Genomic DNA, 72,089 nt, shown 5'->3' on the forward strand with positions numbered 1-72,089 from the left:
CCCTAGACCAAGTATTTCTGATGTCATTTGATGTGCTGATGTGCAGTAAATCTATCAGTAATGGGTTGGAAGTGTTGGAGGATACCTTGCATGCCAGACACAAGTCATCTCTTAGCAGTTTGTAGAATACTGGTCTGTATAATACTGAGTATAGTGACAGGACTTTGAGTTGGTCTATGGAATACTGAGTATAGTGACAGGGCTTTGAGTCGGTCTGTAGAATACTGAGTATAGTGACAGGACTTTGAGTTGGTCTGTAGAATACTGAGTATAGTGACAGGGCTTTGAGTTGGTCTGTAGAATACTGAGTATAGTGACAGGGCTTTGAGTTGGTCTGTAGAATACTAAGTATAGTGACAGGGCTTTGAGTTGGTCTGTAGAATACTGAGTATAGTGACAGGGCTTTGAGTTGGTCTGTAGAGTACTGAGTATAGTGACAGGGCTTTGAGTTGTTCCATGTAAGACATGTTATTTAGGTCTTGTATCCCTTTAGTATGGTATCTCTGCCGGCATTCCAACTGTTGCATTTGTCAGGACAGATACACGCCAAAAGGGGCATTTTGTTCAATGACTGGCCTAATGAGAGATGAGTAAAGGGGGACAATGCCATCCCTAGTTCTATACAAAATCCCTTTGTTTATAAGCTATGCAATGTAGAAGAACTTTCTTACAAAAGCAGACACATGTTGGCCAAAAGTTGTGTCACTGTCCACACAAGTTCCCAAATCCTGAACAATTGGATCATCTCTTAGGGGCATATTATCAGTGTGGTAGTTCCTTTGGGTAGATGACTTCCCAAAGGATACAATAATGCATTTTATGGCATTCAGTTTCAGTCCACAATTTTGGCACCAGTTATTTATTGTATACAAGCCTTCCTGCTGGATGCCTAAGTCATTTGAGGATTCAATGACTGCTCCTAGCTTGCAGTCATCTGCAAACTTAGTGAGGTAGAGCCCTTTGGTATTGGCTTTTACTTCAGGAAAGTAGATGGCAAATAGAAGGGGTCCCATCAGAGAACCCTGGGGGACTCAAATGGTGAATGGTCTCTTTGTGGAGATAACCTCCCCTATTTTGATTATCTGTGAACCAGTTAGACATCTAGCAGGTGACATAGGGGATTATTTCCCAGTTTATTTTGCTTTTCTACTATGCCTGAGTGGGGAATTGTATCAAAGCTTTGGACATCTCGACGTATATAGTGTGTACCATTCTGCCTTTATCCATTGCTTTTGTGACCTTTTCAAAAAAAAAATCCATCAGGTTGAGTAAGCATAACCTACCCAATCCAAACTGAGACGGGTCCATTATTTGGAGGTTCCCTATGCCCTGGTTGACTAATTCCATGATAATTCTTTCCATGGCTTTGCAAATTAGGCTGGTCAGACTTATGGGTCTGTAATTTCCTGGATCTGTGGAAGGTCCTCCCTTTTGCAGGGGAATGACTGTAACTCATATTGGGCTTTGGTAGACTTAAGTTGCTCCTGAGTTGTTTGTTTAGTTCATAAGGGATTACTTACCTTGCTGGACATTGCACTTCCTAATTCTGACCATGATTTTCTTTCTTGCCTTATAAAACCAGTTAATGTTGTTATAATTCCTAAAGGGTGGCTTGTTTTTTAAAAGTGTCCTTTGCTTATTTCAGTTAGACAGTACTGCCTCTATGCAGGTATATATGTATACAATTGTAATGGATTTTTGTGAACAATTTTGAATAAGCAGCAGTGTTCCCTGAATGGGGTGGGAGGCTTGAAATTTTGCCAGGGTGTCACTTAATAGTAGGAGATTTACCTTGGTGCAATTTCTAAATGTTTGAGAGTTAGCTGGTGTCCCAGGTTTTATTTTTATTCTGAAGGAGACAGCTTTATTGTCTGTCCTGACCAGTGTGGACTTTACATTTGAGAGGTACAATGTTCACCCGTCTATGTGAGGACTATATTGAGGATGTTTGCAGCTCCAATGGCTGTACAGATCAGCTGGTTCCAGGGTACTTGTGACAAAGTCCAGGAATCTTTGGGCCTGTGAGTTTAGGGGGTTGTGCATGATTCCCAGTTTATAGTGAAATAGTTGAAATCCCCCTTGAGTACAGTATTGGTTTGAATGGAGAGTGACTTCAGTCCATTTAAGTGGAATGTGTTTCCTTGGTCATTAGGAGGACCTATATCTCATAAAGATATTATGTGTTAACTTGCATATGGTGAGTTGTATGTGGAGAAGCTCAAATGGATTGTATTTCTTGACTAGCCTTGAGGTGTGTTTCTGAAGGAAATTGGTATACCTCTGCCTTTTGTCCTTATCTGTCTAGTAGCTGGTCCAAATATACAGAAGGTGTTGTAGCCTTGCACTGCCAGGGTACCCTTGGTTGCTTTAAACCATGTCTCAACAACTACACAGACATCTACATTCTCAAGGGTTAGGACAGCTTATACTGTAGAAAAGTACTTAATCTGTTTGATGGAGCCATGAAGTACTACTGTACAGTATGAAAGTGCTCACCAGTTTGTTTTAATGAGTTTAATTTTTTTAACTTAAAAGGGTATTGAGATTTAAACTTATGCTAAAGTGCTTATTTGCTATACTAGAAAGTACTTGCTTCAGACTTTAAGAACCTCACTCTAGAAACAGATCTTTAGCAGTTATTTGCCTAAGTTAATGAGTTGCAAGTAAGTTATTTCATTTTACTGGACATTGTTTTGCTATAACCACCACCAAAATACTCTACAACTCTGTGCAATTCACTTACCCAGATCAATATTCACATTTCACTTTAAACTTAACATTAATTTGTTAAAGAGTTCAACAAAAATTGAAAGGTGTGCTGGAAATGGCTTAAAACATGAATTATGTCAGATTCTAATACTGTACACTGAAGTTTATTTGCCCAGCACTTAAAAGGTTAGCCTGCTCAACAGGTAAGCCCTGTCTTGATTAAGGTCAATATTTATTGTGCTGTACTGATGGTCCTGACATATGATGTCTAGCTGGGTAACAAAGTCTTTACCTTTCGGAGGTCATAGGTTTGATACATGACCTCAGCTCATAACTTTAACGATATATATGATAGATGTATGAGCAAGGATACTCAGACTACCTCCAAGCCGGTGGCTTAAAGAGTACCGAGAGAGGGAGATCGGTCAGGTAGGAGAATATAGCTCAAACAGGTAAGTAAATTGCCCTGTTTCCATGTAGTAGGGCAGAGGGAGAGAAGAAATGGAAGGTTGAAGTAAGCCAGAGAAGAGAGGGTGGAGGGTGGGATGCAATACTGCAACAGTGATCAGTAGGACATCTGCTGACCTGTTAAGTTCTTACACAGCTGTACTATATCTTGACTGACATCACCGTTGCAGTATTCCTGACATATGGGTGATTCCCAAAGGTGAAGGCAATAGATAGTGAGACAATGGTGCTTGGTTACTGACTACATGAGTTGTCTAGCAATCCAGACAGGACCAATCTAGAAAGGCAGCTCTGGACCTGGAGACCTTGTAGTGTTTGGTGAAGGTGTGTATAGTGGACCAAGTAGCAGCTTCCAAGATAGACCTGGTGTCTACTCCCTTGTGAAAAGCCCCTAAGAAATCTACTGCCCCAGTGGAATGAGCATTTGGACAGGAAGGCAAGGACTTACCATAGTGCAAGTAGCAAAAAGAGATGGCCTTAGAGATCCAAGTTGCAATAGTTTGTTTGGAGACCCGCTGGCCCAACTCAGGGCTTGTAAAAGATACAAACAGCTGATCAGTCTTCCTGAAGGATTTTGCTTTGTCTGGATAAAATCTCAGTTGTTTGTGAATGTCCAGAGAATGTGAGATTCTTTCCCCCTATTTTTGGGGATTGGGAAAGAAAGTGGGAAAGTGAATAGCCTGATTGAGGGACAGCTCATTCACTACCTTAGGCATGAAGGATGGACTAGCCCTTAGAGTCACCCTGTCCTTGTAGAAAATAAGAAAAGGGGGAATGGCCATGAGAGTTTGTAACTCAGAAAGTCTCCTAGTGGAGGGGAGACCCAAGAGTAGGATAGTTTTCCATGTGTAGAATTTAAAAGAAGCAGAAGATGCTGGTTCAAAGGGAGCAAATGTCAGCTTTTCTAACACAAAACTCAGATCCCAAGGGGGCAAAATGGGTTTTCTTGGTGGGTTAATATGCAGAACTCCTCTAAAGAAAAGCTTGACTTCAGTTCTAGCCATAATTGGATTATCAAGAGGCAGGCAGACATTGATGGCTGACAGGTGAGCTTTTATGGAAGAGTAAACCAAACCTGAATGGAGTAGTTCATAGGTTCATAGGTGTGTACTAGGCTAATGGCCCTGGAGCCTATATAAGCCTAGCCCAAGAAGATTTCCTAGCATCATGCCACCCAAAGTTAGTTCCCAGTGCCCCTGCCAAGCAAGGCCACTGGAGAGATCCCCGGAGTGAACTTCTTATTGCCCATCCACTTGTCAAGATTTCTCTTAAAGCTGGCCAGTGAAGTGCTCTACATGACATGAATGGGAAGTTTGTTGCAGAGTATGGGAAGTCTCTGGGTTAGGAACCTGTCCCTCCAGCATGTTCTGTTTATTGTGGTAATGAGGTTTAGGTCCCTGGAGCGTGTGGCACAGAGGGATTGGGTTTTCTTTAGGTGTAGCATATCTAGCAGCTCTAGGTCAGACATGGTTTTCTAAGTCAAGCAGAGATCGCCTCTAAGCAGGCGATAAGAGACAGAGTATAGCTGGAGTTATTTGAGTCTTTCCATATAGGGCATGTGTCTTAAGGCCTAAGATCCTCTTATTGAAGTATTTTTGTGGCATTACCAGTTGTTGTAGGTGTCTAGTGAGGTACATACCAAATGAAGCATTGTATTCTATAACAGGTCTAATGAGGGACAAGTAGAGAGAGATTATGACCTCTTTCTTCCTGGATGAGAAACTTTTTGTAATGAGATGTGTCACATAGAAGGGCTTTCTGAGTATAGTGGCAATGTGGTTATCAAAGGAGAGGCTGCTGTCAACCTGTGTCCCCAGGTCTCTTATCACACCTTTGGTGTTTAGTGGACTACCGCCTATGTGGTAGTTCATGGGCACCAAATTTTTCCCAAAGGGAATGACAATGCACTTTTTGGCATTGAGCTTAAGGCCATGGTTCTGGCACCAGTAATTGGTGTCAGTGAGGGCTTTTTGTAAAATGTATACATCAGTTGGAGAATCAATAATGGCTCCCAGTTTGCAATCATCTGTGAACTTGGTCAGCCAGAGTCCCTTTGTGTTGGCTTGAACTTCAGAGAAGTAGATGCCAAACAGGAGAGGACCTAGGACCAATCCCTGTGGGACACCACTTGTAACTGGTCGGTAGTCAGATTTGGAGTCCGCTACTTTCACAGTGTGAGTTCTGTCAGTGAGCCAGTTGGCAGCCCATCTTATGACATAGGGGTTTATGCCACGTTTAGTGAGTCTATCTATGATTCCTGAGTGAGAGATGGTGTTGAAGGCCTTGGCAAGATCTAGGTAGGCTGTGTGAACTACCTTGCCCTCATCCACAGCTCCAGTGGCAGACTCGAAGAAGTCTATCAGGTTGAGCAGGCATTATCTACCTTTCACAAACCCAAACTGCATGGAGTCCAGAGTTTGGAGTTTCCGTATGTCCTTATTTATAAGGTTCATGATGCATATACCTGTTGAGGCTACACACTCAAGTGCGCTAGCCTGTGTTACATATTTATTGCATTTTCCTGCTGTTTGTTGCAAAAAAGAAAAACAAATTATCCTTGTTTCCCGTCTTTCCTGACCTAGAGTAGTCCAAATACAGGCTTTGCTGTATTCTGGACTTTTGGAAAGTTCCTGTGTTGCCGATTTCCTTTCTTGGATAAAGGGAGGCGTCTTTGTTCACCAGTGGCAGTGGGGAGCTTAGAGCAGCCTATCTATCCCTGGAGGAGTGTTCCCAGCACAAGAATCTGGTAGTCTATTGGCCATTTTGGGCCAATTTCTAGCTCTTTCAAGTCCCCCTGTATAAAACCCACTTTGGTACGGCTTTGCGCAATTTTGCGCATAGCGCAGCATCGGGCAGCTCCGCTTAATTGGGATTAAACCATTCTCGGCTCCACAAAGTCTGCTCTTCACTTTTTCCCTTAGAACTGATGTAGTTCTCATAATAAACACCCTATTCCTACTCTAAAGCCTGGCACTTGCTCACTAAAGCAATTATATAAGTCAGCACTAAAAAATTAAAAGCACTACACCCTCACAAACTCCCCTTGAGTTCCTTGTTCCCCATTGGCCCTTTTTTTCAATTATAAAGAAATTCCCAATACTATTCTAGCATGTCCAAAGGTCAGTTGTCAATCTCCTCTCCGGTCCAGCTGGTGAATCTGGGAATCTTGAGGCAATGTTACAACTGCCTCATGTACACAGAAACCCTCTCCTCCTCCCAACAAATTCCAACACATATGACAGATGCAACCATATAGCCAAACTGGAGGCTAAGCTCTCTCAACTCAGTACTGGCATAACCAGTCAGGAGGAGAAGGAAACCACACTCACTACAATTCCAGTCTCACATAGACCTACCACGACAACAAACCAAACACATAAACACACAAAAACATACTCGGAGGCTCTAAATAAAAATCTGCCTAAGCAGCAGAGACCTCCAAAGCAGACACCCAAGCAACTGCTACCTCAAAATAAAACACGTGCAACACATATCTCACAAAGCCAGTGTGCTGAACAGTCACAGCCCTTAAGGCTAAACAACACACCTGATACACTTGTAATAGGTGACTCTATCATCAGGCACACTGACGTCCCGCTCACCAGGCTGAACAAGGAGAAGGTCACGGTGAGCTGCCTGTCGGACGCTAGGATCCGCCACATAACACAAGCACTAAGGTCACTCCAAGACAAGTACAAATATGACTCAGTCATTGTCCATGCTGGTGTGAATGACCTGAGACATACCTCCCTGGACTACATGAAAAGAGACATAGAGGAGCTCTCTGAGCATGTAGCCCAGGCCGGTATGACCCTGACCTTGAGTAGCATCTTACCCTCACCAAGAATGATGCCACAATATGAAGACAAGATGATCAATTTCAACAATTGGCTTAAGTATTGGTGTCATTCAAAGGGGATCCAATGCCTGTCAGCCTGGGATGACATGCTCGACAAGCCACGATGCTTCACTAGGGACGGCTTGCACCTGTCACCCCTGGGCTTTCGGATATTGGCAAAGGCTCTTGCCACCCCCATAGTGCCTTTTTTAGGCAAGGCTCAAAAGACAAACCCACCTCCATAGGTATCACAAGGGATAAGAAACTAAGAGTAATGCTACTCAATGCCAGAAGTCTAAACCTCAAGATGCATGCACTCGAAACTCTCCTTAGCATGGAGAACATCGATATCTGTGCAGTAACAGAAACCTGGTTCAAGGCTCCCAAGAGCACCCCAGCACTACCAGGTTATACCTCATACCATGCTTTTTGGCCCCAAAACTTGGACCAAACCACAAAGGGAGGGGGAGTATCAATATCAAAGATACCCACACCTCCAGGTTGGTGGCACAGCATGAAGCATCAGAGACTATCCATGTGCAACTAACAGTGGGTAAAACTGCCTTCCAATTTATAGCCTGCTACAGACCACCCTCCCAAACCCAGGAACCCCACTCGGCCTTCCTAAGAACACTGGAAAATATGAAGGTCTCTCCAAACACCATTATATTGGGCGACCTCAACTACCCAAACATAGACTGAGAGCATTACTCTAGCTCCAACACCCTAGCCCAAAGGTTCCTAGAATTTATAAACTCAAATGCTATGGAACAACTTGTCACCACTCCCACAAGAGGGGAAAACATACTGGACCTGATCATCACCAACATGGGGGCTCTATGCTCCAGACCAGAAGTGTATCCCTCACTGTTAAGATCAGACCATAAACTAATCTCACTGGATATTCACATCCCGACCCCACCCCCTGCCCAGAAAACCACAGTGAAAAACTTCTCTAAAGCAAATTTCACACTCCTCAAAACTGAGGTGGAATCCTTCAAAGCCCCCGGGCTTGTGGAAAATACGGCCCAGACCGCAGAATCCTTTATAAACGCATTCTATGAACACCTTCAGGAATGCATGGATCATGCAATCCCAAATAAAACCAAGACCCAATCCTCCAAGATTAGGCGTCCTGTCTGGTGGACCCCAGCCATAAACAAACTATACAATAGAAGGAGGAAGCTACTACATGATAGAGCAAAATCCCAAAAAGGGAAGGCATCTCTGATCAGTATTAGCAAAAAACTACGGGCACTCATAAAATTGTCTAAGGCCAGCTTCGAGAGAAAAATTGCACAGGACACTAAGGATAATCACAAGGCTTTCTTTAGTTATGTTAGGAACCTGGGTGGGAATTCCCAGATATGCTCAGAATTAGTCCAAAATGACAAAAAAATACACCAAACCCACAGACATTACCAACATCCTAGCTGACAGATTCAGTGCAAACTTCTCCCGCCCTCCCCACCAAAAGGGCAAATATCTATCCCAGCAGAGTGCTGCCCCCCTGACATCTCAGATGCTCAGGTAAGAGCCGCCCTCTCCAAAGCAAAAAACACAGCATCAATGGGACCAGACGGTGTCCCGGGCTGCATCCTACATGAACTCCAAGAAGAGCTAAACCCAAACATAAAACTACTGTTCAATCTCAGCCTTACTACAGGATATGTACCCAAAGAGTGGTGTACAGCAACAGTGGTCCCTCTCCACAAAGGTGGTGCCTCAACGGATCCTGGAAACTATCACCCCATAAGCCTGACTAGCTTGGTCTGCAAAGCTATGGAAAGGATCATCATGGACCTCATAAATAAAGATATTGGGGACCTACAGACACTGGATCCTACCCAGTTCGGCTTTGTTAAGGGCAGATCCTGCCTCTTAAACCTGTTTGATTTCTTTGAAACAGTCACCAAGGCCATTGATGAGGGGAAGGTGGTCCACACAGCCTACCTGGACCTCGCAAAAGCCTTCAATACAATACCCCAATCGGGCATTATAGATAAGCTCACCAGCTTAAATATAAACCCCTATGTCACTAGATGGGTTGCAAACTGGCTCAAGGATAGAACCCACATGGTTAGAATTGCTGGAACCATGTCAGACTCCAAACCAGTTACAAGTGGCATCCCACAAGGCTCAGTCCTGGGACCTCTCTTGTTCGGTATATATTTCTCGGAGGTACAGGCCAACACGGAAGGACTGTGGCTGACCAAGTTCGCAGATGACTGCAAACTAGGCGCCATAATCGACTCTCCAGCCGACACAAGCATCCTACAAAAGGGCCTCATAGAAACAGACAACTGGTGCCAGAGCCATGGCCTCAAGCTAAGCGCCAAAAAGTGTATAGTCATCCCCTTTGGCAAAAACAAAGTGCCCAGAAATGACCACATAGGTGGTAATCCATTAAGTACGGAAGAAGTAATTAGGGACCTGGGGACCCAAGTTGATAGCAATCTCTCATTTGAAAACCATGTGGCCAAAGTGGTTAGAAAAACATTTTATATAGCCCACCTAATCATGAAGGGATTCACATCTAGATCAGGGGAGGTCATCGTGCCTCTTTACTCATCCCTCATCAGGCCCATAATTGAGTACAATGCCCTTTTTGGGATGTACCTTACCAGGCACCTGCAGCAACTGGAAAGACCCCAAAAGTACCTCACCAAGAGGATCAAAGGGCTCAAACAGATGCCATATGCTGCCCAGTTAAAGAACCTCCAGCTCTACTCAGTGGCATACTGCCTGCTTAGAGGCGACCTGTGCCTGACGTATAAAGCCATGTCCAACCCGGAATTAATGGACATGCTGCACCTCAGAAAATCCAAATCCCATCGAGCTACACGCTCGTGAGAATTGAACCTCAGCACTGAAATAAATAGGACATGCTGGAGGGACAGATTCATAACCCAGAGGCTCACTTCACTCTGGAATAAAATCCCAGTCCAGGTTAGGCAGAGTCCCTCATTGACTCTCTTCAAGAGGAATCTTGATGAGTGGATGGGAGATCATAGGTTTACCCCAGGTATCACTTCTGTGTCACTGTTAGACAGAGGCACAGTATACTAACCTCGAAAAAGGGCATAGCAAAATTAATTTAAAATGTGTGGCGAAAGCCAAACACACTCTGGCTAAGCTTATAAATGCCCTAGGGCAGATAGCCTAGTATGAACCTATGAACCTATGAGGATGCCCTCCATAGCCTTACATATCAGACTCATCAGGCTAATGGGGCAGTAGTTCCCAGAGTCTGTAGTCACTCCCCCTTTGTGGAGTGGGATGACCATAACAGTGCGCCATTCAGTAGGAACAAAGCCTGAAATGAGGCTGTGATTGAACAGGGTACTCAGTTGTGGTGCCAATTCACTTTGTAATTCATGTAGAACACAGCCAGGGATATTATCATATCCCATGGAAGCTGTATTCTTAACTTTGGACAGTGCAGTTTTTACCTGTGTAGCCATGATAATAGCAACTCGGCATTCCTCAGGTATTGTGATAGGCCCTTTAGGGGTGAAAGGGGGGGTAAAGTTTGCACTGAACCTGTTGGCCAATGTGTTGGCAATATCAGTTGGTTCTGTATATGTATTGCCATTGTGCTGTAACTCAGAGCAGATCTGAGTATTGCCATGTAGGTTCTTGACATAACTATAGAATGCCTTGTGGTTGTCTTTAGAATCTGCAGCAATTTTGTTTTCATAGCTAGCTTTAGAGGATTTGATGATGGATCTCAGTTTTTTGCTGAAGCTGACAAGGGAGTTTTTCCAGTCTTGGGAATTCATCCTTTTCTGCAGGGTCCTGCAGTAAGAGCAGATCCTGCTGTATTTGTGGCATCAGTAGAGCATCAATAGAAAACCCTTTTCCATTTTGCTATGTAACATTTTCTAGTAGTGGGTCTCCTGGCTTCTTGTAGTACTTGAACAACCTCTTCAGAGAAAAGGATGTCTGAGGGATTAAAATTCTATCATCCATAGGGTTAAGCAGAGACACAGAAGATTTGGGTGGAGAAGTAATCCTTTTTGTTGCATGATCAGGTCTGGTCATAAAGTTATTTTCCTGTAAATTCCCTTTGTCAGATGAAACAGCAGGGGATAACAATATTGTCTTGGCCAAAAGAGTGCCAGTGAAAGGAGTTTGGGTGCTTCCTTTTGTGCCCTTAGAAGGAATTTTGGGAGAAGTGAAAATGGAGGAAATGCATAGAGGAACCTCCCTGTTCACTGGAAGGAGAAGGCATCTGTTCTTCAGGCTGTCGGTCAAGGTACCCTGGTGTAGAAGTGCAGGAGATGATGATTGGTTGATGATGCAAAGAGGTCTGTCTGAGTACCACCCCACTGGAAGGTGACTGTCTGGAAAATATACATGTTTAATGTCCATTCGTGGGGGTCAGCTTAGGGAGTCTGCCAGCACATTGTCCTGTGAAAGAATGTATGTGGCTGTGAGGGTGATGCCCATCTGGGTAGCTAAGTTCCATGCCTCCTTTGCTATTCTCCACAGTTTGTAAGACATGCTGCCTCCCTGTTTATGTACCACATGACTGTGGTGTTGCCTTTGTACACTAGGAGAGGTCTGGTTTTCCAAAGGTGGGAAAAAATCTTAGTGCTTGCAGAAGACCACTAATTTCCTTCAGATTTATATGATCCTTTAGACTGATATGTTCCTTCAGGAACTGAAGTTGTCATCTGCCCTACACCTGGTGTGATCTGTTCATGCCTCCCATGCTTCATTCAAGGTGTCTGTGAAAACTTCTTGAAGAGGAGGAGGTGGTGTGAAGGGATGTCCTGGGTTGAGATTGACCTGTTGCTTCTACCAAAGTAGCTCTTTTTTGAGCCAAGGGAAGAGGGGAATCAGGGTGCTCAAGGGATGAGAGCGTTGAAACCACACAGACTTCAGATACCACTGCATTTTCTGCATGTGAAGTCTGGCTAGGAGGAACATAAGAATGGTGGACACCAGGAAGCCTAAAGTTCTTAACATTCTCCCTTAATGAGCAATGCATTGCATATGGGATATGTATGAAAAAATTGGACAGACTGTGAACTTTCTCCTGGGGGCGAAAGGCATGCATTTTTCTTTGTGTCCAGTCTGCAGCCCAGGAAAACCAGGACCTGTGTAGGAACCATGTGGGATATTTTGTAGTTTACTGTGAAACCCAGCCCTTTCAGGAGTTGGAGAGTGAAGTGTAGCTGCCGAATGAGGACTCCTGGATGGATAGCTTGGATCAGGAAGTGGTGTAGCTAGGGGAAAATTTGAATTTCCTGAGTGCAGCAGAATGTTATCACTGGAACTAGGCCCTTTGTGCCCACCCTTGGTGCCATGGAAAGACCAAAAGACAGAGCAGAATATTGAAAATAAGAGGAGCCAGAGAAAAACATGATGAATATCTTGCAAGAAAGATGAATGGGTATGTGCAAGTAGGCATTCTTCAGATCTAGGGAAACTAAAGAATTCTGGAAAGAATGAAAGCAAGCAGAGTGGGAAAAGAAAGCATTATGAAAGTTAGTACTTTCAAGAAAACGTTTAAAAGAAAAAGGTCTAGGATGGGCCACTATTGTCCTTCTCTCCTTGACACCAGAAAAATTCTGGAGTAAGAATCCTTTTCCTCTGAAGTCCTGTGGAACTTGTTCAACAGTGCCCTGATTCAAGAGGTCTTGAATGATGGGGCAAGAAGAGACAGCTGGTTGTAAGGAGGCTGTGGCATGCCTTTCAGAGGGGGAATATGTTCCCAGGACATGACATTACTGTCCCTGATTATGGACAGGGCCCACCTGCCTGTGGTAATAGTGTCCCACCAGGTCAGGGAGAGTGACAGTCTTTTGAAAAGAGGAGTTATGGGGCTGAGGGCAGGGGAGGCAGTGCTACAAATGTAGTCACAGATTTTTATATCCAAACGGAGGCCTCCCAGCTGGTGGTTCCATATGAGTTTTGTTAGAGTACCTTTTCCTTGTATGGTTCCTTGGTTTCTGAACTGTCCTAGAATCCCTGCGGTAGAAGGATGTAGATTTAGATGGGTAGTTCTTATCATATCTATCGAGGAACTGAGGACAGTAGAATCTGCCTGCAGTCTTTCATAGTCTTATTTTGGTCTTGGAAAGTTTTGAACATGCTGGCAGCCTGAGGACCATACAGTAGGTCTTTGTCTAAGGGGGAGTCTAAAGGTTTTGATATGAACTACTCAGGGATAGACTGGCGATGAACCCATGCCTATGCTTGAATAACAGAACTAGTAGCTACTGCCCTAGAAAAAGCATCTACAGCATCATAACTGTGTGTAATATTGTTTCTGGCTATTTGAATGGCCTGGGCAAGTAGGTTCTGCCTTTGTAGCATTGATTCTGTAGTTGGAGGATCCAGCATAACTTTGTTCAAGGACTGAAGAACAAAATTCATGTGTTTAGTCATTTGAGTGTGGTAGTTAATTGCTCTAAAATCAAGGGTAGAAAAGGTGTATGTCTTCTTTCCCCATTTATCCATAGCCCTATTGTCTTTGTCTGTAGGTGGGGCATTAGCACTGGGTAAGAGTTTTGAGTGTTTATCTGAAGCAAGAGACACTGCAGAGGGATCTGCCACAGGATTCTTGTACAAGTATTTTAGGCCTTCAGAAACCTTGTAAAACCTGTCCTGTCTTTTAGGAGCTGATGTTTGAGAGCTGGGTGCTGAAGAGGTGAACTGGAAAGCCTCAAAAACAGGAGGATGTTGGGAAAGGGCAGGAGTACCCATTTCCAAGAGGCCTTAATACCTCTTCTGTACATCAGAGATCTGAGTGGATTGCCATTCAAAATGTTTCATTATGTTCTGGATAGTCTTCTCAAAGGAAGCTTCCTCGATTGGGGATTCCAGAGACAGGGAATAGTCTTCATCCAAAGAGATTTGCTCAGGATAGTGAAGTTGAGAAGAATAGTCTAGACAGTGATCTGAATTAAAATCTTGTTCATCTTCAGAAGAAGAAGAAGATACCAAAGTAGGTTTTTTGAGGAATATTCTGTGGTTGTAGAGACCCAAAGGAGAGGGGTTTCAAAATTAAAATAGCTTTGAACAATCTCTGTGAGAAAACTATGCACTCTCTTTCTCTAGCTGCTGAGAGAGGTCACATGTCTAGTCTTTTGCTTTTTCTACTTGGGCATGATGTTCACCTGGATGAGATGCTGAGGTTCAGAATCCCATCTAACCTCTATTAATATACCTGGAATCTCTCACAGTCTTAAAGGCCTCAGGAGCCATACCAGCCTCCAATGGGATCTCAGTAGCAGGCAACTGAGAAGTAACATAATGTACTATGGGCTTTGCAACCCCAGAAGGTACATCAGAATCTGCAACATTAGACTGTGGATCTGTTTTGGGCCTTGTTCTTAGGTGGAAGAGGGACATCCAGGTATGTGGATTCTGAAATCTTGGACTCGGCCAAGCCTTTAAGACACTTAGTCAATGGAAAGGTGTTGCGAAAGGAAAGCCTTGACCTAAGTTTTATGGGAACACATGATTGACAAATGGAGCAGGATATCTGATAATATTCGAGGCCTAGATAGAAATGACACACAGGGTGCAAGTTCTTGCATAGAATCTGTCTACCACACTTTGCCCTTACCTCTCTTAGCTGACATCTAACAAAATTTGAACAAATTGTCGTAGTAAAAAAGGAAGGTTGCCCAACAGGGTGCTTAACTGAAAAAAATGACTGAGTGAAGCAAAGGTACCAACAAGCAAATGGTAATCACTCCAACAGATGCATGAACTTCATTCTGGCTGGTGGCAAGACAGTCTTGGGATCCATACTCATATGCCCATCTCTTTACTCCTGCACTTATGAGCTGAGGTCATGCATTGAACCCACACTTCTGTAAAGTAAAGCTTTGATACCCTGGCCAGACATCAGCAGTGGTAACTCATATGTCAGAAATACTGCAACAGTGATTTCAGTCAAGACATCAGCATTTGAGAACTTATGCTAAGTGCTGTGATAAGCAGAAATGTATTTGCATTATGTGCACTTAAATGGCATACTAGAAAGGCCTACTGACTCTTTCTGCTATTAGATGCATGTAATGTTCAGACTACATGACAGAGATAAATGAATGAGGGAGTAGACAAAAGGTAACAGGGAAACTGACAAAAATAGAGGGTTATGAAAATATAGTACAGGCTATGTTAGACATACTGTTAGCATATAAAGAAAAATACCATTGTTTAGGGTAGAAAGTGTGCAGTATTCCCACTGTGTATAACTCAATAAAGTTAGTGAATCTGAGATTAGTTTACGGGTTGCAGTAAAAAGCAGTTTAGATTGTGCAAAAGGCAAATAGCAAATGAAGCATTATGTCAGGCAGCCTGCAAAATAGTGAAACCATGACTCATTCATTTACCATGATATAAAACAAAACTGTCAGGTATTACATGTATTAGAGAGAGAGAGAGAAAGGTTGACAAACTGACAGACAGGAATAGTTAAATACCACACTGGCACAGTTTTGTTGAACAAGACAAGATGCAAGCTGTAACAAATACACCTTCTAATGCTGAAAGAAACTGGTGTAGGTTAAGAAAATTCCAGTTGCAGAAATTATAATGACTCTTCAGAGACAGTGGAATGTTATGTTCCCACTGAAACAATGGATTCATTCTAGAAATACTTTCAGAAAAACAGAAATCTTCAAGGGGCTGAGAGAATCCACACTATCCTCAGAATCTGAATCAGAAACCTGACAGAAAAAAAAAAACATTGATTGTACCTTCAAAGTTATGTTGAATCTCTTCAGAAAATGAAGAATCCTTTTTCTCTTGCCTAAAACAATAGCACTGGAGGGGCAAAAGCCTGAACTAAACCCTGAGTTCAGTCCAATAAAAAAGACTCATGTCCAAAGTAATTGAGATAAAAGACATATGTCTAACTTTTGCTTCTTTTTGACAGAAGTTTGTTGAAGAAGCAGACCCATCCATCCAGGCAAAATGTCCATATTGATGGGCATTCCAGTCTGGCTAGGCTCAGAGATATTCCCTGGGCCTTCTCCCACTAAGAGCACTCCAGTAACTGCAGAGGATGTGTGTAGCCCCCTGTCCATGGCAACTGTAGGGACTACACCACATAGAGCCAAGGAAAAATATGAATGACCTGATGAAGCAGAAATGGCCACAGCAGTCAACCACCTGCATCTGAGGCACTTTATTAGCCTGTTCTGGTGTGTCTGGAAGAAGGGAGAGCTGAGAAACCAGTATATTATTTCATGGTAAAGCTGAAAAAATATGGCTGATTCTTGGAAAAGCCTGGCACTAGTAGTCAGTAAAAACAGGTTAAGTACAAAAAAGTCACTTTTACCCTAAAAAAGCACAGGAAAAGCATTTAAAAAATACTCCAGCCTCCAAAAGTAAAACAACACAACTTTTAACAAGAAAAACATAGGGCCAGATTCAGGAAGGCTTACACGGAGTTTAAGAGTAGTGTAAGCCTCCGTGTAAGCCTCCTGATTCAGCAACAGCCCAAATCTCCGTGTAAGAGACAGCTAACACGTCTCTTACACGGAGTGGGCGTGGAAATGCTCAATGCCTCATTTGCAGCTCCAAGATATGCAAATGAGGTATGTGAGCGATCCACGAAGCCCAAACCAGTCCGTGTAACGGACGTGTTAGCTGCAGAAATGTACTCAGCTGACAACTGAGTACATTTCTGCAAAATTTAAAACGGAGCTATGTCAGCTCCAAATAAAGGGTGCATTTATTAGAGTAAGCATGCCAATGGCCAAATATGTGGCCATTGGCATGAAAGTGTTGCAAAAAGTTATATAACTTTTTTTTTCACGGATTTATGTGTTTAACTGTAGCGCACACCAGCAAACGGGTGCGCTACCTAAAACTGAAATCCCCAGCTCATAAGCCCACAATTGTGGGATTTATGTATTACATGAAAGGTCAATGGAGGGACTTGCAGAGCTAAAACAATATGGCCTCCGTTTAGTGGTTGTCAAGGGGGGGAAGCTCCGTGTAAGATATGTAACTAAGCATTACTAGGCAATCCTATGTAAATGAGGGTTACAATACTGAATCACACTGCCACATAGGTAATGAGCACTTTCTGAGTAGTGTAAGACTTAGAGAAGGGGAGGAACAGAGTAAGAGGTAGGTGACATCATTGCCGGGAAGGATAGAAAGAAATGTACCAGATTGGAGGGCAATGTAAGGTAAGAGATGACAGACAGACATCAGGGAGGGAGGTGTGTCCCAACAGAACACTAGGAAAGTCAAGAAATTGAGGGCATACGCTATCCCTACACTCAAAGTTTCTTGATATACGTGCATCTTGTGGCGTGTGCGCGTGTAAGGCAGGTTCAACATGTGGGAGCGTTGCAAACTGTTTACAATGGTTTGCGTGGCGTGCGTGTGTAAGTCAGTGTCTTGGCGTTTTAGCATGAATCAGCTTAGCCAACACCGTGTAAGGATGTGTGCGCCGTGTAACACCGTGTAGGGATGTGTGCAGCGTTTAAGTGACTGTGAGCGTGTTTAAGCTGGTGTGCACATTGCTCCCCTCAGGAAACAGAGAGGAAGCAGGAAACAACCAAAATACAGGAAACTGCCAGGAATACTGCTGGAGTTAATTGGTGGAAACAATTGGAAGCAGGCAATTACACAGGCAGACTAGAAGCCCAACCCAGCACTTAAAACACAACAAAGAGCAGTGCAGGCTGTTTCTCACAAGAGATACTGCCAGAAACTAAGCTATCAGAATTGAAAACTGAAAAAAGCTGAACTCAGAGCAGAAATGCTAGGGGCTGCCATAGCTGTTATAATCAGACATAGGCGAAATGCTGAGGGTGGTGATAATGCAGATGCTGACAGACAACCCAGTGTGAGGAGAAGGAGAAGAGTATACAGGCCCAGGGTCACCTACCATGGGTTACATGAGCTGGAGATAGTAGAGCGCTATAGAGTGGACATAGAGCTCCTGCAGCAGATTGTTGAGCTGTGCAGGCCACGCCTCACACACAGAACCAACAGAGGGGAACCCATCCCAGTGGAAACCAAGGTATGTGTTGGCCTAAGAATACTAGCAACAGGTACCTTCCAGAGACCAACTGGCGATATGATGGGGATATCACAGGCATCAGCCTCCAGGGTACTGCACCAGTTCCTGGATGCCATGTCACCACATGTCAGTGATCATATATATGTCCCTAATGACAGTGAGGTTGTGGCCAGCAATATGCGTCTCTTCCAGCAAATAGCGGGATACCCTGAGGTGCTGGGTGCAATAGACTGCACGCACATACGCATCAAGGCACCAGCCGGTGAGCGGGTAGAGTCTACATTAACCGCAAGGGATACCCCTCCATCAACTGCCAGGTCGTGTGTGATGCCCAGGGCATAATAATGAATGTGTGTGCTGGCTGCCCTGGGAGCTACCACGATTCCCACATCTGGCATCTGACGCAGCTGTACCAATCATTTGCCAATGGGGACTTCCCACACGGACACCTAGTGGGGCATGCTGGTTATGCACTTGAGCCGTGGCTGATGACACCCATCAGAAATGCACACACACCCGAACAGGAACGCCATAATGAGGCACACGCGCAAACACGTAATATCATAGAGCGTGTGTTTGGGCTGCTCAAGTCACGGTTCCGGTGTCTAGACACGTCTGGTGGAGCTTTGCAGTACACACCAACTACATGTACCCAAATGATCATGATATGTGCTATGCTACATAATATGATCCTCCGGAAACAGCTGCAGCAGGACCAGCACAGGGCTGGGCCAAACATCCCCCCACCATTGCCAAGGCCACCACAGGCAGGGGGTGACTCGGAGGAGGAACAACCTGACCTTGTCCCAGTAGGCAGAAGGAGGCGTGCCCAGTATGCCCTGGCCTTGGCAAAGAGGCAACGCATAGCACATATGCTTGGTCAGTAGGAACACTGGGACTGATACCCGCTCTGACTCACTCATACAGTAACAGGGATGCCTAACATGACACAACCTGCTTCCAAACGCACAGGGAGTGTAGTATGTGCATCCGACAGAGGCAGCCCTGCAGCACCACCCGAGGCATGAATGCCATGTGTTAGGTAATGTAACACCATGTATCATATGCACACCTGAGGACCATGACTAACATCCACCCTCACCAATCATAAACCACAAAAACACAAACCCACCTCATAGCTATCACAAGGGATAGGAACCTAGATGTAATGCTACCCAATGCCAAAGGTATAAACAGCAAGATGTGTGCAGTGTAAATGCACACAGTATAGGGAATGCACATATCAGTGCTGTAATAGAAAACAGGGTCAAAGCCCACATCAGCACCCTGACACTACCAGGGTCACACCTCATACAGTGATGTACATGTGCAAAAACATGGAACAAGATACAAAATGAGGGTGACTACCAATAAATGGCATGGATAACCACACACCCCTGTTGTTACCACAACAAGAAGCAACATGCATTAGCCATGGTCAAACACCAATGGCTAAAACTGACTACTACTATATAGCTTGCTGCAGACCACTGTCCTAATAGCAGGAACTGCCCCAGGCCTATGTTCACAGGTTCACAGGTTCATACTAGGCTATCTGCCCTAGGGCATTTATAAGCCTAGACCAGAGTTCCGTGGAGTCTGCCGCATGTTCACTCTGACGGATAATTTGCCCATTATATTGCTGTGCCTCTGACAAGCAGTGATACTGAGGTTATCCCTGGGGCATACCTGCAATCTCCCATCCATTGATTAAGATCTCACTTGAACAAAGCCAGTGAGGTACTCAGCCTCACATGTACCAGGATGTTGTTCCACAGCATAGGGACTCTCTGGTTGAAGAATCTGTCCCTCCAGCACATCCTATTAATATCTGTGTTGAGGTTTAAATCTCCTGCCACTGTAGTTCTGATGGATGTAGAGGTCTTGAGGTGAAGCGTGTACATTAACTCAGGTTTGGACATGGCCTTGGATGTCAGGCACAGGTCACCTCTGAGCAGACGGTAAGTAACGGAATCAAGCTGGAATTGCTTCAGTCGGGCAGCATAAGAAATATGTTTGAGACCCTTTCTCCTCCTGTCGAGGAATTTGTGGGCCCATCCAATTGCCATAGGTGTCGGGTCATATACATGCTGAATGGGGCATTGCACTCAATCAATGGTCCGATGAGTGCAGAGTACAGGGGAACAATGACCTCCCTGGATCTAGATGTGAATCCCTGCATGATGAGGTGGCCAATGTAGAAGTTCTACCTAACTACCCTGGCAACGTGAGTGTCAAACAAAAGGTTACTGTCAACCTGGGTGCCCAGGTCCCTGATAACCTCCTGTGTGCTTAGAGGATTGCCACCTACATGGGAACTAGTGGTAACCTTGTTCTTCCCAAAGGGTATGGCTATGCATTGTTTAGTGTTTAATGTAAGGCCATGGCTCTGGCACCAGTTATCCGTGTCTATGACACCCTTCTGAAGGATGTCTGTGTCAGATGGGTGTCCAACTGTGGTTCCCAGTTTGCAGTCATCTTCAAACTTTGTCAGCCATAATCCTGCTGTGTTTGCTTGTACTTCTGAAAAGTAGATGCTGAGCAATAGTGGGCCCAGGACTGAGCCCTGTGGGACACCACTTGTGACAGTTGTGGAGTGTGACATGGCACCAGCAAGTCTGAACCTGTCTGTTCTGTCACGTAGCCAGTTTGCAACCCATCTTGTGATGTATGGGTTCACATTTAAGCTGGTGATGTTTTCAATGATACCCGAGTGGGGTATTGTGTTGAAAGCCTTTGCCAGGTCAAGGTAGGCTGTGTGGAGTGCCTTGCCCTTGTCAATGGCCTTGGTGTCTGTTATGAAACAGTCAACCAAGTTTAAAAGGCATGATCTGCCCTCGACAAAGCCTAACTGGGTTGGATCTAATGTCTGCAAGTCCCCTATGTCCTCATCTATGACTTCCATTATGATCTTCTCCATAGCTTAGCAGACCCTGCTTGTCAAGCTGATGGGATGGTAGTTTCCGTGGTTGGTGGAGGCACCCCATGTGAAGTGGGTCTACCATTGACATATGCCACTCCTTGGGAACATATCCTGAGTTGAGGCTAAGATCAAACAGCTGCCCTGACTGCGGGTTTAATTCTTGAGTGAGTTCATGGAGCACAAAACCAGGGACACCATCTGGTCCCATGGATGCTGCGTTCTTTCCCTTGGATAGAGCAGTTCCCACCTGAGCATTTGAGATGTTTGGGGGGCTACAATCCTCTTTCATACATATCTCTCCAGTTGTGGTGGAGGGGTGGGGGGAGAAATCTGCACTGAACCTGTCAGCCAGTATGTTGGCAATGTCTGTAGGTTCAGTGATATTTACAGCATTCTGAGCCTATTCTGAGCATATCTGGGAGTTTCCTCCCAGGTTTGTAACGTATGTATAAAAGGCCTCATGGTTGTCCCGTGAGTCCTTAGTGGGTTTACTCCCAATATTCGCCTTGGATGATTTCATGGGGGAAATCAGTGTTTCACCTATATTGAGCAGGGGTGTCTACCCTTCCACGGATATCGCTCTATCTTGTAATACCTCCTTCCTTGTGTTGTAGTGCTTGTTTATGGCTGAGGTCCACCACACTGGACGCTTGCCTCTGGTACAACGAGTCTGTGTTTTGTTTGGGATTGCCTCATCCATGCAGTCCTGAAGGTGCTGGCAGAAGGCAGTTGTAAGTGATACAGTGGCTTGGGTAATGGTGTCTGCTGGCTTGGGGGCTTTGAAAGAGACCACACCAGTCATTAGAAGTGTGTAGTCGGCTTCTGAGAAGTTCTGCACTGTGGTCTTTTCTATCTGGGGTGGTGTGGGATGTGGACTTCCACTGAGAGTAGGTTATGATCTGATCTCACCAATGATGGGTATACCTCTGGTGTTGAACATTGTGACCCCATGTTTGTGATGATGAGATCTACTATGTTGTCTCCTCTTGTGGGGATGGTGACTAGTTCTTCCATGGCATGTGAGTGTATGAACTCTAGGAACCTGTGGGCTAGAGTGTTGGGGCTGTAGTACTGATCCCAGTCTATATTTGGATAGTTGGGATCACCCAGTGTGATGGTGTTTGCAGGTACATGTATCCCCGCCACTGTTTTCATGAAAGCTCTGTGAGGTACCTGAGTTTCAGAGGATGGCCTGTAACATGCTACAAACTGCAGAGCAGTCTTGCCTATGGTTAATTGCACCCGGATGGTGTCCAATGCATCATGTGTTGCCACCAACCATGAGGTGAGGGTGTCCTTGATGAATATTGCTATTGCCACCCCTCATAGTGGTAATATGTGTACTGCATAGATACGAAATATTGTGCCTCTGACTTAGTAGTGACACATTATGACCACCTTACATAATTGAATAATGTGACTATGCCTCTGTCTAGTCTGTGCCCCTGTCCACATGCAGCTGTCCAGATGTCTCTTGAAGAGAGTCAGTGAGGTACTCTGTCTAACATGAACTGGGATACTCTGCTAGAGTTTGAGATGCCTCTGAGTTATGACTCTGTCCCTTCAGCATGTCCTATACATGTATGTGCTGAGGTTCAAATCTTTAGCTCCCATGTTTCTGGTGGATGTGGATTGCTTGCAGTGGAGCATGTCTACCAAATCCTGATTGGACATGGTCTTGTATGTCAGGCATAGGTCACCTGTACGTATGTGGTATGACACTGAAAAAAGCTTGTTGTTAGTTATTCTTGAAGTATATGACATGTGTTGTAGATCCCTGATCTTCATGGTAAGATACTTGTGGGGTCTCTCCAGCTGCTGCAAGTGCTGGTTGAGGTACATACCAAATGGGGCGTTGTATTCAAGCATGGGCCTGATAAGGGAGAAGTATAGTGGTACAATGACCTCCTATGGTCTGGATGGAATACCCTCCATGATAAGGTGGCCAAGATAGAAAGTCTGTCAAACAACTTTGGCAACATGGGTGTCAAATGAGATGTCACTATCTACATGTGTCCCCAGCTGTCTGATTTGTTTCCTGTACTCATTGGGTTGCTGTCTATGTACAGATCTGTGGGTACTGTGTTCCTCCCAAAGGGGATGGCTACACATCAGTTGCAGTCAGTTTCAGGCCATGAGTCCAGCACCAGCTATCTGTCTGTGTGACGGCAGTCTGTAGGATGTGTGTGCTGGCTGATGTATTCACTATGGTGCCCAGGTTGCAGTCATCTGTAAACTTTGTTGGCCACAACCCTCCTATGTTTGCTTTCACATCTGAAAAGTAAATACCAAATAAGAGAGGTCCCAGGACACAACCTTGTGGGACACCACTTGTGACTGGCTTTGAACCTGACAAGGCACCTGCAATGTTGACATTATGGGTTCTGTTTCTGAGCCATTTTGCAACCTATGCTGTGACATATGGTGTTATATTTCAGCTGTTGAGCTTGTCTATGATGCCTGAGTGGGGTATTGTGTCAAAGGCCTTAGCCAAGCGCAGGTAGGTTGTGTGTACTGTGTAGCCCTCATCAACGGCTCTACTGACAGTTTCAAAGTAGTCAACTTGGTGCAAAACGCAGGATCTGCCCTGTATAAAGCTGAATTGGGTGGGATCAAGGGTCTGTAGGACACCAATGTCTCTGTGTGGAAGCTCCATAATGACCCTTCACAAAGCTTTGCAGACAAGGCTGTTTAAGCTTGTGTGGTGGTAGCTGCCAGGGTCTGTGGAGGCATCTCCTTTGTGGAGTGGGACCACTGTTGCCGTACGCCAGTGTTCAGGTACAGATCCTGTAGCAAGGCTAAGGTTAAATAGCATCTGCATATACAGGTTTAGCTCCATCTGTAGTTCACATAGCATGCAACTGGGGATACCATCAGGTCCCATTGATGCTGTGTACTCGTCTTTGCTGACTGCGGCTCTCACATGGACATCCAGGATGACAGTGAGGTTACATACAGCTGTGATAACTATCATCTTTTGGGGCTGAGGGAGGGAGTACATTGCACTGAACTGGTCTGCCAGGGTGTCACTAATATCTGTCAGGTCACTGGAATATAAGTTGTTGTGTACCAAATCTGAGCATATATGAGGGTTCCCACCCAGGCGTCAGACATAACTGAAGAAAGCAGTGTGGTTACCTAAATTGTCTGTGGTGATTTATGTCCCCAAGTTGAACTTGGGTGTCTTTATGTGAGAATGTAGCTTTCTACTACTGCTGATCACAGCTGCCTTACCTTCTGGAGATGTAGCTCTGTCTTGCATTAGTATCCTTCATCTGTTATAGTTTGTTTATGGCTGGGGTCCACCAGACAGGCCACTTTCCCTTGGTGGTGAGGGTCTCATTCTCATTTGTGATTGCATGGTCCATGCTTACTCGGAGATGTCCGTAGAAAGTGTCTGTGCAGGAGTCACCATTGTGTGTTGTGGTTTCCATTGGCCCAGTGGGCTTAATGGATACCATCTCAGTCCGAAGAAGTGTGAAGTCAGCTTCTCAGCTGTTTGTCACTATACCCCTGGTATCATACTAGCACTGACACAGGTGTAGACAATTCCCCAAAATCCATCAAACAAAATGGACATGCAGGCTTACAGATGCCCTAGGGGGGTAGCCTAGTATGAACCCATTATGATACAGATTGTACAGGACACTACAGATAACCCCAAGGCTGCTGCAAATGATGGTAGTAAGCATGTTGTTGATTCCTGGATATGCTCCGGATCACACAGATATTACAAACAACATACCAGACACACACAGGTATGGCCAACATACATCCTGACATGTGCAGTGCAAACCCCCCCCCCATAATGCCAAATACCTTCCCCAGCAGACTGCCGCCTCCCTGACATTATGTCACCCTTACCACAGGATACGTACCCAAAGAGCAGTGTACAACAACAGTGGGTGTTCTCAACAAAGGTGTCTCTTGAATGGATACTAAAAACAACCGCCACAGAATCATGAGAGATTTGGTCTGCACAACTATGGAAAGGACCAGCATGTACCACAGACATAATGATATTGTGGATCTATTGACACCCGACCCTACCCAGTGTGGGTTTACAAAGTGCAGACCCCACCCCTAAACATGTGTGACTCAGTTGAAACAGTACTTGAAGTCAGTGATGAGGGCAATGTGGTCCACACAGTGTAGCTGGACCTTGCAAAGCCTTCTGTACAATACCCTATGTGTTCCGTATAGATTTGCTCACCAGCTGATATATACACCCCAATGTCATGAGAGGGGTTGCAAACCAAACCAACGACAGAACTGACATGGTCAGACATGCAGCAGCCATGTCAGACTACAAACCACATATAACAGGCATCCCACAAAGCTTGGTCCTGGGACCTTCACCATCTGGTATATATGCCCCATAGGTACAGGCCAACAAGTAAGGACTGTGCTGGAACATGTTTGTAGAGGACAACAAGCCGCCTGACATATCCGATACACCAGCTGACACAAGCATCCAATAAAAGGGCCACATAAAAACAGACAACTGGTGCCATAGCCATGTCAGCATGTTAAATGGTGAAAACAGTATAGTCAGCCTCTGTGGATATCCAGTAAGTGACCACCAATTCCCACATAGGTGTCGACCCATGACATACCTAACATGTAATGCCAGAATGGGGACACAAGGTGATAGATATCCTGCATTGGACAAAAATGTGGCTGTAGGGTTAACAGAAACAATCCGTATACCAACCTAATCATGAGGGTTATGACATCTAGCTAAGGGGAGGTCATTGTGGTTTTGCAGTTATCTTTCAGCAGCATTACAAATGACCACAACAGCACCTGTGGGGTGTACCTCAGCAGATACATTCAGCAACTGTAAAGTCCACAACAGTACCTCACCAGGAGTATCAAAGAGCTGGAACACATGTAATGTGTCGCCTGATTAAATAGAATTCAGCTCCACACACTGCCATGCTGGCCACCCAGACACAAGCTGTGCCTGATGTAGAAAGCCATGTCCAAGCTGGCAGCAATGCACATGCTGTACCTTGTACAATGTGAATGGCAGGGAGATATGCACATGAGGGACCTGAACCCCAGCACTGACATACATAGGACAAGCTGTACTGCATTATCCATAACACAGAAGCCACCGCCACGCATGAGTAAACTACCAGTACAGGTTATCCATAGAGTCACTCATTGATTCTACTCAACAGGGATCCTAACGAGTGGATGGGAGATGGTAGGTATACCCTGGGTATCAATGTTGTGTCACAGGTAGACAGAGGCACAGTATACAAAACAAGACATATGTCATGTCAAACTGCACTTACGATGTGTTGATGGACAAACACACTATCCAATAAGCATTAGAAATGCCCTTGGGCACATCAGTAGTGTTTGCCAATGTACACCCATGTTGTGGAATACACTACTGATGTTGGATGAGGCCGTTGTAAGTAGTTCACATCTGAACATAATGCAACATGGTCAGATAGGTTCATAGGTTCATACTAGGCTATCTGCCCCAAGGCAGTTCTAAGCCTAGGCCAGAGTCTGGTTGCGTACGCCACCCCTTCTATGGAAACAGTACTGTGCCCATTAGTTTGACGTGCCTGTCTCCAGCAGTGACACAGTGACGATCCCCGGGGTAAACCTATGATTTCCCATCCACAGGTCAGGATACCTCTTGAACAGAGCCAGCAAGGTGCTGTGACTCACATGGACCGTGATTGTATTCCACAGCATAGGAGTCTCCAGTGATAAATCCACCCCTCCAACATGTCCAATGTACATCCCTGCTATGGTGTAAGTCACTTGCACTAGTGGTTCAGGTGGATCTGACGATTTTGAGGTGGAGCATGTCCATTAATCCCTGGTTGGACATGCTTGCATGTCATGCACATGTCACCTCTAAGCAGACAGTATGTGACTGAATAGAGCTGTAGTGTCTTCAATCTGGCAGCATATGACAGATGTTGGAGACCCTTCATCATTTTGTTGGGGGACATTCAGGGTCTCTCCACTTGCTGCAGATGTCAGGTGAGATACATCCAGATAAGGCAGTGTACCAGATCACCGGTCCGATAAGTGAAGAGTACAGGGGAACAATGACCCACTAGATCTGGATGTGGATCCCTTCCTGATCATGTGGACAATGTAGAAGGTCCTACTAGCCACTTTAGCAATGTGAGTGTCATCAGAACAGTGACTGTCAACCTGGGTCCCCAGGTCCATGATAACCTCCTCTGTGCTTAGAGGATTGCCACCTATATGGTAGCTTGGGGTTACCTTGCTTTCCCTGAAGGGTATGACTACACATGTTTTGCAAGTTGACTTCAGGCCATGGCTCTGGCACCAGCTATCAGTGTCTGTGAGTCCCTTCTGAAGGATATCCGTGTCTGATGCACTGTCCACTATGGCACCCAGTGTGCAGTCATCTGCAAACTTTGTCAGCCAAAGTCCTCCCATGTTGGCCTGTACTTCTGAGAAGTAGATAACAAACAATAGGGGGCCAAGGACTGAGTCCTGTGTGAGACCACATGTGACTGGCCTGGTGTCTGACATAGTGCCAGCAACTCTAACCCTGTGGGTCCTGTCCGTCAGACAGTTTGCAACCTGATCTTGTGACATATGGGTGTACATTTCTGTTGGTAGGGTTTCCTACAATACCTGAGTGGGGTATTGCATTGAAAGTGTTTTCAAGGGCAAGGTAGGCTCTATGGACTGCCTTTCCCTCATCAATGGCCTTAGTTACTGTTTTGATAATGTCAACCAAGTACAAAAGGCATGACTTGCCCTTGATCAACACAAACTGGGACAGGTACAATGTCTGCATGTCCCACATATCTTTCTTTATGAGCTCCATTATGATCCTCTCCATAGCTTTGCAGACTACACTTGTTAAGCTTATGGGGCAGTAATTACCAGAGTCCATAGAGGCACTGCCTTTGTGCAGACGTGCACAACTGGACCCTAAAGAGGCTGTTGTGCACAGTATGGAAATGTAAATCAGTGATAGGACTAAAGCCCAGGATACTGTCCACCACAGTGAAAGTACTGAACCACTACACTATACAGTACTACAGTGCTAGGTCAGTAGGAATGGATGTTAACAATTGTATGCAAAGTATCCCATGCAAAACCTGCAGGCACAGTATAATCCCTGTTGTGTTCACAGGAAGCATCTGGACAGTAACTACACAACATGTCACAGAACACACAACCTTAAACAGGAGTTATTATTTGACGTTCACACTCATCCACAACTGTGATGGGCTGCATAGTTCAACATATGGAAAGCTCACACTGGGCATGCTCACACACTTTGATAAATGAGACATCATTCACACAACATGCCATGGGAAGGCTGAACTGGGCATGCTCACACACTTAGTTCAAATGTTCTTCTTAACAACTGTGAAAACACACCACAGGATGCACATTCCCCATTCCAAACAATGAAGATGTCAGCACCCTATAAGTAGATCAGTAGAAAGGTTACCTCCCAGTAATCCGAATAGCGCGCTCTGCTAATGCGTCTGTCTCTAGTGTCATAACATAGTTAGATAGGGGTTTGAATCCAGCAAGTGGCGTGTGTGTGTGAATGGGGGTAAGTGTGTGTATAAGTGTGTATGAGAAGAACATCCCTTTTGGCAACTGTGGAAACACACCACAGGGAGCTCATTCCACTTTCTAAACACTGATGATGTCAGCACCCTATAAGTAGATCAACTGAAATGAAATCTCCCAGTAATGCGAATAGCGCTCTGCTAATACGTCCGTCTCTAGTGTCATAACATAGTTAGGTAGGGGTTTGAATCCTGCAAAGGGAATGTATGTGTGTTAGTATGAGTGGGGTTTGTGTGTGTGCATAACGCTGTGGAGGGAAAGTGCCTTTTGCCAACTGGGAGAACACACTACAGGGTGCACATCCCTCTTCGTAAACACAGATGATGTCAGCACCCTCTAAGTACAGCATTGGAAAAGATTGCTCCTACTAATGCAAATAGCACACTCTGCTAATGTGTCTGCCTTTAGAGTCATAACACATCTAGGTAGGGGTTTGGATCTTGCAAATGGAAAGTATGTGTTTTACTGTGGGTGGGGTTGGTGTGTGTGCACAATGGTGGGGGTGGGATGTCTCTTTTGCCAAATGGGGCTATGCACTGCAGGGTGCACATTTCCCTTAACAAACAGTGATGTTGACAGCACCCTGTACAAACAGAACAACAACACAGAAGGTGTTGGTACCAATGATGCATGTAAGGTTACACTTCAATTAATGTCCACAAAACAAAGTAGGATAAACAAATGCTCCTTTTACTGTATCCAAACAACATGGCAACAGACAACTGCCACTACTCAGTATAGTGCTACATGCTACTGTAACATGCAGATGTACCAGAATATACCTAGATAGTGTTTTGAAGCCTGAATGTGGCAAGTGTGTGGATGTGGGATGTTACTGTGTGTGCATTTCCGTATGGAAAACATGTTTGAGATATTGGCAATATTGTTGCAGATAGTTTAGGTGCAGATATCCCCCCCCCATTCTCCTACACAAGTGGAATTTGTTATCACAGATGACTGTAACCTCCCTATCCTCTCACATGTCCAGGTGAGGGCCACCCTCAACATTGCAGGACACATAGCATCACTGTTACAGAATGGTATCCCTGGATGTGTGCTACATTCACCCCTGGAGGACATGGCAACACATTACTGACTAATATTACTCCCTGGCCATACTACAGGATGTGTACCTGAAGAGTGCCATACAGACACAGTGGTCCCACACCAATGAGGAGTAACCTCTACTGACCCTGGTATCTACTGCATCATATGCACAACTGGCCTTCTGTTCTAAGCTACGGAAGTTTCACGTATGGGCAACATGTACAGCAATGTTACATATGTATATATTTCAGGACTATGCACACAAAACCTATCTCATGGACAGAGCTAAAGATAGTGAACTATGATACATTTGGAGGTGTCACAGTAAACACAGTATTAACCTGCTACTTTGCATTACCTGTGTTTGTGGCAGCTGTTGCTGTGTCAGTGGTGCTTGCTTGCTGCTTGCTGTTTGCTACCCATGGTTCTGCTGCTGGCTGTCTGTATATTTTCTCTTCTCTCTCTGTCTCTCTCTCTCTCTCTCTTTCTCATTAGGTTTGTGCAATGACTGTATTGCATGAGTGGAGTGTGGGTACTGAATGCTTTTGTAGGTATCTGCATAGGTCCATGTGATGGCCCCTGCACCAATTGTAAGGCAGCATTTGCTAATTGCATGCAGCCAGGTGTGTGTTGATTGCATGTCTCACTGTGATTTCAGGACACTGCTATAAAAAGGTATGTGAGATAGGCGTTGCCCTTTCAGATTGTAGGGCGTGGACGATGCTGGTATGCTGTTGACAGTGTTCTGTGAGTGTGAAGGTTAGTATGGGAATCCAGTGATTTGGCCATTAAAACTTTACCTCACATGCTTTGGATGGTACATCTCCTATATTGCCTTTATACTAATTCCTACTATTGACTGTTATATTTATTTTAGCAGAGTGATTTTGTATGGCTGTCATGGCTTAGTGGTAGGTCATACAGACTAATGTTACCAAGGTCCTGGGTTTGGCAGTGGGAATTTATTTTTGTCTCCAGACTTTCAAAATGAGTACAAGACCTGTCAATCAAAGTGCCATAAAGGCACTTTTAAGCACTTTAAACCAGGTCTGCACTCGTTAGCAGAAGGAGGCGTGTCCAGTATGACCTGGCCTTGGCAAAGAGGCAACGCATAGCACATATGCTTGGTCAGTAGGAACACTGGGACTGATACCTGCTCTGACTCACTCATACAGTAACAGGGATGCCTAACATGACCCAACCTGCTTCCAAACGTACAGGGAGTGTAGTATGTGTATCCGACAGAGGTGGCCCTGCAGCACCACCTGAGGCATGAATGCCATGTGTTAAGTAATGTAATAACATGTACAATATGCACACCTGAGGACCCCAACTAACATCCATATCCACGCATATGACCCTGCGGAAACAGCTGCACGTCATACAGTGATGTACATGTGCAAAAACATGGAACAAGATACAAAATGAGGGTGACTAGCAATAAATAGCATGGATAACCACACACCCATGTTTGTACCACAACAAGAAGCAACATGGAATAGCCATGGTAAAAAAACAATGGCTAAAACCGACTACTACTATATAGCTTGCTGCAGACCACTGTCCTAATAGCAGGAACTGCCCCAGGCCTATGTCCATAGGTCCATAGGTTCATACTAGGCTATCTGCCCTAGGGCATTAATAAGCCTAGCCCAGAGAGTTTGTGGCTTCTGCCACCCCTGCAAGTTGATGGATAATATGCCCATTATTTTGCTGTGCCTCTGTCAAGCAGTGATACTGAGGTTATCCCTGGGTATACCTGCAATCTCCCATCCATTGGTCACGATCTCACTTGAACAAAGCCAGTGAGGTGCTCAGCCTCACATGTACCAGGATGTTGTTCCACAGCATATGGACTCTCTGGGTGAGGAATCTGTCCCTTCAGCACATCCTATTAATATCTGTGTTGAGGATTAGGTCTCCTGCCCTTGTAGTTCTGATGGATGTAGAGGTCTTGAGGTGAAGCATGTTCATTAATCCTGGGTTGGACATAGCCTTGTATGTCAGGCACAGGTCACCTCTGAGCAGACAGTATGCGACTGAATACAGCTGGAATTCCTTCAGTCGGGCAGCATAAGAAATATGTTTGAGACCCTTTCACCTCCTGTCGAGGAATATGTGGGCCTATCCAATCTGAATGGGGCATTGTATGCAATCATTGGTCTGATGAGTGATGAGTACAGGGGAACAATGACCTCCCTTGATCTAGATGTGAATCACTGCATGATGAGGTGGCCAATGTAGAAGGCTTTCCAAACTACCCTGGCAATGTGAGTGTCAAACAAAAGGTCACTGTCAATCTGGGTGCCCAGGTCCCTGATAATGTACATTGTGCTTAGAGGATTGCCACCTAGATGGGAAGTAGTGGTAACCTTGTTCTTCCTGAAGGGTATGGCTATGCATTGTTTAGTGTTTAATGTAAGGCCATGGCTGTGGCACCAGTTAGCCGTCTCTATGAGAACCTTCTGAAGGATGTCTGTGTCAGATGGGTTTCCAACTATGCTTCCCAGTTTGCAGTCATCTTCAAACTTTGTCAGCCATAATCCTCCTGTGCTTGCTCGTACTTCTGAAAAGTAGATACTGAACAAATGTGGGCCCAGGACTGAGCCCTGTGGGACACCACTTGTGACAGCTCTGGAGTGTGAACTGGCACCAGCAACTTTGACCCTGTGTGTTCCGTCACTTAGCCAGTTTGCAACCCATGCTGTGATGTATGGGTTCACAATTAAGCTGGTGATGTTTTCAATGATACCCGAGTGGGGTATTGTGTCGAAAGCCTTTGCCAGGTCAAGGTAGGCTGTGTGGACTGCCTTGCCCATGTCAATGGCCTGGGTGAGTGTTTTTAAAAAGTCAACCAAGTTTAAAAGGCATGATCTGCCCTTGACAAAGCCAAACTGGATTGGACCCAATGTCTGCAAGTCCCCTATGTCTTCATTTAGAATTCCCATTATGATCCTGTCCATAGCCTAGCAGAACAGGCTTGTCAAGGTGATGGGATGGTAGTTTCTGGGGTTGGTGGAGGCACCCCCTTTGTGAAGTTGGTCCACCATTGCTGTATGCCACTCCTTGGGAACATATCCTGAGGTGAGGCTAAGATTAAACAGCTGCCCTAACTGCAGGTGTAATTACTCATTGAGTTCATGGAGCACACAACTGGGGACACCATCTGGTCCCATGAATAAAGTGTTTTCTGCCTTGGATTGAGCAGTTCCCACCCCAGCAGTGGAAATGTTTGGGCGGCTACAATCCTCTGGTGTACATAGCCCCCCAGTTGGGGGGAGGGGAGGGAGAAATCTGCACTGAACCTGTCAGCCAGTATGTTGCCAATGTCTGTAGGTGCAGTGATACCAACATCATTCTGAACTAAGTCTGAGCATATCTGGGAGTTTCCTCCCAGGTTTCAAACATAGGTAAAAAAGGCCTCATGATTGTCCCTGGAGTCCTGAGTGGGTTTACTCTCTAAACATGCCTCGGATGATTGTATGGGGTAACCCAGTGTTTTACTCACAATGAGCAGGGGTGTCTTCCCCCCTACGGATTACACTCTATCTTGTAGTAGCTCCTTCCTTGTGTTGTACAGCTTGTTTATGGCTAGGGTCCACCAGACTGGATGCTTGCCTGTGGTACAAAGAGTCATTATTATTTGGGATTGCCTGAACCATGCAGTCCTGGAGGTGCTGGTAGAAGACATTTCTAAGTGATACAGTGGCTTGGGTAATGGTGTCCGCTGGCCTGGGGGCCTTGAAAGAGACCACACCAGTGCTCAGAAATGTGAAGTCGGCATTTGACAAGGTCTTCACCATTTCTTTTCCCATCTGGGGTGTGGATGGGATGTGGACTCCCACTGAGAGTAGTCCATGATCTGATCTCACCAATGATGGGTATACGTCTGGTGTTGAAGAGTGTGACCCCATGTTTGTGATGATGTGTTCTAGTAAGTTGCCTCCACTTGAGGATTGGGACCAGTTGTTCCATGGCATTTCAGTGTATGAACTCTTGGAACCTTTGTGTTAGAGTGCTGTGGCATGATTAGTGATCCCAGTCTATATGTGGATAGTTGGAATCACCCAGTAGGATGGTGTTTGGAGATACATTTATCCCCTTCAGTGTTGGCAGGATAGCTGTGTGAGGTACCTGAGTTTGAGCGGGTGGCATGTAACATGCTACAAACTGCAGAGCAGTGTTGCCCTACGGTCACTGGCACCTGGATGGTCTCCGATGCATCGTGTGTTGCCACCAACCATGAGGTGAGGGTGTCCTTGATGAATATGGACACCCACCATCCTTCTTGGTGTTGTCGGGATGCTGGTGCTGGAATGCATGAGATGAGGTAACACCCGATAGTGCCGGGGTGCTGTCAGAAACTGTGAACCAGGTTTCAGGCACAGCACAGACATCAATGTGCTACATACTGAGAAGGGCATAGAGTGTGTGCAGCTTGAGGTAGAGACCTTGGGCATTGAGCAGCATTAGCCTTAGTGTCTCTCCTTTACTGTGTTCTAGGGTGGTAGGTGTAGAATCTGAATCTTGCATAAAAGGCACAATGGGGTGGCAAGAGCATCATCTCAAATCCGGAGCCCAGGGTGACAGGTGCAACCCGTCCTTGCAAATCACCATGGCCTGTCCAGCATCTCGTCCCAGGCAGACAGACATTGGACCCCCTCAGAATGACACCATAGTCTAAGCCAAATTCTGCAGCTGATCATCTTGTCTCTGTTTATGTGGCATCATACTTGGTGAAGGTAGGATACTGCCGAAGGTCAGGGTCATACCTGCCTGGCCTACATAATCAGAGGGATCCTCTATGTCTCTTTCCATGTAGTCCAGGGAGGTACATCTCAGGTCGTTCACACCAGCATGGATTATGACTGGGTCAGACCTGTACTTGCAGTTTAGTGACCTGAGTGCTTGCATTATGTGGTGGATTCCAGTACCCGATAGGCAGCTTACTGTGACCTCCTCTGTACCTGATCTGGTGAGTGGGACATCAGTGTGTCTGACTATGGAGTCACCTATGACAAGTGTGTCTGGCATTGTGTTTGGCCTTAAGGGCTGTGACTGTTTGGCACACCGACTCTGTGGTCAATGTGTTGCATGTGCTGTGCCCTGTGGAGGCAGTTGTGTGAGTGTCTGCTGTGGTGGCCACCGCCATTCTGGTAGACCTCTGATCAGAGCCTCCGAGAATGTCTCTGTGTGTCTATGTGTATGATCTTAAGTTGTGACAGTGCCATGTGAGACTGGATTAAAGATGTGTGTGTGGTTACCTTCACCCTCTCTCCAGTCTTGCTAGTCCTATGCTGAGAGAGCTCAACCTCCACTTTGGCTATATAGTTGCATCTCTCACATGTATGTGTGTTTTATGGCAGAAGGAGAGGGTTGTCAGTGTACATGAGGCAACTGTAACAGTGCCTCAATATTCCCAGGTTCACCAGCTGAGCAGGAGAGGACACTAGCAACTGATCCCTAGACATGCTAGAAGGAATAGACAAAACAATGTTGGAATACAGGGAGATATGAAGACCCCCAAGCCACATCATACTGTTTGATTGACAATAGCTACACATACACTGGTGTTTCATAGTGTCATAGTGTACTACTAGGCTATCTGCCCTAGTGCATGTATAAGCTAGCCATAGTGATGTGGCTATTGCCACCCCTTATAGTGGTAATAAGTGTACAGAATAGATTCTGAATATTGTGACTCTGACTTAGTAGTGACATTATGACCCCTTACGTGAATTGAATAACATGACTGTGTCTCTGTCTAGTCTGTGCCTCCGTCTCATATGCACTTGTCCAGATGTCTCCTGAAGAGAGTCAGTGAGGGACTCTGTCAAACATGAACTGGGATACTCTGCTAGAGTGTGAGATGCCTCTGAGTTATGGCTCTGTCCCTCCAGCATGTCCTATACATGTATGTGCTGAGGTTCAAATAGTCAGCTTTCATGGCTCTGGTGGATTTGGATTGCTTGCAATGGAGCATGTCTACCAAATCCTGATTGGACATGGTCTTGTATGTCAGGTATAGGTCACCTGTAAGTATGCGGTATGACACTGAACAAAGCTGGACTTCCTCTATTCCGGAAGCATATGACATGTGTTGAAGAACCCTGATCTTCATGGTAGGTACTTTACGGGTGCAAAGGTGCAAAGGCAGGATCTGCCCTGTACAAAAGCTGAGTTATAACTCTTACACGGAGGCTTCCTGAATCTGGCCCACAGTTTCACATTAGTTTTAGCAACCTTTTCCATTTTTCCACAAAAGTAAAAAGCAATGCACTTGTTTAAAAGTTACTAACAGTCTCTAAAAAACTTTTTCCAGCATAAAATAATTAATTTTACTGAAAAAAGTTCAGTCTTAAAATTAAAAAGAGGAAGTTTTTTCCCTGAAGGGAATTTATCTTCCCAGCAATAGAAAGCATTAGCTGGCCATCAGTCCTCAAAAACTCACAAGAATAGTGTTCTATGGCAGTAGGAAAGCTCTGAAGGGCCTGGTTCCCCAACCACTCTTTTTTTTTTGAGCTAACAGTTTAGGTACATGGAATGTGCCCTTGAAGCATTGACAGTTGGGTGACTATTATATCCTTAGCAGGATATAACCTATCAATGGATCTCAAGAAGCCAACCTCTGATGTAGAGCTGGGTGTCAGCTTAAGTAAGGGGATATTTTTAACCGCTTGTACAGGGATAGGTTGTGGTATGGTCAGGGACCTGACAGCCAGAAACCACATCATTCTTATCTACCTATGGGCAAACAGAAGAAGCTTTCGTCTTCTATCTCTGAAGTATGAAACAGACTCAGAATTAGACAGAAATGTGAGAATACATACAATAATATTCCCTGCCATGGGAGACAGCCACTAAGCCAGTAGTAAGGGGAACACTATGTTCTTCCTAGTGGTAAAAAAGATTGATCTCCAAACTTTTTTTAAGACCTTGATTAAACAGATCACCCAACTTATCAGCTCCCAGAAACTAGTTAAGCTTTGGCTAAGGAACTCTACCAGCATACTAAGTTCCACAACATGAAAAAAAAAGCTAACAAGTGATTCCAAATTCATCTTCCATATGCATATAAGGTACTAGTACATGCAACAATGTTAATTTACAAACACCAACACTCCCTCTTTTGTCCAAAGCAATATGGGGGTCAAGTGTTATTTCCCCATTACAAAGATTTTAGGGAAGGTAAACTGCCCCTAACTCCAGAAGATTTATGTAAAAATCCCTTTGCTGTGGGGTAACTCTGTAAGAAACATGGAACAGGCATTAATGTACTCCACACACCATAATATGGACAAATGGCAGGATGCACCTCCTAAGGCAGTTTCCAGGAGATCCTCTTGGAAGGCGTTCATGCCGAGGCACTAAGTGTTTTATTAAACTTGGATTTTTTTCCCATTAGTGGCCTTTTCTTGGTGGTATTTTTATTTTATTTCTACATTTTTTGGTGGAATTGCAGATGTTCTTCGTGTTTCACTGCTGCAGTCATCATACTTGGGTTATCCTGCCAGGGGTAGCCCTCAATTGGCCCGAATACCAGAGGCTTAGTATTTCTGCATCAGTTGCTGTTGCTCCAGGACTGATGTCAGGTCATCAGTGGAAAAAAAACAGGCAGCTGATGCCATTACATCAGTCTTTCTTGCTGAGGAGCCCGAAGTAGAAGCAGTTCGCATGAGTGCCAGTCGGCCACTACCTGAGTTTTCATTTCCGAAGTTGAAGTCTTCTAAAGCTAAGTACCCTGTTGTGGATCCTTTTTTCTTGCTCTAACCGATGTCAGAAAAAGTTAAAAATTGTCTTGCCTGTGGAAAGCAAATACCACACTGAGATTTCCATTCTTACTGCATCACCTATTTAGGCCCAGACCATGACGTTCCTCGCTGTTGATTTTTTGCTTTGTTAAACATCAGAACTATACATCGTTGGGCCCTTATCATAGCTAAATACTTTCGCTCTCGATCTCCATATTCTGAAATGGCTACGGTAAGCCATCTCATTACCGATGTTCCAAAATAACATAAGGATAAAGACAGAGACACACCGCACAGGTCCAAAACTGGTGACGATGCTTCCATTAAGCTAGTTGCCAGTTCACCGGTACTCAGTGAGGCAGTTTTTCAGCCCCTGATGCCCACATCTGTGGATTCGCAGGCCACTACCGAGACCCGTTCGGAGTCCAATATGCAGTGAGACTCTTCCTTCACTATGGAACCTACAGATGTCTCTACCTTGGATGGGTCCAGAGCCGCTGTGCAGACACCAGCTTCCGAGATATTCTTCACATTACCGATATTTGACACAAACCAACTTCTTCTTTCACGTCTTCAGTTCTTTCTAAAACTACCAAGCTTCTAAGGCCCAGGGTACGAACTACACCTAAAAACTGACAACCCAAGCTCAAGCACCTGCTTCCATGCCTCAATCTCAAATGCTTAAAATGGCGGAAGATCTTATCATGCTGATGAGGGGAAGCCAGCCTACCCCTGCTAAAAGAAAAAGAGATTTGTGCCCAGCAGCTTTATCTGACCAGGAGTCAGACAACTCTGAGATTTCTGATTATGAAGACATGCCCTTATCTCCATATGAGGATTCAGATGCAGAGGAATCCATTTCTTCTGCCTCTCTTCCAGAGGATTTTTCTTTTCGTGAAACCCTACATATCTTGAGAGAGCATTTCCATTGGGAATGCCAGGATTATCCTCCATCCAAAAAGAGACTCCAGAGAATTTTTAGATTTACATCAGCACAGACCCCTAGCTATTCCTCCTGCTCTGTATGTTGTGGATGATATTTTCATGGTATCCAGTTTAACTCCTGATACTCTACCTCCTGCTCCCAGGAAACCTGACAGGTACTACAGAGTCCCTGACTCACACAAATTTATTTTCAAAAACCCTACTGCTGACCCAGAGGTCATCTCTCAAGGACCTAAAGGAATAAAAGCAACCACAGCTAAGAATCCCACCCCTTCGGACATGGCTTCCCAAGCTTTAGACAGATGGGGTAAAAAATTATACACCTCTGCAACTCTTGACATTAAAGCATTAAATTGTCAGTTCCACATGCTGAAATACCAGCACCATACCATGGAACTTATTAAACAAAAATTATCTACCTTTCCAGACTATGCAGAAAATAAAGAATTTCAGGAGCTTATGCATTTTGCAAGACAAGTTACTAAGCATACCCTGCAATGTGGGTTTGATGCCCTAGAAGCATTCTACAGGGCAGCAGTCACAAATTCTGTACTTAGAAGGCATGCTTGGCTTAAGGAACAGACCTTGCCAGACCATGTCAAATCAAAATTATTGTATGCACCACTGAACAAAGACAATCTGTTTGGCACCAAGGCAGAAGAGGTTTTAAAAAAGATGGAAGAAAAAGCTAAATCTATGCAGACAGTTAAAGACTGTTAAAGCAAGTCCATACTCTGAGATTCAGTAGGCATTGCCCCTCAAAACACTGGTCCTTTCCAGCCCCCTCTAGGCTGCCTCAGACTAGACCTAGGGGAAGCAGAACCCCCAGACAGCTTGCCCATGGAATGCAGAGATCTAAGCAATGGAGTACCTCCATTTCAAAACCAGGGAGTGCTAAGCCACCCCCTTATGGAAAGAATACAAAATGACTTTTCAACTCCACCTCTTACCTCTGCCCACCTGCTTCTGCCCCTAGGAGGAAAACTTGCCTCCTATGCAAAAAACTGGGCCTCCATCACCAACGATCGATGGGTCCTCAACATAGTGTTCCAGGGGGTAAACATTTTATTTCCACACACTGCCAATCGCAAAAGGGTTCCCAGATCTTCCTCCAAACCAGTAGGCAGAGGCACAAAACCAAGTTTATTCCCTGCTGTCCATGAGGGAACTTCAGCCTGTTCCTGCAGACCCCTACTTGGATGACTGCCTTATTCAGGCAGACAGTCAGGAAAAGCTGTTACAGCACCTGACATTTGTAAAATACCTACTTTCCTCACTGGTCTACATTATAAATGAAAATAAAGCCAAACTAGTCCCCAGTCAGAAAATTGTATTCCTGGTAGCAAGCCTGGACACAGCATCCCAGATGGCATTTCTTACTCCAGAAAAACAAGTCTATCTGACAGGCTACGTCTCTCGACTGGCCACCAGAACCCAGTTATCCGCAAAAAAAAAAAATCCTGCAAGCTCTAGGGTTCATGGCCTCCTGCATTCTACTAATTCCATATGCCAGACTGCATATGAGGAAACTTCAGTGGTACTTAAAAAGCCTTTGGTGTCAACATTCTCAGGACCTGGAAACTATTATACCTATGATACCTTGTCTAAGGAAAGATTTTCTTTGGTGGGCAGCAGCATGCAACAACAACAAGGGACTTCCCTTTTCACACTCCCACGCTGCCCGGACCCTAACCACAGATGCATCAGACTATGCCTGGGCTGCACACCTGGACGGCAGGTGCATTCAGGGCCACTGGAGCTCAAATCAGATTCATCTGCACATCAACCAAAAAGAGATGCTAGCTGGTCAGCATGGTCTGACAGCTTTCAGATCCCTACTCGCTCCGGGGCCTATACTAATCAAAACATACAACACCACAGTGATGTGGTACATCAACAGGCAGAGAGGAACCCACTCTTACCCATTATGCAGGCTAGCCATAATCCTTTGGCACACAGCTTCAGCTATGAAGATTCACCTGCTAGCACAATTCCTGCCAGGCAACCAAAACTCTCTGGCAGACAACTTAAGCAGAAATCTCCTAGACCCACACAAGTGGCAATTAAACCACAACACCTTCAGCCTCGTAACCCAGAAATGGGGTACCCCGAAGGTGGACCTATTTGCCTCCCACAGCAATCACCAGCTCAGCAAATTCTGCACCAGGGAGCCTCACAGCAAGGCCTGGAAAGTGGATGCCCTATCCTTCCAGCTCAGTAAATTCTGCACCAGGGAACCTCACAGCAGGACCTGGAAAGTGGATGCCCTATCCTTCCAATGGGTAAACCTCTCAATCTATGCATTCCCCCCTCTACCTCTTCTTACAAGGGTGCTACTCAAAATAAGGGAGAAAAGACCAAGGGCAATCCTGATTGCCCCAGACTGGCCACACCAACACTGTTACCCAGTACTGTGCAGTCTGTCATCATTGCCTCCATGGCACCTCCCTCAGATTCCAACTCTCCTGATCCAGCAGAAGGGAGAGTTCTTGCATCCACAATTGCAGACCCTGAGCCTGGCTTATTCCTTGACCTCTCCTCCAGTGGCCAGTCTAAGCCAGCAAGTCCTGGATGTTATACATGAAGCCAGATGACCCAGCACTAGAAAATCCTATGCTGACAAGTGGAAAAGGTATTGCTCCTGGATCCAGGATAAAGGAGCTGAACCAACACAGCCCTCCTTACCTCTCATCCTGGATTATCTAGCAAACCTGCTTCACAGGGGCCTATCCTTCTCTTCTATTAAAATCAATGCCTCTGCCATCTCTGCTCATTACAGCACAGAGCCACCTCTATTTTTCACACCCCCTCATCAAGCAGTTCCTTAGAGGGCCTAACAACTGAAGGCCACCCAGAAGAAACCCTACCCCTGCTTGGGACCTTAACCTTGTGTTGGAAAAGCTCACACTACCCCCTTTGAGCCTGCAGCTTCAGCAGAGTTAAAATTCCTGTCTTGGAAAACAGCCTTGCTTCTAGTCATCACTCCAGCTAGAAAAGTGTCTGAGCTACAAGCACTCATGGCTGTGGAACCCTTCATCAGTTTTCATGCTGACAGGGTCTCCCTCAGGACTAACCCAACCTTTATGCCTAAAGTTGTGTCCAGTGTGGCTCTCAACCAATCTATTCATTTGCCCACTTTTTTCCCTAAACCTCAAAATAAGGGGGAAAGGATTCTGCACTCTTTAGATGTGCACAGACAGTTCAGATTCTACCTGGACAGGACTAAGCCCTTTAGGAAATCTGACCAGTTACTAGTCAGCTTTGCAGCAGGGGCAGAGGGCAAGGCCATATCAATACAAACCATTTCCAAATGGATAGCACACTGTTTCCATTTCTGTTACAAACACCACAGGAAACCACCCCTTTAGGGGGTCAGAACACATTCCACTGGAGAAAATTCCACCTCTGCAGCTTTTCTCAGAAGGGGCCCAACCAGGGACATCCTGGAGGCTGCAACTTGGAGTTCTGTTCTTACCTTCATCAAGCATTACCACCTGCCTATCTTTTCCAAATCCAGAGCAGGCTTTGCAACCGCAGTCCTGCAGGGCATACTAGCCAGCCCCAACTCTTCTTGACTGCCTCCACCCATTTCTTCAGCTTTGGGAATCAACCCGTGTGTGATGACTGCAACAGTGAAACACGAAGAACATAGTACAGTTGTGTACACTTACCATAAATGTAGATGTTCGAGTGTATTCACTGTTGTAGTCCTGGTTTCCCACCCTCCATCCACCTTGTCTCTCTCTCTTTTCCTTACAATACTATTTGGTATTTATTTTCTACTGGTGGTATTATTCCACCATAAACTAGCTCCCTGTTTGGGGGCTCCTGACATTTGAGACAAGAAAAACTGATGTAATGGCATCAGCTGCCTGTTTTTATACAACTGACGGTCTGACGTCAGTCCTGGAGCGACAGCAACCGACACAGAAATACTAAGCCTCTGGTATTCAGACTGACTGAGGGCTAGCACTGGCAGGATAACCCAAGTGTGATGACTGCAACAGTGAATACACTCAAACATCAACATTTATGGTAAATGTACACAACTGTTCTTTTCCAGGAGATCACCTCTTGAAGTCCTATTGCCATCGGCACATGATGGAAGAACAGCAAGTAGCAGCAACATACAAAGCATATGATACCACCTCATATGACACTTTTGTGTTGAAAACATCTATGCAAAAAGCATGCTAAGCTGAGAAATATTCAGTCCAGAAAAATTATAGCTTTCTGCATTTTGACTTATTATACAGGGTAGCTTTACATTAATATTAAAGATGTTCGCATCCTTTCCTACCACCGTCATTGTTACTGAACTCTCAATAAAGAGTTCCTGGATACCACATCAATTGAAAACAAATATTTATCAGTCAAGTTACAATTATGTGGAAATCTCTCTCTCAAACAATCCACATGTAATAAAAAAAAAAAAAAAAAAAAATCACTATGAAACACTGTGAGTTAAAGGCAAAATCAGAAATTTACCTGAGCCTTCCCTAATGTTAAACATAAAAAACAATCATTTTATTTTTTTTTTATTTCTGATTAAATGGCTCCTCACCTTAAATATCATTACTGTCTTCTCACCATAGACTTCTGATGATGAAGTCTACATCACATGGTATCACCCATTACCAAAAGTTCAAAAGACAGATGCGAGAAATCCGGATATAGTTGTCCATGAAAAGAAGACAAAAGTAACATTAATCATTGAGATTGTCACACCCATTGACTAAAGTGTCTTGCATACATCGAGACACAAAATCATAAAATATCAGGATTTGCAGGCAGAAACAAGAGGAATGTGGAAGAAAAGATACCCAGACAGTTCCAATAGGAGCAACGTGTCTTATAAAAATGAATCTACAATCGTATTTAGATACATTACCAATACATGTAACCCCATATGATTTGTTGAAGGAGTCATTACTGGGCACATTGCAGGTGCTGCAAAGAGCACTTTTGGCTGACATCAAACATTGAAGCAATACTAATTTCATGAACTTTAATCATAGTTTGACTTAGGAATGGGGTCCATTCCCAGCATGGTATTAGAAACCCAAAAGATATGGAGAAATTAAAGAAATAGACTTCTACATTAATTATCATTACTGTCTTTCCAACATAGAGTTTCACATCAAATGACTATGTAGTATTTTTTCCAGTTATATTGATTTCATCTATTTAACCAGTCAAATGTCATTCACATGGAAATGTTCAAACATTTCAAACCATTGTGTTCCAGCCATGTTTCATGGAAACATTCTCCCATCTCCATTTTGATTATTTTTATTTAGGTATTCATTTGTATCGGCTAATCAGGCTAAGGCACTAATATACCACGGGTCTTTTTTAGACTAGGCCTGGGAGTGTTTTCTGGATAAAATTATTTTCTGAGCCACACAGAAGGCAAATGTAGGCAGAGAGTCACATCCTGGACTACAGGGAAGAAGCTGCTTCTCCTGTTCATCCTCTTCCTCTGAATTTGCAAATTTTTATTGCTTGGAAAACTCATATAGTTCATCTCATCCTTTCTATAAAATAAATACATTGGTAATTCTCTTACCTTGCCTTTCACTTGATCTGCACTAGGAAACATTATATTTTGTCTGCCAAAAAAGACTTCAGTGCAGCAAGGAAAAGGCTACATTTTAAGTCTGTAATTTAACTTTCACCTTTGAGTTGCATTGTGTTTTTGTAGACTTAGAGAAAGCATATGACAGGGTGCCTAGAGAGGAGTTGTGTTATTGTATGAGGAAGTCGGGAGTGTCAGAGAAGTATGTAAGAGTGGTACAGGATATGTACGAGGGTAGTGTGACAGCGATGAGGTCTACGGTGGGAGTGACGGATGCGTTTAAGGTGGAGGTGGGATTACATCAAGGATCAGCTCTGAGCCCTTTCTTATTTGCAATGGTGATGGACAGGTTGACAGACGAGATCAGACAGGAGTCCCCGTGGACTATGATGTTTGCAGATGACATTGTGATCTGTAGTGAGAGCAGGGAACAGGTAGAGGAGACCCTGGAGAGATGGAGATATGCTCTAGAGAGAAGAGGAATGAAGGTCAGCAGGACTAAGACAGAATATATGTGTGTGATTGAGAGGGAGGATAGAGGAATGGTGAGGATGCAAGGAGTAGAGCTGGTGAAGGTAGATGAGGTTAAATACTTGGGATCAATAATTCAGAGTAATGGTGAGTGTGGAAGAGAGGTGAAGAAGAGAGTACAGGCAGGATGGAGTGGGTGGAGAAGAGTGCCAGGAGTGATTTGTGACAGACGAGTGCCAGTAAGAGTGAAAGGAAAGGTCTACAAGAGGGTAGTGAGACCAGCTATGTTATATGGGTTGGAGATAGTGGCATTGACAAAAAGGCAGGAGTCAGAGCTGGATGTGGCAGAGTTAAAGATGTTAAGATTTGCACTGTGTGTGATGAGGGTGGACAGGATCAGGAATAAGTATATTAGAGGGTCAGCCCAGGTTGAAAGGTTTGGAGACAAAGCCAGAGAGGCAAGATTACATTGGTTTGGACATGTGCTGAGGAGAGATGCTGCGTATATTGGGAAAAAGATGCTAAGGATGAAGCTACCAGGTAAAAGGAAAAGAGGAAGGCCTAAGATAAGGTTTATGGATGTGGTGAGAGAGGACATGCAGGTGGTTGGTGTGACAGAACAAGATGCAGTGGACAGGAAGAAAGTAAACAGAGGATCCGCTGTGGCGACCCCTAACGGGAACAGCTGAAAGAAGATGATGAGTTTAACTTTAACATTCCTAAGTCACTTCAACTAATTATTGTTACAATATAACATTTCATGATCCACATAAATGGAACACAAAGCTACACTGAATCATATTCTTGGCAGTGACAATTGCTGCAGAATTTGATACTTTTTCTGCCATGATATAAACTGGATGCTCAGCTTTTCAGTGTCCATGCTAATTAAAAATGTTTTCTCAGCACCCAAACAGAGCCGCAAGAAACCAGTTCATTACACAGTCTTAGTTTTAAAGTACTCCAAATCCATCCCTTCTTCTCCTTCTGACAAACCAACCTGCTTCAGATTCTTCTCACTTGACTTTTCTTCCAGCATAACCAACTGCTGCTCTAAACTTCCATATACTCAACAGACTCTTAGTCTTTCTCATGACTCTTTTCAACTTTCAACTTGATCAGCATCTTGGTAGCATGTTGTTCAAGCAAAATTGACAGTTAACTTCAGCATTTCCAGATGTTTTACATGCTCACCAAAAAAATTCTGTTAATTGCCATAAATCCTGCTTTAGTCTAACATACTACTCACTTCTTTAATTTTCAAGCCAACCATATATATGGTACCATTACCACAGTGCTTCAGTTGAGCTGGTACTGCTCACTTGACATCATGAATCAAGTTTCACCAAACTGACATTCTATTTTTCTGCCATCGTACATAGCAGTGTTATCCTCAAATGACCAATTTAACTAAAAAAGGATATTTTAAATTATCTGTGATTTTAATGTGACCTGAGGAGACAACAATTCACATGAATCACCTTGAAATTTCTCTACAATAACAAATACTGAGTGGAATCTTCTTTCATGACCCTGTATTCTTTGGGCAATAGTTCTACTGTTAATCTTCAGGACAGATCCGTTTCTTGAGGAATGAGGTATTTGGAATGCTGATCATCATAGGTTCATAAGCTCACTGATATATACTAGACTAATGACCACAAGGACCTGTACAAGCCTAGCAATGCAATCCAACCCAACTGTGTCCCTATTTATCACAGGAGTTTATTAGAAGGGGGTATGTTAGGAAGTTTCTAGATGCTATGTGAGGGGGTATTAGTTTGGGCATTATGGTCTATCAGAGACATGGGGGCCAGAACTGGGGTGAATTTCTGATTTCCCATCCATTGGTCAAGGTTACAGTTAAATAGTGTTAGGGATGGACTCTGCTTCTCATGGATGGGCAGCCTGTTCTAGGGCACGGAGATCCTCTGAGACAATATCTTTCTCCCCAACATGTCTTATTTATGTTAAAAGCAAAATTTAAATCCTTGGATCTAGTGATCATGATGTTCATTTTGCAGATGTACAAAAGGTTCATCAGAGCTGGATCCAAGGAGGCCTTGTATGCCAAGCAAAGGTTGCGTATCAGTAACCTGTAGGAGACAAGTGTATAGAGATAGGACTGCAAGGCAATCTGTAGTTGGCTCTATCCAAAATACTAGTGCATATCCTACGGAATTCATCATCACCCCCTTTTTCCCATTTTCTACAGGGGTTTGGGGTGTCACATCAAGTGTCACCACCTCCCTCGATTCAGTGTCACTCTTATAATTTCAGTAGTCATACCTGACTGTTCCAGGTCTTCTGTTAACCAATACATCCATTTGTTTGCTGGATGTCTTCCTCATGCCTTCTTCCTCTCAATAAATCTCTGTCACCAGATCACCTTCCGCTTTCCTGCACATGTACCCAAACCAACATAGGCTGTTTTCTTTGACTTACTCTATATTTGGAGCTACTTTGGCTTCTGCTCTGATGTCATCATTTGTTTATCTGTCCCACAGCATGCATCCTGCCATACATCTAAGGCACTTTATCTCCATTACCTCTAGCTTCCTCACCTGCTCTGCCTTCACTGCCCAAGTTTTTGTACCATACTGGGTACTGATCAACACCCCAGTTTTGTACATCTTTCAGCTTCTTTGACATTCTTCTATCACACACTACCTTAATCCTAGGTAAATAGTCCTTAACAAAAAAAGTATATAACTAACTGCTTTCAATCCTCTGCAAACATGGCAAACCTTCTACCATATTGATCATCAGTGCAGTGATGCAAGATCATGTGAAAGCAGAAGATGTTTTAGCTTAGCTATTCTGCCTCTGTAATGCAGTGAAAATTCTTGTTCCCTTTCTTCACAGCGCTTTCCTGTACAACCTAGCCCATGCACTCCTGCAAGCATCTGTGGTTTCTTTCCCCACCACCCTTTCCAAAGTTCTGTTCCAGTTGGACCTACTTCTAATAATCAAAAGCTGACTTATCTGAAGATGACTTCATCAAGACGAGAATACTGAACCATTACTTTACAGAACAATCACACTACAGAAGTTTTTAACAGGGTAAGTATGCACTTGTCCAACATGGAACAAGGAAACACACCGCAATATGTCAAACCCTATGCCCCCACGCCCCCCCCACACCCCCACCACCCCTAACTAAATATACCAACTCTGAGATCACACTACAGTGTGGAAAAGGGCAAATTTCCCCATGTTGGCCAAGTGCATACTAACCCTGTTAAAAATGTCGGTAGTATGATAATTTGGTGTCCTCATCTCGTTTAAGTCATATTTGTGTTAGTTGGCTTTCAATTATTAGAAGTAGACCCGTTCTAGTCATACATCAACCTCTCTGTTAAGAAGGACCTTCTCAAATGCACAGAGTATTTTTTCTTTCAATCAGCTACCTGTACTCTCTCAATTCCACTCAGGCCAAGTGAGTCATATATCCTCAAGGTAAACCCATATACCATGTTGCCTCTAACTATTCTGGTCTCCAAGAAAACATGTTTCAGGTTTTTTTAGTTTCTGTTCATAATTTTATCACTTCATATATCTCACTATCCTGGTGACACTTCTCTGAACTCCCACCTGTAACTTAAAGACTGTACAAAGTATTCAAGGTACAGTTTCACCAAGGCCCTATACAATGAAACTATCCTCTAATGATACACCCCAGTGTTCATTTTCTGCTGCAACTCTTTTCTTGCATTATTCATGATATTCCTGTCTTGGTATTATAGCCACTTCCAAATCTTCTTCCTGTTACCTGTCTTCAGTTCTACTTCCACAGCTGGCACCTTACACTCAAACTGTTGTGGCACAAATACAATGTTTTGCATTTGTCTGTACTGATAATCTGCCACCTTTCTGTCCATTTAGCTAGCTTATCAAAGTCCTTCCCAGGACCTCCTTCATGTCTAGCTTATTTGTGGATGACAATATCACATCAGATATTTCAGACACAAACTAAAGAGTACAGGGCCCAGAACACAGAATCCTGCAGAACTCTACCTGTCATAGAATTTCCCTTGATAGTGTCCCCAGGTACCACCCTCTGTGTCCTATTCATCAGCCAAGCCTCTTTCCAGTCAACTATTTTCTGTTCCTGAGTTAACCACTTTACCTAGTAACAACTGAGATAAAAGTATGTTAAGTGATTTAGTGATGTTAAGGGAGATCACATCAAGTGGAATTCCACTGTCCAGCTCTCATGTGATCTAGTTGCAAATTAGTAAAAGTCTGTCTAGCAGCTCCTGACCATGAACCATGTTGGCTGTGGTCCTGGAGGTTATTCTCCAAAAAAATAACCAGTCTCCCTATTTTCAATATGAGACAGCCAGAAATATCCAATTGGCTTCTAGTTCCCCGAATCCATTTTACTCTCACCATGCAGGGGAAAGTACATGTGTTTATGAACATTTTCCATAATAGCAAATGTTCAGATGATCACTGTTGCAGTAGCCTAAGCTATATAGGTTATATCCTGCACAGGATATAACTACCAACCAGCCTCCAGAGTTTAAGGGCAACTTCCCTTCACCAAGAATGCTGACAGCTCTAGCAAACCCAATGGTTGGGCACCAAGTCCATCAGAGGTTTCTTGCCAGCTGAAAGAGGAAGGATACAACTGTAAAAGAGAATAATTCTGGGTAAATAAAAATCAATATGCACTCCAGAAATAAAAATAAAGGGAGTAAAGGGAAGTAGCATTCAAACATCTACTGTTATGTTAAGTTTACTTACACAACTGTACAATGTTCATCATGTGATCAGTGCTGCAACAGCTGTAGCTATGTGCTAGACTACCATAGGTTGTAATGACTGTGAGGAGGAAGGATGTGTGTCCAAGAGCCCCTGGATAATGGTCCTAGCAAAGTCTGCTCTAGACCTGAAATGGGGATCTGGTTAGCATGTCTTTCTTTAGCTATGCACAGAAAACCAAACTGCTGATTCTAAAATACTTCTAAAGTCCACCCCTTTCCTAAAAGCCACTAATGAAGCCAAGGCCATGGTAGAGTGGGTCTTGACCCTGGCTTAATGTATTTATTGTGATTGTATAATAAAAAGAGAGCATGTGACAACCATTTGGGAATGGGCTGCTTTGACAGAGGCTCTCCTTTTCTTCCTTACCTTCATAGGAAATGAGTAACTGATCAGAGTTTCTGAAGGTTTTAGTTCTACTAAGATAATATCAGAGTTAAATGTGGACACCCAGAGTATAAAGAATCCTTTCTTCCTCATTTTTAGGTTCGGAAGGAAGATAGGGAGATGGATAGCTTGTTTCAACATAAACCTGTATACTACTTTAGGCCTAAAAGAAGGATTAGCTCTCAAAGAAGCAATAGCTTTGTGGAAATTGAGAATAGACTAACTCACAACGAAAGCTTGCAACTCAGACACTCTTCTAACAGAAGTCAGAGCAATCAACAAAACTGTTTTCTATGTTAAAAATTGCAAATCAGCCAGATGAGCTTGTTCAGATGGAGAAAGAGCTAATTACTCCAACAGAAAGTTAAGATTCCAAGAAGGAACCACCCATTTTTGTATGTGGCCAGGTATGCAGAACCCCTTTCAAAAATATTTTAATTTGGGAATGCAATGAGAGTGGAGGATCCATGGGTAGATATGATGAAATGTTTGTCAAATGAACCTTGACAGAGGAGTAAGAAAGGCCAGAGGATAACAACTCACACAAATATTGTAAAACTAAAAGAATACTAGCTTTGAAATTGCCCTGGTTCTTATCTCAACACCCACAAGAAAATATTTTCCATTTATTAGTATATGACTTCCTAGTAACATTTTTTTGCCTCCATTAATACTTGCTACACATCCTCAGAAAACAAATGACTTAAAGATATTAAAACTATATTATCCAGGCAGTTAGTTGAAGTTGTTTCAAGCTGGGATGCAACAAGCAACTCTGTCTTCTGTGAGTAGGTCCAGTCAGTGAGGAAGCTCGTGGTAATTGCCCTTGGCCATTTCTCCTAGTAGTATAAATACCACCTCAGGACTCCCCTGAAAATAGGCTACTAGCTTAGTGAAACCAACCTAGTAAACAAAGGATAAATAAAAAAAAATAAAAAAATCTTTAGACAGTCCTGAATCTTCAGAATGACTCTGGAGGAACATTGTTGCCCAAGGAAATAAAAATGCACCCGTTTTCCAGGCCTATCTGCAAGGTTCATAGGTTCATAGGCTGGTACTAGGCTATCGGCCCTAGGGCCTATACAAGCCTAGCCATAACAATTCCCTGGATATTTCTTCCCACAATATTTACTTCCATGGACCCCTGTCTAGCAGGGCGACTGACGTGATCCCCGTGGTGAATTTCCTATCTCCTATCCAATCGTCAAGGTTCCTTTTGAAGAGGGCCAAAGAGGTGCTCAGCTTGACATGTATGGGCAGTCTATTCCAGAGTCTGGGGAGTCCCTGGGTCAGGAACCTATCCCTCCAGCAAGTTTTGTTCATTGTGATGACAATGTTTAGATCCCTGGACCATGTGGTTCTGACGGATTGGGATTTCTTTAAGTGTAGCATGTTCAACAGCTCTGGGTTTGACATGGCCTTGAATGTTAAGCAGAGATTGCCCCTGAGTAGATGATATGCAACAGAGTATATCTGGATTTTTTTTAGACGGTCAGCATAGGCATCTGTTTTAGGCCTGTGATTCTTTTAGTGAGGTATTTCTGTGGCCTTTCCAGTTGTTGCAGATGTCTTGAGAGGTACATACCAAATGGGGCATTGTATTCTATAATAGGTCTAATGAGGGATGAGTACAGTGGGACAATGACCTCCTTTTTTCTGGACGAAAAGCCCTTAGTGATGAGGTATGCCACATCGAAGGATTTCCTGACTGTTGTGGTGATGTGGTTATCGAAGGTGAGACCACTGTCCACCTGTGTCCCTAAGTTTCTTATCAGATTTTTGGTGTTTAGTGTACTGCCACCTATGTGGTAATTCATGGGTACATGTTTTTTTCCCAAAGGGGATAACTATACATTTCCTGGCAATGAGCTTGAGTCCATGGCTCTGGCACCAAGCATCTGTTTCTGTAAGGCCCTTTTGTAGAATATCCACATAATTTGGGGATTCAGTAATGGCTCCCAGTTTGCAGTCATCTGCGAACTTTGTTAGCCAGAGTCCCTTAGTGTTGGCCTGTACTTCAAAGAAGTTGATGCCAAACAAGAGTGGTCCCAGGACTGAACCATGAGGTACTCCACTTGTCACATGTCTGGAGCTGGATTTGGAATCAGCTACTTTTACAGCGTGGGTTCTGTCAATAAGCCAGTTAGCAATCCATTGAGTGATGTAGGGATTAATGCCCAGCTTAGTAAGCTTATCTATGATTCCAGAGTGGGGGATGGTGTTGAAGGCCTTGTCGAGGTCCAGATAGGCTGTGTGGACCACCTTACCCTCGTCTACAGCTCTGGAGACTGATTTGAAGAAGTCAATCAGGTGTAGGAGACAAGATTGTCCCTTCACAAACCCAAACTGGGAGGGGTCCAGTGTTTGAAGGTTGTGAATGTCTTTGCTTATAAGTTCCATGATAATACATTCCATTACAGTTGTAGAAGTTGCACTTGCCTATAACAGCAGTTACTCAAATTCCTCACTGCTGCAGTAGTCTTTAGGCTATATGTGCTGTTTCCCTGCCCAGGTAATAACCTGTCAGCTACACAAAGCTCTGCCTCCCCCTCTCCCCAGAACCTTTACTGTGACTGCTGATTGGCTAATCCCTATGAGGCAACTCAGCAGTCTAAAGATTTCTTTAGGACTTTCTTGTCTATAGAGAGAGAACAGTCTAACAATCATGAACTAAAAAGCAATAATAACAAAGTAACACATAAAGTAGAAATGCAAAGAACCTCAATTTATATTTCAACTAACTATATACAAGAACAGTAGTGTGTGACTACTGCAGCAATAAGGAATTTCAACATGTACTGTTATGGGTAACTGCAGCTTACACAACTACAGTATGTTCGTCATCCTCTCTGCTGCAGTAGCCTTCAAGCTGTATCAGCTGACTAGCAAAGCCTCTCCAACCTGAGACAAGGAACAATATGGATCCAGTAGCAATTGGAGAATGGTCCTCGCAAAGCTCACCTTGGACCTTGAAAAATAATCCAGTTTGTAGTGCTTAGTAAACCTATGTACAGAGGACCAAGTAGATGTCACTAGAATGTTTCTAGAATCCATTCCTTTCCAGTACGCCATTAAAGAAGACATGGTTCTAGAATAATGTGCCTTGATAGTGCCCATAATTGATGTGCCATGGTGGAAATAACTAAAAAGCAATTGCTAACGACAATCACATGGAAACTGTCTTTTTAGACACAGGATGCCCCTTTTTTGTCACTTAATAATAAATTAAACAGATGACCAGGTTTTCTAAAGGGCTCATTTCTGTGATGATAGTATCTGAGCTGCTGATACATATTCAGAGTATACAGAATCCTTTTTCCCATGTCTTTAGGTTCTAGGTAGAAAACTGGGATAATGATGGCTTGATTCAAAGTAAAGTTTGAAACCACTTTAGGCATAAAAGAGAGGTTTGTTCTTAATATGTCCCTATCTCTGTGGAATATGAGGTGAGGTTTTCCCCCGATGGGAGCTTGCAACTCATATATACTTCTTCTTCTTGATGTCACAGCAATGATCAGTACAGTTTTCCAAGTCAAGAACCTTAAATCAGCTTGATGAACAAGTCCAAAAGATGACTTCTCCAGGACAAACTGAGATCACAAGGAGGAGCAACCTATTTATGAAGTGATCTCAGGTGTAAAACTCCTTTCAGAAACTATTTTTCTACAAACAGAAATGAAAAAGGATCAAAAGGCAAACAGGCAAGTGCCACAAGATACGCATTTATGCAAGAATTGGAGAGGCCAGAATAATGTATCTCACACTAATAGGTGAGCACCAGAGGTACAAAATCCCTGAAGGCCCCCTGTTTTTTGGCTAGGTTCCAACTAGATAATTACTTCCATTTGCCAATATAGAATTTTTTAGTCACAGGATTTCTTGCCTACTTTAGTACCTGCTGCATGTCCTCATCAAATCATAAGTGCCTATAAGGTGTTACAATTCAATCGTCCAGGCAGTCAGTTAAAGCTAACTGAGACTGGGATGTATCAACGTCCCCCTGTCTTGCACAAGTAGATCAAGTTTGTGAGGAAGCTTGTGGTAACTGCCCTTGGCCAATTCTATAAGGGAGAATCAATAATGTCTGGACCTAAAAGGGGTCACCACAATGATTTCAGGAGAGTCCTTCTGAATCTTCAGAAATACCCTGGATATCAGTGAACAAGCAAAAAGGAACATTCCTGTCCAAGGGAATGAAAATGCAGCTGTTTTCCATGCTTGTTTGTAACAAGTCATAGTGCAGAATTTGTTTAGTTGTCTGTTTTGAGAGGAGGTAAACAGATTTAATTTAGGTGTTTCCACAATGGAATCAGCTCATGGAAGACCACTTTGTTCAATTTCCATTCATGGGGAACTTTCCTGGTTCTGCTCAGCTAGTCTGCCACTACATTTTGCTCCTATCACAATGTGATGACTGGAGGTTTGAGAATGCTGTAAAGCTACCTCCCAAGCTGTCATATCCATCCTGCCTAAGAGGTATGATGTTGCATCTCCCTACATGTTTATGTACCACATTATTGTAGTATTGTCATTAATCATTTATAGAGGTCCTGGTGATCATAGGTGATGATGAGACTTAAGGACATATATCACATCCAACATATCTTTTATACTGATGTGCTTTGGTCTTTCTGAATGATTCCACAGGCCTTGCACATTTACCCCATGGAAACAGCTCCCCAAGCAAAATCCTTAATGTTTGTAATGAGAGATTGGCTTGGAGTCTGAGTAAAAGAGGAGAGACCTGGGTTCAGCTAAATTTATTTCCACCAAGGCAGCTCCCTTTTCAAAAAGCCCCAAACTGGAATCTGATGCTCCAGAGAATGCAAATGTTTCGATCCATTTTTTTTTAGAAATCACTGCATCTGTCTCATGTGTAGCTTGGCAATAAGAATCATGAGAATCATAGAAGCCATGAACCCTAGGATCCTGAGAAATTCTCTTGAAATACTCCGAGACTGATTGGAGCAGCTCAGGAAAGATTCTAGATAAACATCCACCTTCTCTGCTGTCAGAAAGGCCTTTTGAAGAGGTGTATCTAGAAGGCAGCTGAGAAACATAATCCCCTGAGATGGAGTCAAGGAAGATTTTGCAACATTTATCTGGAAGCCAGATTAGTAAGAAGAGGCATAAGATTCAAAGATTCAAAGAACATTTATTGTCATTTGGGACCACAGAAGTGCAGCTAAAATGAAATTACAAATGTCAGCTCATGAGAGAAATGCAGTGCAAATAATATAGATACAGTGGCATCAGAGAATAACATAAGAAAGAACATAACACGTATGACATGCAAGAGGTAGTTCCCATTACAAAAACACACTCAATATCCATTATCCAATGATAAATAATAAATAAAAAAGAAATACCCACCACCTAACTCCCTTACTGTTAAGACAGAGAATAAACAAAGACTAGTGAATAGCAGCTGTTTAGTTACTGTATTGCACTTGTTAACCTTAGATGTTACTCAGTATAGCCATCATATTGTGCAATAGTAATACTGGTGGTAATTTCTCAGAATAGCAGGATTAAATAAAAAAGAGGATTCAATGTATCAGTTATTATGGTTGGTGTCCAAGTTAATAAGCCTCACAGCTGTAGGATACAAACTGTTCCAGAATCTGGTAGTCCTACAGCAGAACCTGGGGTACCTGCTTCCAGACACAAGTTGTGAGAACCAGTTGTGTGCCAGGTTAATGACTTTTGACATCTGGATAAAGACTCTGCAAAGATAAGTAAGTCATCTAAATAAGGAAATATGTAAATGTCATTCAGTCTGCAATGAGCTATGACTAGAGCTTGACATTTTTTGATCAACCTTAGAGCTGTAGATAATCCAAAGGATAATGCAGAGAACTGATAATGTGACCCAGAAACAGGAAAGTTTAGAAATTTCCTGAAGCTTGTGGCTATGGGAATGTAGTAATAAGCATATTTTAAATTCAGTGTTACTATGTAATTCATGGGAGGGATAAGGGGTAACAGGCTCTGTAAGGTCAACATCGTAAATTTCTGTACTTTCACATACAGGCTTAAGAATGAAAGATCTAGAACACATCTGCAATAGGCATCTTTCTTTGGCACCAGACATTCTAAAATAGAAGCTCTTGCCCCACTGACTTACTGGCATTGGTTCTATGACTCATTGGATGTGTAAAGATTTAAGAACTTGAGAAGGATATTCTGTGTCCTCAGAGAGTGGGAAGAAATTCCCCTTGAAGGGAGGTTTTTTTTTTTTTTTTTTGCATCTGTAAAACTCCTGTACCACTTTTAACACTCAAATAGTTTGAGACAATCTTTTGCCAGACAAGGATGTTGAGGCTCTGCTTCTGGGACAGGTTTATCCAGATAGCAGCCAGAGAGGAGGAGAAGAAAAAATGTTGTCATCGTCATTCTGTGGTGATGTTCTGCTCCTTTTTCTGAAAGGACTATGTTTCTTATTGTTATCCCTTCCGCCTTCTCTTTTTAGCTCATTTGACAGAATATGACTGGTTTGCTTATTTGGATTTTAGTTAAAGGAAAAGGCATAAAACATTTGTACTGGGGGACATGAGAGACCCGTCTTTGGGGCATGGCCTAGATGGCCAACTAAGAGTAGTCAATTTTGACAGCTCCATAAACTAGTATAATAATATTGGAAACTTTTATTATTTTCAAGTTTAAAATGTCAGAAATCTATAGATAAACTACTAAACTACATAAATATCAATTTAGGTGGAGATATACAAAAATTTTCCTGTCAAGTAACTTGGAGATACATTGAGTCACTCAATATGAACAACTCAAGGAATTCTCACCCAGATGCTGCTTTGAAAAAAGAACAGCAATTGATGACATCTACCTTACAGGAACTATCTTTGAAGATGGATGGCTTTGAAAATGACTTAGAAAACCTCAAATTAAATTATCAAAAACAGACTCATAATCTTAAGGAACTATTACAGCAACACCATACAGCAATAACAAATATAGAGACTTCTTTAAATGACATTGAAGGGAGACTCAAAGAGGAAGAATTCCAAAAAAGAATTTCTGCTTAAACAGAATACATGCTGCTTAATAAAATAGATAACTTAGAAAACAGGGAAAGGAGAAACAACATAAGGATATTTGATCTGCCTGAAAAAACTGAATGTGAAGGCATTATTTCATTCTTAACCTGGATTCCTGAATTTTTAGACTTGAAAGAGGGACATTCATTTGGAATTTGAAAGGGTGCATAGAGCACTGAGGAAACCTGCTTCTATCTCAATAAATATTTATTTATTTATTTATTTGCAGTTGGTTTACCAGGATAGTCCATTGGGCCTAAAATAACCCGTTTTCAATGGAGTCCTGGGGAGAAAAGCTCCAAAAAAACAGACATACAGAATATGTACATACACTTGAAAAAGCTCTTAAAGCAAACTAACAGACAAGGTGAAAACAATAGAGCTAAGCTACTTATACAATGTAAAAGAGAATACAGTCATTGCTTATGCATTTGAGGTACATTCAAAAATGCGATATATTAAATGAAGTACAATAAATGAGAGGTGTGTTAGGGCTTTAAAGAGGTAGGATTATATTGTTGTATAGTGTGGTTAGATTTGAAGAAAGTAATAAGTATATAGGCTTTGTTGAGTAGGAAGTGAATGAATGGAGGATGAAGGGTTCCATATTTTTATGATGGATGGGAACAAGAGCATTCCCACTGGGATGAAAGATGAGTATGAAGAGATTTTTTGAACGTATAAAGATTAGAGATGGTACGAATGGATGGTGGGAGTGAGTTCCAAAGACGAGCTATGTTAAGGGATAGTAGGTTTTTGCCTGGGGGGCGTTTTGGTTTAAGTATTTCTAATAGGTTTTGATTGTTTGACCTTAAGACTCTATCAGGTAAGTGAAACTTAAAAGCAGAAGACAGGGAGGGACAAAGAGAGGGGTTGTTAATGAGCTTATGGGCTAGGGTAAGCTGAATGTAATTGAGCTGATGTGGAAGTTCAAGCCAATGTAGTTTTTGGAGAGAGGAACAGTGATGGGTGGATGACCTGTGGCCGTTGGCAAACTTGGCGATTTTGTTGTAGCAAGAGGAAAGTTGTTTCTTTAGAGAGGACTGAATATTAGTTAGGAGAGGTGATCCATAGAGAAGGGAGGGAATAAGAAAGGAAGAAGACAGAGTGATTTTAGAGGTCTTTGTGAGGTATTGATTTTGACGGTAGAGCATACCCAGCTTTTGGTGGGTTTTTTTAATATTTAGCTGTAGGTGGGAGTTGAAATTAAGCTGGTTATCAATTTGAACACCAAGTAACTTAGTTTCAGATACGAGTTCTAGGCTTGATTTGTTTTGACTAGTGATCAGGAATTTGTTTGTATCAAAGGGAGTAGTTTTAGAGGGAGTAAATACCATGAGTTTAGTTTTGGAGGCGTTGAGAGCAAGGTGGTTTATTTTCATCCAATGCTCTGTAATTGAGAAAGCTTCTTGTGTGAGCTTTAGAAGCTCAGGGGTAGATGTGGCAGAGCAGATAATGTTAGAATCGTCAGCATATTAGATGATGTTAGAGAATGGGATAGATTTATGAAAATCGTTTATAAAAATGTTAAAGAGAAGAGGACCAAGTATGGAGCCTTGGGGAACCCCGGTGGGGGTACTAAGAAAAGAGGAAGTGGCCTTTTTCCATTTTACAGCTTGGTGTCTGTTAGACAGGTAGCTGGAGAACCAGTTCACAGAGGAGGAAGAAAGGTTAAGTTTGGAAAGTTTAGTTAATAGCAGACTGTGTGAAATGGTATCAAAAGCCTTAGAGAGGTCAAGTAGTAGGGTAGAGACAATATGGCCGGAATCACGAGCTTTATTTACGGTTTCTAGATAGGAGAGGAGGGCTGTCATGGTGCTATGATTTGGCCTAAAGCCATGTTGTGTAGGTGTGAGAAGGTTATTGTCTAAAAGATGTGGTAGTAGTTGAAGTTGAACACATTTTTCAAGTAGTTTAGAAATGGGGGACAAGATAGCAATGGGGCGGAAGTTGTTAACACTGCAGTTATTACCGCCTTTATGAAAGGGGATGATAAAGGCTTGTTTCCAGAGTTGGGGCACTGTACATTCCAGGATCAAGCAGTTGATGAGAATGCTTATGGGATAGGCAATTGCATCAGCAGCAATGTTTAGGAAATATGAGGGGATATTGTCAGGTGCATTAGTGCCGGGCTTCAGTTTTTGAAGTAGTTTTTTTATTGTAGAAATGGGTATAGGTTTTAATGAGAATGGAGCAGAGTAGAGATATTGTCACCTGGGGGAATGTAGAGGGAGGCAAGACATATGTGTTTATGCTTGTTGACTTGTAGGAGAGTGAGGAGTAATTCAGCATTGTTGAAGTGTGGAATAGGTTTGTCGTAGGGAGTAATTAACAAGGAAGTAGAAAATAGAAGAGCTACACCGCCGCCTTTTTTATGGGACCTGTCTTTTTTAATGATAGAGTAGTTAGGTGGAATTATTTCAGAGTCTTTTATATGGGGTTTTAGCCATGTTTCTGAAATAGATAGGATGTCAGGTTTATTATATGTGATCCAGGCATGGAGGGTTGCTATTTTGTTGACTATGCTTTGGGAGTTTAGTGACGTAAGTAATAGAGGTTTACGTATAGTAGAGGAGGTTGAGGGGCCTGGGTTAGGATGGATATCACCTGATAAGAGACTGGTAACTAGATGAAGGATATGGTTAGAGAGGTAATTAAGCAGTTTAGTAAATGGGTTGGGTACTGTTGTGTTGAAGAAGGGGTTTCTGGTAGCTATGAGGATGGAGAGTTTGTGAGAAGTAAGTACTTTTTAAGAGAAAGATAGGAGGTGTTTTATAGGATATAGATGGGGAGAGATAGGTGAGTGTGGATGTGAGTGGGGGGAGTTTAGATGGCTGGTAGTATGATAGAGTTGTGGATGGTGGCAGGTACTGGGTTGGGTGAGGTAGTAAAGAAAGATAAGTTTTAGAAGTAGTAGTAGTAAAATAGAGATGGATGAAGGTTTTAAAAGCATGTTAATTATGGTTACTTTGTGTATAGAATCTAATTAGTATTAAGTATGTTTTTAAAGATAATTATAGGAGGATGTGATGTAGTCGGCCTAGATTGTAGTGGGGAGTGTGGAGTTATGAAGGAGGTGGTAGAAGAGGCAGAGGTTAGTGGAAAGGTAAAGATAGGACTGATTGTCAGAGTTGAAGTGTGGACTTGAAGTCTGATAGTGTAGCTAAGTAAAGGGTGTGGTAACTATGAGGTGATTAGAAAATGGGTGTGTCCAGGGTGTTGGAGATTGATTGGAGTAGGGAGGAAGTGGGTGTGGTAACAAGAGGAATATAGCTAGGAGAACTGGGGGCGGGTGGGAATTGGGGGCAGGGTAGGGGAGCGGAGTGAGCCCGGAGGGCGAACGGAGCGGGAAACACAGGAGAAGGAGGAGAGCCAATCAGTGGAGCATGGAATGCAGGAAGTAAGGTGTAACAGAGTAAGTAAGGTTCTGGATATATTAGGCAGAGTGGGCTGAGAGTTTAGAGAGAAGTAAAAGTAAAGTAAAGGCTAGTAAAGAAAAATGCAAGGAGTAAGTAAAGAAGGAATATCAGTGTGTGGGGGTGCCCTCTAGTGGTTAAATGTAGAAGTACACTGGGTCCACTAAGGCAGTGTATGGGCTAAAGAGGACTGAATTGGAAGGAGCATGTATGGATTAGAGAAATTAGATAGGGGTGGGAGTAGAGAGGCAAGGATGAAGGGGATGTAGGCCGCTGGCTGTCCTGGCAGGGAGATAGCATACACAGATACAACAAGGAGTATAATTACAGAAGCTTAGAGCAGCAGATACACATACTTCTTCTGTGTCCTCTGGGGGAGACTTGGTTCAACCTTCCCAGCAGGGGTTAAGGCAGCAGAGAGGTAGTATTGCGGGACCACAAAACAAGGATGAGTCTGGTGACTTAGTTAGGTGTATGTATCCACCCAGGTGAGGTCCCAATGGGAATATGCAGGGTAAAAACAACTGGAGACAGGAGAAAAAGTAGAGCAATGGTTAATAAAAGTGTAATAGTAACAGCAACTATACCTTAATAGTGGAGATAGACAGGTGAAAAAGAGATGTAGGCACAAAAATACTAAAATTGGAGCAGATAATGGCTAAGTATAAAATGTAACAATGGAGTCTATCACAATGGTTAAGAACACAGTAACATATTGTAGATCAGAAACACTTAGCAATGGAAATAATGTAGCAAAGGAATCTATTGCAATGGTTAAATACACAATGAAATACTGTAGACCAGATAGATTTGTAGGTGTATAACTAGGCTCTATAACAATTGAAGTAAAAAGGAAACAAACAATGTCATTAGAAAAACATTATTTCCACAGTAGGCACTACTATATTAACAGCGTACTCTTGACTTAATGCTTCCATACAATAATAGCGCCTTGGCGCATCCTACAGCTGCAAGTAGCCAGGCGCGTGTGAAGAACACTCACACGTGGAAGCTGGCGTGTTGTGCAATGAGTAAATTTGTAGATACTTGGACAGTTAACAAATATAGTAAGTAAAGCAGTGCCTAATACACTTGTTGTACCTAGAACCAAAGTTATAACATTTCTTTCATTTCTGGACAAGGAACTAATATTAAAATCTGCTTGGAGAAAATCACCCTTAAAATACAATCAAAGCCTGATAAGGTTAGACAATGATTATTCTTCCAGAATACTAGAACAAAGGAACAAAGTCTGGCTAATAATAAAACAGTTGAAACAAAACAACATTAAAGCACAGCTGACCTTTCCAGCCAAGATAAAAATGCTTTTTGGCAATGGGATGAGAACCTTTAATGACTCAGAAGAAGCTACTATATTCATCAAAAACAACAACATACTGTCTATCCCAGCAGAAATGGAATGGATGACCCCTACTTTTAAAAGAATAAAAGAAACAAATCCTTGGACTGATGATAGAAAGAAGAAACAAAAAACTGATTCCAAGATAGCTGTCCTAAAAAATAACTCTTACAACTACATCTCTCAAAGTATCAACTGATATGGTACATCACTTGTCATCTGTTTTTATTTTAAAAAAAGGTGGGTTTCTTAAACAACTGAGAAACAGTAATGATTTATTCAGAATATTCAAAAAGTCCAATAATTCTTCACAAACAAAGGTAGGTCAAGATGGGTTACCATATGCATTAGATATAAGCCAAACAAAGCAACATATACTACAAACATAGAAGTTTCTATTCCTCTACTTGAACTCAGTGAATACTTATCTTGTTCATTTTTCATTGATTTTACTTATAATAATTTAAGTAATTAATTAAGTAATTAATTAACTAATTCAACAAGGTACCATTCATCAGAGTTCAGACTCAAATGTAACAAATTAACATCATAGATAATAGCAGTAACAGTAGAGTGTTTTGAAAAGAAATGCTGTCATGGAGACTAATGCCTTCTTCAGTTAAAGTACGATTTAGAAATGTCATGTTTATCCTGGCTAAATAATACTAGCAAGCTCTTAGTACAAATTTCATCATTATTCTGTCTAAATATAGTTAATAATTATGGCAGGGATCACAGCTTTGACTGCTGTTTGATCAATCCTGATATGGTGTGCATGGATGCAGCTGTGTCTGGCAGCTAGTACAAATGTCATTATTATTCTGTCTAAACATAGTTAATATCAATTATGGCAGGTATCATAGCATTGAGTGCTGTTTGATTAAGCCTGACATGGTGTGTGTGGATGCAGATGTGTCTGGCAGCTGTTGTATGTTGCAGTTCTCATCTCTGGGAAGCTGTGGGTTGCGGTTTGTGATCGAGGTTTACTGATGCTTGTGTATTAGGAAGATACATTTGGTGTTTTATCCTGGATCCAGGGGAAGGGAGTGGATAAAACTGTGATTTGGGATATTTTGGAAGAAAATAGTTTGTTTATACATCTGCTGAGTGAGGTGGGAAAGCTGGAAGAATATGCTATCTGTTGTGGCGTTTTTTTTATCTGTTTGCTCTCTGTTCTTTTCCTGGATGCTGCCTCACTGAAAGGGAAGGAATTTAGGCTTGAAGCTGTAGTGCAGTGAAGCTTTGTTTCATGTGCATAGTGAGCCTCTGGTGTGCACTACACAGACACACTAACAGAAATAGATGCTCCCAGGTTGCTATGGTAACGAAGACAGAGTGATAATAATGCTTAAAGGCTCTGAGGAGCCTCCGAGATGATTCTCAACAAAGAAGTTTTTGTTTTTTTAAAAATATATATATATATATATATATATATATATATATATATATATATATATATATATACAAAAAATAAAGGGGCTATTTTAAACCACATGTACACACATTGATGGTCTCCCAAGACTTCATTTTGCTCATTAAGTTGATTCTTGATAAAAAAAAAATAATAATAATAATAATAATAAGCGCAATTTTATATTTAAAATGTATTTTGGTCCAAACACATACAGACTTACATAAGAGTGGAAGTCTGAGTTATTGTGAAAGACTAAGAGCACTTGGTCTTGTGCAGCAACCGTTGCAGTGGTCTGGGAGGTGAGCTTGCTCGGACGTGTTTGGCATATGGGGATAGGTGATTTTATGGGTGTTTGGGGTTGCCAGGAAGTGCTAGAGAGTCTTCAGATTTCCTTCATGGAAATATCTGTGGGAATGGAAGTTGTGTTGAGTGGTTCACTGGCAGAGTGGCCATTGCATGGAACAGGAGAGATATTGGTTTGGATCTTTTAAGAACAGCATGGAAACACACCACATGAACTAGTGAATGGTATTCTGGCAAAACTGGATGGGCACTGTTGCCCATGCTTGAATGCTGATATGTGTGTATGTAAGGATGGGAATATACTTATAACAAATAAGAAACTAGAAGGATCTCATAATTTAAAGTCTATGGACTGTATAAACATGCTTGGAAGGAGCTAATAATAAGAATAAGCATTACAGCTTGTGGTCTCTTGTCATAAATGACACACACTACATTGAACATCAAGAGGAAGCATGATGATTTTCTTATGTAAGTAAATATGCATAACAAGTCATGTAATTGCTCTAACTTGAATTGTAGTTTTTGTAACCCATCTTGACCATATATAATACTTAAGCGGTTACCAAGGTAACTAATGATTTATACATTATATCAAACTGACAAAGTGTTCAAGAGAAACAATAGAAGCCTGAACTTGAAATGCCACAGAATGTAACAACCATATTCTGAACAAATAGCATTACATTGAAAATAGACACCCAGTTTAATAACATGGGCTTGTGTATAATAACACTACTCTTTTAACTTGTCTTAAATGACATACACGGACATCAAGGGGAAGCATGATGATTTTCTCATATAAACAAATGTGTAAAACAAGTCATATAATTGCTTTAACTTGAATTGTTGTTTTGAAACCCATCTTGATCATACATAATACTTAAGCTGTTATCAAGATAACTAATGTTTTTTTATATGACAGCAAACTGACAAAGTTGTTCAAGGGAAACAATAGAAGCCTGAACTAGGAATGTCACAGAATGTAACAATCACATTCTGGACAAATAGTATTAGATTGACAATAATCATGCAGTTTAACCCTTGCTGATTACACAAAATAGAATGTTGCCATTTAAATCTTAAAACTTTTAGTATATTGCCATAAAATGGCAATTTATAAATATGGAAAGGGAAGTTTTAATCATTAATCACAATAAGTGAATTTTTTGTTTTTAACTTATAATTTCACTAATTTTATAATAAGAAATGACAGATATGAAAATCCTTATATGTAGGAAATGGGGGGGAGAAAGATGCACTGATAATTAAAATGCACTAACGTTCATCAATGTTCACATAAAACAAAACTGATGCTTTAATTAAGTTAGAAACAAAGTGATTACTTAAATGCTGGCAAACAATAAAATATAATTTCTGATATATACAGTAAAATACATTGTATTATAAACATTAGGTATAAACATTATTACCATCTATTTATAATAAGTAATATGTTTTGAAAAACTTCATCAATAAGGGTGAATATGTTAAATAACTGTGTGCTATAATCTTTTACTGAGGTTTTATATATGATGCATCCTATTTTACTATGATTGAATTGCTTGTCATCTATCTTTCATGTAAATATTAATTGCTTATACAATAAGTAGACATTTATATTGTCTAAGAATTTTGCCTAATCTACAATAGTACTATATCTGTTCAAAATAATATAAATATTGCTTATTCCTATTATAAATATTCTCCATATGATAATTCAATTTATGGAGCTCAGATGTTCTGGATTGTCAAGGTATGAGTGATAATCTGATGGACTTAGGTTTATCCATCAGATTAGGGATGATTTTCATTCCATGGCTAGTGCGGATCTTAGTTTTGTTAATATTTATTAATTTAAATTTATTTCACAAAAACATTTTTAGTATGCCTGACCAAAACATTACTTTATTGGTTAACACTCAAAGTATAAAACTGATGCTTTCCTTTAAAAGCTCAAACATATACTTTATAATTATCAGAGGAAAATTTTAATAGTAACAATAAAACAAATACATAGTTTAAATAACCTAAGATGGATTTAACTTTATTATCGTTAAATACCAATGGCTTAAACAATCCTAGCAAGAGATCAAAAATACTGAAATATTTAAAACTGAACAAAGCACAAATTGTCTTCCTTCAAGAAACTCATTTCAAAACAAATGACAATTACATATGGAATGCTAAGTCATATATGATATTGGCGCAATCCACTTATAAGACAAAGACAAAAGGGGTAACAACTTTATGGAAAACAAATGTGACTAACCCAGAAATAATTTATAAGTATGAAGATAAAGAAGGCCTTATGGCATTAGTAACAGTTAAATATAACCAAATGTGGACCCTAGCCAATCTATACTGGTTCCTAGGCATTGGAACAGGACCTGTTAAAAAACACTCGGATTTCATTTCCAATAATTATAAAGGCAACTTAATATTAGGAGGAGATTTTAACTATATATTTGATATTTCTGAAACTACAAATAAAAGACCGCTGCGTACATCTGCTGTATCAAAAGCTTTAAACAAGTGGGTAGAATCATTTTATCTTGTAGATACTTTCAAATTTAAAGAAGCTAAATCGTTGTTTTCCCATCACGATCACAGATTTGGTACCCAAACTAGAATAGATAAAATATTTGCTGCCCATGACTTACACTCTAAAATCATTTATTTCTCAGTCACTCCCTGCCCCTTTTCAGACCACAATTCATTGATACTAAAACTTCAAAATGGGTACAAACCATTAATCTTTAACTCCAAAATTCCAGCATATATAACTAAAATTAAAGAGTTCCAACCCTGGTTATTATCTGAATTACAGTTTTTCTTAGATGTTAATTACACCACAGAGATAAATAAAATAAAGATATGGGACTCATTAAAAGCTTACATATATGGTAAAACCCTAATGTGGTATAAAAAAATCAGATAATTGGATTCTGAATTATTCGCTCTACAATCCAAACTTTTGTCAGTAAATGCTGAAAAAAATCAAAATCATTTGGAGATGAAAAAGAAAGTAGAAGTATTAAACAATAAACACAATGAAATTTTAACACATAAAACTAGTTGAGCTTTAGAAAAACTAAAAATTAATACCTTGGCCACTTCTTGCAAATATCTACATAATTTACCCACAAGAATCAAAATACAATCAAAAGCTAATAACATTAAAAGTATCTTGCATGAAAAGAAAGAAAAATGTCTCGGCTATAGGTGACAATCTTGATGCCTATAAAAATCACTATATGGAACATTTACAAAAAGAAAATATACATATCAATCAATTAAATCTAGATGAAAAATTTTGAATATAAAAGAAATACCAGAAAAGTTAAAACTAGATCTGCAAGCACCCATATCCTACAAAGAAATTACAGATACAATAAAAGAGGATAAAAATAATAAAGCTCCAGGTATAGATGGCATAATTATGGAAATATATAAACTTTTTCCTTTAAAGATACTATCCCTCTTCCATAAAACTCTATTAGAAATTCAGTCACAAACATTAATACCACAGTCTTGGAGATATTCTTTAATCACACCAATCCTAAAGGAAAACTAATCCCCAAACCTCTGTACCACATATAGACCTATATCATTATTAAATAATGACTATAAGATATTTATGACAATATTAACTAACAGAATGAAAATACCACTATCCAAAACAACAAATAATGATCAAACTGGATTTATATATCATAGACACACACATGGCAATATTAAAATGATAATTTCTCTTATAGACTATGTTAATAAAAAAAACACTCATAATTGGCTTAGATATAGAGAATACCTTTGATTCCCTAAATTGGGACTATTTATTCAAAATCCTAATGCTATTTGAATTTCCTGCATCCTTTGTTCATCTCCTAAAGAATATATATACAAATAATTTAGCGTTTACCTCTGAATCTATACATATAATAAAAGGCACTAAACAAGGATGTCCCATGTCACTGATTCTATTTGCTCTGGCTATTGAAATATTGGCAGATTCAATTCGTAACAATATAAAAATCAAAGGAATAGATGTTTATGAACAATATAATTCTAAAGCAATGCTATTTGTTGATGACATATTACAAACATTATCTAATACAAAAGAGACATTAGAAGAATTACATATATTAATGGACAAATTTCACATGACTTCAGGACTCCATTTCAATAAATCAAAATCATTTTTTTTTATTTTTAAATAAAAAAAAAAGAACTGCAGACTAAGGGGGAATCACATCATAGGGAAACAAGAATCTACCGTAAAATATCTAGGAATTGAGTTATGCAAGGATAATAATGAATTAGTCTCAGAAAACTACAATAATATCATCAAAACAATTAAAATCTCTGTGGAAAAATGGAACAAAATAGTCTTAAAATTTGAAGATAGACTACAGTTAATAAAATGGTTTTACTGCCCAAGATCCTATATATAGCCTTGGCAATGCAACTGTTACCAGAAAGGAATATACTTAAAGAAATAAATTCATGCCTAATAAAATTGTTATGGTTTCCCAAAAGAAACAGAATAGCTTTAATACATCATATCAGACCATGGAAACAGGGAAGATTAAACTTTTCTGATATAGAAACATATATAAAAGCATCAATATATAAAACAATCTTAGATTGTATAAGTCCAAATTATTCTGAAAATTGGAAAGAATTACTAACTGTAATATCAATAAATGAATTTGATTTACAAACTAAATTCAAATAACAGATAAAAACAATTTGCCATGGCGCACATTATGTATTAGTATGCAATATAACATAACTAAACCCACTAAAACATGTATGACTAATTATTACATTGACTCATTTAGGAAAATTATTAATGTAAATATAGATTTAAAAATCTGGTTTGAACTTTTAACACCATTTATAGTCACAAACAACTTTCCACATAAAATACATAGAGAAATTATTAATTCCTGGGAACAAAAAGGATTTGTTTGTTGGCTCCAATGCATCAAAGAACTAAAAGTTTCAGATATGCAAGTAATAAAAACAACATACAAAATTTCACAACAGGACTGGCTAACTTTACAGAGTATTCTGTCATATTCGCAAGATTTAAGTGCAATAATTAACAATTCTTCATTTAAAGAAATACCTAAATTTTTGAAATACGCATAGGAAATCATATATAATGACTTTGACATGGCAAATGGTATTTCAAAATTTTACAAAATATTGATAAACATTAAAACACCCAAAACCTCATATTGGAAATATATAACAAAAAGACACTCAATACAGCTAACTTCAGATATTAAAACAAATATTTTATTATCGATAAAATATACATCCTTTACAGAATACTGGAAAGTTTTTAATTGGAAATTCTTGCACAGAGCATTCTTAGCCCCAGACAGAATCAGTAAAATTAGGTCTTCCATAAAAGGAATATGTTGGAGATGTCAGCAAGTACACAATGCAGATTGGAACCACATTTTCTTTGATTGTGTTAAAATTAACCATTTTGGAATGGTATTAATAATTTTCTACAAGCTTTATTTAATGAATCATTTTATTTAAGTAAAGCTCTCGTATTATTAAATGTGAACGGAGTTCCTCATTTGAATAGGTCAACATATATCTAGTATGGACTATACTTGCAATTTCAAGGAAGTGTATAACAAGAAGATGGAATACAAACACAATACCATCTTTGGAAGACTTCTACAGCCTACTGAAGACCACAGCATTGTTGGAAATTAAAATTAAAGAACTAAGAATTTATCCAAAGCCATTTATGAACAACCCCTGGGGAAAGGTCTTATCGCTGATTGATGCTATACAATAATTGATCAGACACTCTGATAATGGATTGGACATACTTATAAAGTAACTGCATACATTAAGATCTGTTATAGTGTCAAGCTAATGTAAATAATGTACATAGTTATTTAAGATGTTATGTATAAATACTATGGAATTCATTCAAATGTTCTGGAAAAAAAAAATTGAGAAAGAAATCTGTCTTTCATCAAATTGCTTGAGAACCCAGGTAACAGAAGAGTCAAACAATATCTCCTTTTCTAAAGGAGAATCTAACATTTCAGACTTAACTTCATCTGCAAACTTTTGGTTGTGTATCTAGGCATATTTTCACAAAACTGGAGCAGGAGTAGTCACATTAGATGCAATATCTTCACGATCGTACACTGTTCAAAACATGCCTGGATACCTGGGACTAGTTAGAAATAATTTGATTAAAAAAACAGCTTTCTTTTGTAGGAAGAATTGCAGCAAATTCCTTCAGACTGTCCATTTTACTAGGCACAAACTTCCATATGTATGCTTGTTAATTGAGAATTCTGAAAGTAATGTGGAAAAAGAAAAAAAAGTTTTTTGTCTACACAGTCCAACACCTTATCTTCCTTATCAACAGGTGAAGAGTTTGCATTCAGCATCAAACCATTGCCAGCATGCAAAGCAGTGGGTATGGCTGATGGGTCTAATCTAAGGTGAGAGAAAAGAAATGTATTAGTCTGAGGCACTTAATACATGTTATAGGCTTTTCTAGGGACTAAGGATTGGGTATTGGGATGATTACTGGCACCATTCAGCACATACGCCAGGGCTGGCAGTATATGATACATGGGAGAGGAATGATGAATATGCATTTGTAACATATAACAACCATTTAGAGATGCAAGATTTTCTAGTGGTAGGTTTTCTTACCTCATGAAGCACATTCACAGAGAACTGGTATTTGATAGGGATGAAAATCTTATCATCCATGGTTCCAGATTGAGAGCCTGTAGGCCAGAAAGCTATTTTTCTGTGTAAGTCCAATTTGTAGGGTAATTTACGGTGACTGCCCCTGTCTAGATGAACAAGCCAAACCAGTGCTGCCTGCACCAGAAGGGAGTCACCAACAAGATTTTTGGTCTGTCACTTTAGCTCTTCAGTAGATCATTTGGGATTAGGGGAAGGGGGAAGGCATAGAGATATTTCCCCTCCAATGAAAAAGATATGGCATCTGTCCTCTAAACCTGGGGTCAAGGAGTCCAGGAGCAAAACAGACTGAGTTGTCTGTTTAGACTGGAGACAAGCAGATCTATTTGAAGAAAACCTCATCTGTGGACTATGTTTAGGCTTAGCATCTATTCATGAGAGTCTTCCATGGAACTGCTTAGGGAATCTGTAAGTACTTTGTCTTCTGATTGTATATACACTACCTGAAGGTTCAGATTTGTCTTTATAGTCTAATCTTATGCTGGAAGAGGTAGCCTGCAAAGTGGGTAGGATTTGGTCCCAAGTAACCTCCCCCCATTTCTTGATATACCACATATCTGTGGTGTTATCGATAAAAATCCTGAGACAGCCTGGCTTCCATTTGTGAGAACACCATAGTCATCTGAATCAGTGTCTTCACTTCTACACTGATGTGCTCCCTCCTCTGTCTGGTGACCACTGGCTCTGAACTAATGAATGCCTATCCAGGCTCTATAAGCCAAGTCTGATGCATCTGTGTGCAGTTGTGGGTTTGGAGTGGGTGGCTGAAATGGAAAGCTTGGATTGAGTTCAGTCTAAGATATCTGCTATTGTAACTCTTTCTTCACAAAGGGTAAAATAGGAATCAGGAAATTCACTGGATGACAGTGCTGACACCATATAGAGTTGAGGTACCACTGGATCTTTCTCATGAGCAGCTTGTCAAAGGGAACCATTGGAATGGTTGATGTCATGTATCCCAGAGTTCTTAGAATCTCCCCTGCAGCAGTAGACTGAAGGGGGAGGAGAGACTGGCAGAAGTTGGAGATGGAATGTGCTTTCAGCTGGGGGAGAAATGCACTCATCAGTTGGGTGTCTACAACCCAGGAAAATCATATCCTGGGGAGGGAGGGTTATAAAATATTTTGGAGATTGAAAGTAAATCCCAGCCTCTCCAGGAGTGAAATTGTGAAACATAGGTGCAGGCATAGACTGTCTAGAGAGATAGCTTGGATAAGAAGGCCATCTAGATAAATAGAAATGTATATCTTTTGAGTTCTACACAAAGCAATAGCTAGAGAGTCACTTTGTAAAGACACTGGGAGTGAAAGATAAATTCAGATGTGATTTGTAGGTGTGGTGAATGGAGTATGTATAGGTATGAGTCCTTCAAGTCTAAGGAGACTAGAAAGTCCTGATGAAGAATGAAAGCAAGAATGGTTTGCAATAATAGCATCTTGAAAGATGGCACCTCCAGAAAGGTGTTAAAGTGAGATAAATCCAGAATGGATCTCCAACTATGTTCTTTCCCAGGCAACAAAAGGAGCCTTGAATGAATGCCTGTTCCTAGATGCCAGTGTGGCACTACCTCACTCGTGCTCCAGTCAAGGAGACCCTGGAAGAGAGAAGGAAGGAAGTGTATTTGGTTGGAATGAGGAAGAATGCCCCTCATCAATGGGACCTCCCTCCACTTGTAGCCTTGTTGAATGAGGGATAATATCCATTTATTTGTAGTGATGAATTCACAGACTGGAAGGGGCAAGGTTACCTTTTTGAATTTCTGGACTGAGGATGTTGGGAAATGGCAGCAGGTATTCAGGCTAACTTGTCTGGAAATGGAGGTTTTCCAGACTTGGAGTCTGTTCTAGGCTTCTTATGAAATCTTTTTCCTGGGATGCTTCCTGCTCTTCTTTGAGAGTTTCTGACCCAAAATTCAAAGGAAGTGGGCTTAGTCAGTTAATTTCTTTGATACCCGGGTAACTGACATGAGAAACTCATGTTTAAAGTCCTGCATCAGGTTTCTCTTCTCTTGCAGGTTCTTGAAAAGATCTGCTGCAGGGGTTCTAAATTAAAATGCCCCATGTGAAGAGGATAATCTAAGAGCTTGGCCTTTACATCCTCAGGAAGAGAGTGTAGGTGAAACCAAGCAAACCTTATAATAACTGATTCAGTAGCAGCAGTCCTGGAAGAAGCCTCTGTAGCATCGTAGCTGTGTTTAATGGAATGCAGAGCAGCTTGAGTTCTTGCCCAAGCATGGAAATTGTTTGTTGCTTAGATTCAGAAACCTCAGGGTAGCTCTGACC

Source organism: Protopterus annectens, chromosome 17.part0 (assembly GCF_019279795.1).
Source record: "Protopterus annectens isolate FY-2018-M chromosome 17.part0, PAN1.0, whole genome shotgun sequence".
Classification (NCBI taxonomy): Eukaryota; Metazoa; Chordata; order Ceratodontiformes; family Protopteridae; genus Protopterus; species Protopterus annectens.